At 43.6% G+C, this 72,089-nt stretch overlaps 1 protein-coding gene across 1 annotated transcript; it reads right to left on the bottom strand.

Moving 5' to 3' along the window:
• Window positions 1-34,693: 34,693 nt before the first annotated feature.
• Window positions 34,694-37,506, bottom strand: LOC133915846 (disease resistance protein Pik-2-like). The gene has a single exon (XM_062359201.1). It carries the CDS (start codon window positions 37,357-37,359, stop codon window positions 34,891-34,893), a length of 2,469 nt encoding a protein of 822 aa, XP_062215185.1. The 5' UTR covers window positions 37,360-37,506; the 3' UTR covers window positions 34,694-34,890.
• Window positions 37,507-72,089: the final 34,583 nt, after the last annotated feature.

The raw sequence follows: 72,089 nt of genomic DNA, 5'->3' as shown, positions 1-72,089 counted from the left end.
GATGTTGGCTTGCCCGGAGCATCCCGGATGCTGTCGAAGGAGATACTTTGGGACTAAGCCTAGGCGAGAACATCCCTGGGTTCGACTACCTAGAACCATTGGAAAGCGTCTGCTTGGCTGCAGCCTCGGCCGCGACCTCTCCTGGTGCGGCGAGGTCTTCCCCATGTAGAGGCTGGAAGGTCTCTGTGTCACCTGGAGTTTTCGTACTAACCCAAGGTTCTGGGTTAGTCAATGCTGGAAGAACGCCATCCCACACGATAGCGGGACTGAAGGATGCACACCGTGTGCATGGCTGAGACAACAACACATATGGTTGCATGGTTGCAACAGTGGATATGGTGGTTTAGAGCTAGTTCTTTGGTGGTTTCTTTGGTAGATTCCTACCTCTCTTTTGCACTTCTGTGTTTGAGTCCCCACGGACGACGAGCCGTTGGGGCAAGAGATCGTCTTGCCCCAGCAAGTACGATGAGAGTTTCTTCTAAGGAGGAGACTCAAGCTTGGAGATGAAGTATGAGAGGAAGAAACACCACAAATGTATTGATAGTAAAAAAAATGGATCGATCTGGGTTGTATCACAGCATGGCTTTGTGTTTGTGCACCTCTGTGTCCTATGTGTTGTGTTGAGCATTCTCCTTATGAGCCCCCTTTGTGACCTCTCCTTGTGACCTCCCCTTGTTACCTCTCTTTGCCCGGATGATCACTCCCCCTATTTATAGGGTGGTACGTAGCTTAGTGTACAAGTTATCATTATGTACAAATATCTAGGACCTGACCGAATTACTAGGCTTTATTCTGGATACCTACTTTTTACCCTACATAGAAGATAAATATCTATCGTGGTAACTATTGTGGTGCCTGCCCCCTGAGGGGTGAGCCGGTCACCAATTGCGGCCTAGCGCCGCTCTGTCGGGGGTGTCAGGATAACTTTCATCGCACTAGCGTGTTAGGATAAGCACCACTTGCACCGGTATTAATCGTCTGTCACCTCGCGTCAGGTCGGTTGCAGGGGGTGTCCTTTCTTCCTTGATATTGTCTCCGTAGACTTGCTGCATCTTTAGGCTTTGGAAGGTCGCATAGGCACCGGAGGGGTGGTCCGATGGGGTTCGCAACCTCTAGGGGCTAGGCCTCCTGCTGAGAGTCCGGAGTTCAAAGGTTCCGGAGGGGCTTGTTGTAGCTCCAAGTTTTTGGAAGGTCACGTACGTACCGGAGAGGTGGTCCGAAGGGACCTACAGCCTCTGGAAATCGGGCCTCCTACTGAGGGTTTAAAGACCGAAGGCTCCAGAGGGACTTCGATAGCAATCTTCAACCATTGTCCTCGAGCTAGTCTATCTTGCCCCAACACATTCGTAGTTAGTCGGTGGCTTACTTGAAGCCGCCCCCGTCTTTAACATTGGTTATATTCATAAAAAGATTACATGGATAAATTATTTAATTCATTAAAAATAAAAAATAAATATGCTCATACCTATAGCTAATGTAAATTAATAATGAAGACACCTTCATTAATATATAGTAATTCATATCATTCATTAATATACAAATAAAACTACTTAATTTGGGTTAACAATTCATCATTCATTATGATCACGGTGTACATAGGGAAGTGCGTCAGTGTCTTTCATAAGACTTAGGTTGACATCCTCTCTGAAAGGAGGTAGCACATCGAATTGATTGTAGTCTTCTTTATAGATGATATTCTCCACTCTGATAATCCTTCTTTTTTCTTGAAAAACCACGTTATACTCCTTGTTATCCAGGTCCAGGTCCTTTACATAGAAGACTTACATAATATTTTCACAAGTATAAATGGTTTTTCTCTATATTTAACGAGTTTTTGTCAATTACAATCATTACAATCATATCATACTTATATTTCTTCACACCTCTCGAAGTCTGAACTATTGACAGTGGAGATGAGGGGGGCGGTGCATGCGAATTGAGGAGGTAGTTGTCCTCCGAATGCAATGGACTATGTTCCCGGTGCTATACCGCGCACAAGGAAAACAAAGCAGTGGGCCAACGCATCGAATATTTTACTTTTCTTTTCCTATGGAACAGCGAATTGGATCGTTCAATCTTTAGTTTGTCCCCACATACAGACAGCTCACGATTGAAACTTTATTCTTTTCCATTGGTTTCCTTCCCAATACAAGAGAATATATCCTTTCTTCCATACAACGCTTCGAATTAATGGCGCTATCTGCAAGCTGGATTGATAGCTGTTGTTGAAGGGAGAGCTTTGGATAAGGGAGTCACTTGTAAATCATAAGCTCTTACCACATCATATAAGTAGATAATCCTTAACATATATAGCTCTACAAGCTTAGCTCCACTATGTTCCCGCATCGGTACGCAACTACATGCATGTAAGAGCCAGCATCTAGTGCTATACCGCGCACAAGATAAACAAAACAGTGGGCAACGAATCGAATTTTTTTCCTTTTCTTTTCTTAAGGAACAGCGAATTACTTGTTCAATCTTTAGCTTGTCCCCACATACAGACAGATGAAACGTTCTTCTTTTCCATTGTTGTTCACATGTCTTTATTCGGTTGTTTTCATGTGCTGTTTCACCAAGATGTTATTAGCACATGAGACAACTTTGCAATTTAAAGGAGAGGTCCTCCCTTTCAACAATTCATTGAAGGGAGGAGTCAAATTTGGGTTGGCTAGCTAGGGTTCAATTTATCGATAGTAACCGATCGAAATTCACGGTTACCGAGCTTACCACTCTGGTCCGGTTTCAGAAACCGAATGTAATCGAATTTAAATAAAAAATTCAAAAAATAAAAAAATTCATGCAAATTCAAAAAAATCCTAACCAAACTAGAGACAATTCTAAGACCTTATGTGAAATTTATTTTAAAAAATAATGTCATTTTCATCATATTCTATAGGGAGGAAATTTGAAAAATAGAAAAAGTTGTAGCGTGCGGCTCAGTTATTAACTCATGTTAAGGAAAAACTTAACATGCAAACACATATTTTTGTTGTGTAGGACGTATCTTAAGAGGATCCCTAAAATTGATTTCACTTCATTTAGAGTTTTATTAATTTCTCTATGATTTTAACAAAGTTCACAAGCATAAAGTGAGCATGTTAAGGAACATCACTGTAAGTAACTTTTTCATGTCTACCATTATTTTTTCTACATAAAGTATAGTATAAATAAACTAATGAAAGTGGTTTCACTAATTTTGAAGGTGTGATGGGTCAGTTATGAATTAATCTAGTCGCAACATATTTACACAATCCTGCATGTTACAATAAATAATTCATGAGTTCGTGTATTTTTAAAAGATATAGGATTATGTAAGAAGACTAACAAAATTAGTTTCATGATTTTTTGATTAGAAAAGAATAAACTATGCATTTAACTTGGTTTAAAAAATACATTTTCTCACAGAAACTTTTCAACCTTTTTATGAGTATAAATACTTTTATCATGTACATCATGTTACAAGGAAACCAACAAAATTTGTTTCACTTGATTTGAAGCTCAGATGAATTAGTTATTGATTTTACAAGATTGAGCAAACTCATCATAGGAACCTCCACAAAAAAGTGTCCAAGAATTAGCTCTACAATCTTAATTATATTTTATAGAGTACAACATTAGACGTTCAAATTTACCATGTTACAAATGCAAAGTACATAGAGTGCTACAACTTAGGTTAGCTTGGAAACCTCAAAAGTTAATAAAAACAAAGTCAAGGATACCTCCCTGAATGTCGAAATTTAGGGAAGGATCGAAGCAACTGCAGAAACGTTGATGAAAGACCCAAACATCATATGTAATTAGCTGGTGTTAATGATTAGTAAAGTCAATATGCCAATACTTGTATAAAGTTGGGATACCTGCTGCTGATCCTAACATATGTATCAAAGATAGAGGCATGAGTTTTTATCCAAAGTATAGTGAAATATAGAATTAAAAAAGCAAAACAGTTCAATTAAAATGTAGAATAATTCAAATACTTCAAACAGACCATAGTGAATTTAATAAAGTTATTTCTAGCCTACGGCAATGTTTATAATTTCTTAAATTAATTTTAATTTCTTATTTACCTATAAACTATTATGTTTGCTAATTACATTAGGCGCATCACAGTATATATACAACGCATACATGTAAGATTTCATTATAACAATAAAAAATAGTTTAAGGTTTCTTGCTAATCGAAGGTTTTGAACTCTACTTTTTCTTGTTGGATGAAGGTAACGAGATAGAGGAGCCAAATTCTTGGAACTCGCCGGTTCGACTGATGATTTGGTCATTGATGAACCTGACAAGTTATTCTTGAAGTGCGTTGATTTCAATGATCATGAGTCGATCTCTGGACATCACGAAGAGCTATAATTTCAAGAATTGAAGAAATCAATCCTTATGAACACATGTCGGACCTAAAAATTAGTTATTAAGATGTATGTCGCATACCTCAGCATCGACCACCTGGTATGACGCGTCTCTGTTGAATCCGTGCATGAATTCCATTACATAAAAACCACATAAATTATTGCACGGGACCTGCTTCCTACATGGAAAGTCATGACAGACAATCCATTCTTTCGCGAATGGCCAGTGTCTAACACTCTTCTTGATGTATCGTAGGTACACTCTGCATGTGTGTGATTATTACCGTAAGTAGACTTTGATTCAATCAAATCAAATATTACTAGAGCAATAACGAAATGGTCAGATTTTACCTTTATATCAAGTCAATGACGGGTTGGTAGGTTTCTTTTGGATTATTTTGTGAGTCAAAGATAACGATCTTGCTAATGTATGGATGGATGATAAGGAGGATCCAGTGATAACTGCACATAGGTCACCAAAGGTTAGTTGGTCCTAATTTCTAATGATATATTACTCATAAAGAGTAGAACATTCATGGAGGGAAACACATACCCAAAGTGTTAGGGCAAAAGTATGTATTTCTTCAATTGTAGCTCCAAAATACACTTAAATTCATAGTCCTCGGTTCCTTTTGAATCGGATTGCATTATTGTCGAGTTTCATGATGTGGGTTGATGAATCCCATATGGTCGATGCCCTCCGTCCTGTATCTTTATAACTCCATTATACATAAGGAATAAGTTAAGACATTCAATCCAATGCTACATGAATGTATACTGTGAATTATATGTATACGACACTTACATAGTCCAACAACTCAAGATAGACACATCGAGGGCATCTTGCTAGTACAGTTGATACATTTCCTCCAATAATATATAAATAGAGTTGTTCCTGTGGAGGAAATCTCAATCCTTCTATCTAGCCTTGAACATTTCTCTACCATCCCGTGGCTCCTTCATGTACCACACATGAATTTTCTGAAGTTGATATGTCAGTTTGTCCCACACGTTTGGCGGGACCAAGAGTTTGCCCAGCTTAAATTGCCATCTCTCGGCTGCTTTTGGTGCCATGGACTTGTCTAGAAATTGCTCTTTTGTCATTTTAGCATTTTCAAGAAATCTTTCTAAATTTTGTTCTTGTCGTATCTGTTCGATAGAAGACTCCTTCAAGTAATTTTTTTTTGTTTTTGATGCGCGCATAGTCTGATTTACTCTTACGCTCAACAAGTTTGGCAACCTTTAAGAAAAACTTCTGTGTTTATGCACGGATTGGTATTTTCTTCTCAGGCTTTGGCTTTTGAAAGAATTTCTTGACACTGTCGTCCACTATCACTCTGGTTTCCTCTGGTGTTTGTTCACAAGGCAACTTCTCAAGTGTTACCACCCTTTTAGGTGCCCTTTTCTTCTGGGATGAAACTGACTTCTGAGACGAACTCAAATTCTTAGACTATGCAGCTATTGTTAACTTTGGAGGGGGAGTTGGCTCTCTTGGTGGTGGTGGTGCTGACTTTGGAGGGGGAGGAGTTGGCTCTCTTGGTGGCACTGGTGTTGACTTCTGAGGAGGAGTTAGCTCCCTTGGTGGCGACTAGCGTGAGGAAGGAGTTGGCTCTCTTCTGGGTGATGGTGGTGGTGGCAGCGATCGTGGACGATTGGCTCTCTTCTTTGTGACAGTGGCGGTGGCGGCGACCGTGGAGGAGTCGGAGAAATTCTGTGTTGTGGGTCTGACTCCACATCAGACGACTCGTCTATCTCATCTTCAAATACTATGTAGCACTTGGGCCATAGAACGAAGCCACCCACATTTGATCCAAGCCTCTTGGAACCCGTCTCTCTGGGGTAATCCATGTCAATCTTACGGTATAGCCTTCACACGGAATCCACGTGGACCTTGGTGTATCCCTGCGGTATCGGAAGATCGCTGAAGAGAGCTCCTTCCATGCATTGGTCGACCTGTCCCACAGCCACTGTGGTGGTAATGTTCAAGGTGGGCACGATAAGCTTGCACGCTTTGCTTTCTATGATGTCGTCCATGGGGTAACAAGCCAATTCTTCTTCTGCAACCCTATAGATGCGCAGCTGCTGCGATGACCACCAGAGCTCACAACATTTTCTTTGTCTTGCTGCTACCTGTTTCCTTGCTGAAGTGCTTCTTTGATTTTGGCGTCTACCATCTGACGCTCTTGTACAAGTTCTTATCGTACTAAAGCCAAAAACTCTTCTAGTTTTTCTCTCCTTCTCTTCCGACTCCTGTAACTTTTGGCAGTTTTTGGGAATCCCTCTTTCCAAGGCACCACACCCTTGCCTCTGGTGCGACCTGGGTGCTCCTTGGTTCCCAGTGCCAAGGTTAGTTGGTCTTTCTCCCTTTCTGGCCTGAAAGAGCTTTGGGAAGACTAGGTGTGGGCATCTACAATTCTTTACGTCACTTCCTGTTCTCTTTCGCTTTTGAAGATTAGGCTGCCATCTGCCGACAAAGTCACCCCTCTCGCGCACAGATAATGCTTCGCTCGTTCAATCCAATCGGCAGTCTGAGATGTGGCACCATTGTGGGTTACTTGTTCTTTTATCTCCTCCCACTCTTCGTATTTCCTCACGTACCCATGCGAGCCAGTTCTGTGAGGGTACACGTTCTTGTGGGAATTGGTCTTGTTTATCTTACTTAGTTGTTGTGCTTCCTCTGACAGCCTGTACTCTATGAAATCATTCCAAAATGGTTCCATCGTCCGATAATCATCCCATTTTAGTGCCTGGCTCACCAAGTAATCATTTCTCCACAGCTTACCTTGAAATTCTTGAATGTGATGACCATTGTTGATAGGGCCTTTTAGCTATTTTATGAATGATGCATTCTATTTATGAACAACTATCTTATTAGTGAGTTAGGATTTCCTTTTATCATCTTAGGGATCTTATTTTCTTGTTCATTAGAGGATACAATTTTTTGGTTTTCGGTTGCAATCAAAACTTTTAGGCTTAGTTAGTACAAAAAAGATTTAAAAAAATACTTCATGAATTCATTAAATTTGTAGGCTCCATGAAACTTGGCTAGCTATCATAACACAAGTCTATCAATTCATAACACAAGTCTATAATTCATAACACAAGTCTATCATTTCATAACACAATTCGATAATATTTACATGTATCATTTACTTCACATTATCCTGGTCATAAGTCTATACTTCATAACACAAGTCTATCAATTCATTGCAGAAGTACACCTGCTATTGCATTTGCATCCCTTGTCAAACAAAATAGCATAACTAAATCCATCCGTATAGTCTGACTTGCAAGAGAGCCAGAATTGGAAAGCATTTGACAAATTCAAAATTAAAAAAAAAACTACCATTATACTGACATAAGATTTGTCGTGCAAGACATATTCATGCACACTACTACAAAAGCTATTTTCTGAGACACCTAGGTTTCATTTCTACATGCGGTTCGTAGGACCAATCGCCTGAGAAAGTGGTTGCAGCCTCGTGCGGCTGTGGACCGCCTGTGGAAATTATTTTTCACAAACGGCTTCTTATGTGAACCACCTGTGAAAATATCTCTATAAATAGTATCGTCCCCATCGTGGAGCTCATTGAGACAGAAAGCTCTAATGTTTGAACAGAAGAGCTCTAATATATAGTTTAGAACCGGCACTGATACATGGGACCAACCGACATTGATACATGTATCAGTGGCAGTTTTAATTACCAACCAGCATTGATATTTGGAGCATCAGTGCCGGTTGATACTTATAACCAACACTGATAAATATTTTACCTGGACATATTCTTCTATTTATAAATTTGGCTGAAAACTTGAAAAATTCATTGAAAAATGATTGGAGTTGAGAAAAATGTGAAACCAAATTTGTTGAGTTTGTATTATTGTCGCATACATGATGAAAGTACTTGGATACATGAAATGTGCATTGAATTATCTTTATTTCATTAATAAGTCTGTAATTTGTTAATTCTGTAATGAAATTATGAGATATCCGTATCAAAAAAAAAACATGTAAAACCAATTTGAATTCTAACCAATCCATAAAAACTTTGTGATTTTTACCTCTTCATTTGATTTTCTCCTTTTAATCCCATTTGAATTCTAACCAATTCACATAAGTTTGATCGCATGGTGCAGCACTCAGATGAGAACTTTCAAAAACTTACTATTCACCATACATGTCCTCGATACAAATTAAAACTTATCCTAATTTGTACAAATTTCACCAAATATATGGAAGCTACTTTCATTAAACGATTAATGCTTCGTTATGGTTGCAGCGTATGTATGTAGCTTCCTTAGTGTCATCAATGAGAGGAAGTTTGACATTCTCTCCAAAGGAGGCAGGTCATCGAATTTGTCGCAGTCTTTTTCGTCAACAACATTTTCAACACCGACAATATTTCTTTTTCCTTGAAGAACCACGTGACGTTCCTCCTTGATAGCTGGGTCCGGGTCCTTTATATAAAAGACTTGTGCATCATCCTTGGCAAGCACGAATGGTTATTCTCTGTATCCGACGAGTTTGAGGTTCACGATAGTCATACCATACTTGTCGACCTTGACCCCCCTTGGGAGCATGACCCATTGGCACAGAAACAGAGGGACCATCAACTCACCATATTCAAGCTCCCAAATCTCCTCTATGAATTTATAGTAGGTCTCCCTGTTACCAGCGTGGTTGTAGGCATCAATTTGGACACCGCTATTTTGATTAGTGCTCTTGTTATCTTGTGCTCTCATATAAAATGTATAGCCATTGATCTTGTATGCTTGGAATGTGCGAATCGTAGTTGGCGGGCCATTAACCAGCAGTTCCAACAGAGTATCGTCGGTATCCTTACCCATATGTGTTGATGTAACCAATTACCAAAATTATCTCTATCCTCTCTTGCGATCCAATCATCTGACTTCGTTGGATTTGTGGAGCATAGCATGCTCACATGCATATTGACATACGGGCTCACTATAAGTGATTGTTGCATAACTGCAAAGTGTGCTTGAGTGAATGAATCACGATTTTTGATATGGATTGAAGTATGACCTATCGTCCCTTTCCCCTTTAGCCTCCCCTCATAGCAAGATATAGGCATTCCAATCACATCCAATTTCATGTAGCCAATGCAAAACTCAATGACCTCCTCCGTACTCCACCCTTGGGCAATGCAACCTTCCGGGCGACCTCGGTTATGAACATATTTCTTTAGAACCCCCATGAACCTTTCAAAACGATACATCTGATGTAGAAACACGGGGCCAAGGCTCTTTCTCACCCACAATGTGAACAATTAGATGGGGCATTATATAAAAAAATGTCGGAGCGACAATAGTCTCAAACCTAAATATAGTATGGACCACGTCTTCCTGCAGCTTTGCCAGTTTGTTCATATCAATGACCTTCTGTGAAATTGCGTTGAAGAACGAAAACAGCTTTATGATTAGGTCTCAGACCTTATTCGGCAGAATACCTCTAATTGCAACTGGAAGCATATGCGTCATCATCACGTAACAATCATAAGATTTCATGCCAACTAACTTCTTATCTTTCATATTTACTAAGCTCCTGATGTTGGAGGAGTAACCAGTCAGAACTTTGACATCACGCAAGCAACCACACAGGCGGATCTTCTATTCCTTGCTCATAGTTTAGCAAGCTGTGGAAAGTTTCTTTTTGCCATTATCTAATTGTATGTAATGTAGGTTCTTCCTGAGGTTCATTTCTTCCAGGTCCAGCCGTGCATTTAGTGTATCTTCTGTTTTCCCGGATATGTCTAATAAGGTAGCAATCAAGCTATCAAACAGATTTTTCTCCATGTACATGACGTCGATTGCGTGTCGGACCAAAAGATACTTTTAATAAGGTAGCAACCAAAATATTGATATCTTTTTCCGCATAGGAGCATGTTGCCCAGCTAGGATTTTTGTACAGCCTGGTCCCTTTTGAAGTACAACTCTAAGTGTCTTTACCATCTTAAATACCTGTTCTCCAGTGCCAATCTTCAGAGCTTGACGATGCTCCACTGTCCCGTCAAAAGCTCTCTTATTATTGCGGTACGAGTGATCTAGACGAAGGAATATACGGTGACCCATGGAGATCATTTTTTGACTGTTCATCAGACACCACCCCCTTCCCCCCCATTTCCTCCAAGCATTGAACACATCCATTGTACCCATTTATAGTCTGCCCCGATAGGTTACCAAGAGCGGGCCAATCTGAGATAGTTACGAACAGCATTGCGCGCAGGGTGAAATTCTCATGTCTGTACTCATCCCATACCCGTACGTCATCTTTCCACAATACAAGAAGATCTTCAACCAATGATTGGAGGTACACATCGATATCATTGCTTGGTTGATTCAACCCACTAATTAGCAAAGGCATCATAAGATACTTCCGCTTCATGCACATCCAAGGTGGAAGGTTGTAGATACAGAGAGTCATGGCCCAAGTGTATGAGTACTTCTAGTGTTGCCGAAAGGATTCATCCCATCTGTACTCAACCTGAACCTTATATTCCTCACATCATCTCTAAATTCCTTGTATTTTAAATCGAATCTCCTCCATTGCATGCCATCAGTAGGGTGTCTAAGCATTCCATCTTTCTTGTGTTGTTTGGCGTGCCATCACATCAACTCGGCATTCGCTCTATTAGCAAATATTCGCTTCAAACGGGGGATTATAGGGAAATACCAAACCACCTTAACGGGGGGTCTTTTCTTCTTTCTCTTCACCCCGACGCCATCACTCTCGATATCATCAATGTTGCGCTTGTACCGTGGTGCATTGCAAACGCGACATGCTTCCAAGTCTGCATCCTCATCGCGGAACAACATACAATCGTTTGTACATGTATGTATTTTCTCTACTTTCAATCCCAATGGGCAGACAACCTCCTTGGCATGGTACATATTTTCGGGCAACACGTTCCCTTTTGGAAGTAATTCCCTAAAAAATTCTAACAATTCATTAAAGCCCTTATTGGTCCAATCATTGCTAGCCTTCATTTGCATTAGTGTCAGCAACACATGCACTTGACTCCTCCAAATCTTGAATCCTTCAACCGTAGAGATGGCAAAAATGGCAATCGGCGCTGTTCTGGTGGGCTTGCGGTGGCTCTAGTCACGCTTGGGGGAGAAGGTGGGTTTTATACTGTAGCACCTCATCAGTGCCGGTTGGTATATCGAACCGGCACTGATAGACACTATCAGTGTCTGTTCTTAACTCCTCAGTGGTTGTTCGCACGCGGGAGTTCAAGAATCGCACTGATACATCAACAATATCGATTACTGTTGAACCGGCACTGATAGGGCACTACATATGTGGTGTTCTGTAGTAGTGCAAATAGTTGAGCAAACTCCATCTCCGGATCTTCCTCATGCTCCTACGTGGCTTTGGCTTCTATATGGTTGCTCCATTGCACCATGTACAATGTATGAACTTGTGTAATACCACGAATCTTCATGAAAAATAAGACGTTGATCACGGGACTTGCGAGATTGCAAAAATTTGACTTTTAGATCCATTACTTGGATGGACAATTGAAGACCACGGATGCATAAATATTGTTGATACGATACCTTTTGAACTATCTAAACGTCTCGTTTTGATACCCGATGAATCCGTAGAGAGCCCAATAAATCTAGTCCATTGATTGAAAAAGAAAATATAAAACAATATGTAATGGGATGGGATCAGCCACCACCCAGACCCCATCCATAATTGCCCCTGAAGATGCCTCTTACCCCTGCCCTAACCCTACCCACTGCACCACCAGTCTTTGCTAGCCCTCTCCCAGCCACCTGTTGCCTGGTCGTGTCATCGCCTGCCCTGCCCCCCTTGGTTGTTCGTTGCCTAGCTGGACCATCACTTGCCCCCCCCCCCGTCGCTCGATCGCCCGTTAGTACTTTGAGTTGAGGAGGCAGTGAACCATTGTTATGCTTATGAAGTAATTTATTCCGCTGTGCTACGCATCTAGTGGTAATGATCCATAATCTCCTATTGCATGGTTTCCTAGTTGCACACAGTAGAAAATTTTAAATTATGCTATCGTGGCCTACACATTCCCCAATAGTAGAGCCATCCTGCGTAGTTTTTGATCTGGATCAATCGCATATAGTCGATACATAGTAGTGGTATATTAGATCTATTACTGTCTTTGAGATTGGTTCATGAGATCAATCAGTTTTAGGGGTCGGATGAGGTATGAATAGATAGCATGATATCACCAAAAAGGTTAGCTCGTACTCCACTAGGACGTGGTGCCACTTGCCCCTACCGGCTGGAATCACCATCAAGGGCTAATAGCGCGCACTGACATAAGTTGAAAGCCATGAGATCGAGGTTGTGTGTTTCTATTTATTTCATGGGGACCTCACGTGTTGATCTTGATGATTGATCTAGTGAAAATACAGGCATTTTGAAATGCTTGAAATCGGCTTGATATGATCAATTCGATGGAATTTAATGATCTAGATTTATCCAAGCAATGCATGTATGCAAAGTAGCCTTTGACAGTCTGGCTCAATAGGTTACCAAGGGCTGGTCAATCTTGGATTTTTATGAACAGCATTGTGCATATGGTGAAGTTCTCTCGTTCCTATTCATCCCATACCCATACACCATCATTCAACAGTGTTACAAGATCTTCCATTAAAAGTTTTAAGTAAACATCGATATCGTTGCTAGGTTGCATTGGCCCTTGTATTGCACCGGCATCATAAGGTACTTCCGCTTCATACACAACCAAGAAGGAAGGTTGTAGATACATAGAATAGCAAGCCAATTGCTATGACTACTGCTCATGTTACTGAATAGATTCATCCCATCCGTACTCAACCCAAATCTTATATTCCTCACTTCTTCTTCAAAGGGCTTCTTTTCTTTCCTATCGATGTTTCTCCACTGCATAGAATCAATGGGGTGAATCAGCATTCCATCATCCTTGCACTCCTTGGTGTGCCATCACATCAATTCGACATGCCTTTTGTTCGCGAATAAACGCTTCAAATAGGGGACTATAGGAAAATACCACACCACCATGACGGGAGTCTTTTTCTTCTTTCCTTCACCATCAATATCATCACCGTCACGTTTGTACCATGCTGCACCATAGACGAGACACGCTTCCAAGTTTGCATGCTCTTCACAATACAATATGCAATCGTTTGGACATGCATGTATTTTCTGTACTTCCAACCCCAATGGGCACACAACCTACTTGGCCTGGTATGTGTTTCTTGGCACACATTCCCCTTTGAAAGCAATTTCTACAAGAACAGTAACAACTCTGTGAAGTTCATATCAGATCACCCTTTACTTACCTTCAATTGTAGTAGTGAAAGCACGGTATGCAACTTTGTGTGCTCCTTCTTGCAGCCAGGGAACATCAGTGTTTTAGAGTTCTCAACCATACGCTGGAACTTTTAAAACTCTCTTTCATTGGTGAAGTCCCCCTCCCCATCACGCAGCATCTGCTCCAGATCATCCTCGTCGTTGGTGGCCAACATCTGCTCTAGATCATCATCGGCCAACGTATCTCCAACAGGTGGTATATCGGTGTGTTCGTCCGCCGGCATATCAGTGCACAAGACGAGCAATGTGTTTCCCTTCCTATACGATCTCAGCTTCACCATGCTCAGTCTAACAGGTATAGCCAGACATAAAGCCCCTTGGCATCAAGTGGGAATGTATCTGCTGGGTGGTGGAAAACCGCTTCTTGTTCTTGCAATCAACACCTAGACAACACATGTATTGAGACTATGTATTTGACTTGTGCACCGCGACTGCTACCAGGAAATACTCCATGCCGTTTTTGTACTCTGTACTCACACAGTTCGCATCGTACATCCATCTTCTGTCCATCTATAACTATATCATTATTGTAAATCCATGTTCAAAATATCTAGAAGATTTTGCAATCACCATCAGATAAATTACCTCGGCATCTCATACCAGCAATTGGCTCAGGTTAGAGGAGCCGCCTTTTGTGTGCTTTCGCATTCGCTTCCAATGAGTGTTTGTTCGTGCCATCCCTAAAAAAATTAATTATTATTCAACCATTATGTAGGACAAATTAAGTAAAAATGGAAAATAAATACGCTCATACATAAAGTTTCTATATTGGAGTTTGCTAATTAAATAAAATATAAAAAATATAATTGGATCTTGCTACACACCTAAATATCATGGCTAAATTTTCTAATTCATTAAAAATCAAAAGTAAATACGATTATAACTAAAATTTCTATATTGTAGCATGCTAATTAATTAAAATATAAAAAAATATAATTGGATCTTGGTACATACCTAAATATCATGGCTAATTTTTCTAATTCATTAAAAATAAAAAATAAAAATGCTCATACATATATCTAATGTAAATCAATAACAAAGATATTTTCCACCATAAGCTACCAATTGAATCTTCTATATCATCAATGAGGTATAATTGCATCTACATTGTGTTGAAACATCATGGCCATAGGTTCATCTCTATTATTTCAACATTATGGCAATTTAGCAAATAAAATTCAACTAGAAATGGATTAGAGATTAAGTTACATACCTTGGAACACCTAAGGCATGAGGATTCCTCAATTTTGTAGACCCCAAGAATTAGGTGTCCAAAAATGGCCACCACCGAGCAAGAATAGAGCTTCTCTCTGTTGTGCTCGGGTTTGGGGAAAGGGAGGGCCACTGTTATATAGCCGAGACATCAATGCCGGCTCATACAACCAGCTAGCAGTGATGTCCTACTATCACTATCAGACCAACAGTGATGATAGAGCTGGGCATCACTGCCGACTCAAGCCATCGGTCGGCAATGATTCCTCTTATCACTGCCAGTTTGTAAGCTATGGTGATAGGTTCTTCCTACGCAACTTACGAACCGACAGTGATGGGTTGGCATATAATGCCGATTCTATAGAATTGAATCCAATCTCTTCATCTTTTCTTTAGAACTGAATCTGATGTCTTCCCTTTGACCTAACCTAATTAGTTACCATCGTAATCTACCAATTTGAAGCTAAAGAAAGTAAATACTAACCTCCTGGGATCCCAACAGAGGAAACTCCAAAAAATCGCCCTGTAGACGAAGCTCGAGCCCAAAGTCTGAAGACTCACGCCTCTATCTGAAAAACTCACGTGAAAGGGCCGAACTGTCTATATATTCTCCTTCCTAAAGATGGTATTTAATTACATGTGGTTTATCATTGTCATCCATCTGTCTTTATCAAAGAGACATAGATGGATGTTAGTATAAACCATCAATGACAATTTTACATATGGGTTTCACTAAAAGCCGTTTGTGAGTTATGGCACACTCAGATAGCAGTCCTGTTATAGACACGTATGTCTTAGCAACAGTATGTGGGTATTTTATTAGTGATGGGTCATAGGAAATGATATGTGACACTTCGTCTCCTCCCACTGTTTCTATGGTAGTGCCAATTAGACAAAAAAACTAATGTGACAAGAACATGCTTATTTCTTTCAAAAGAAACTAGTGCTCTGAGCAATCCAAGATGGAAGACATCATCCTGTGAGATAGTTAATTACCTTGGAAGACCTTAAGAAACTAGGATCACATATATATGCATTGAAAGCTTGTTTCTTAACTATAATTTCTTACTCACTCTTTTAGACATCACCTAAGAAATAAGGAACTGAGAGTGGCCTAATAGAACATATAGAATAGATCTAAGTTAGGAAGGCTATCATATGAGGTGTACAACAAATCAAAGAGATAATATCTCTAACACTTGTCCACCCTAGTGCATGAAGAATAATATGTTAATTGTTTAGTAAACAAGAAATTAAACTGGTTCAACTCAATCTTGAACTTGTGCTTGATGCTATCACACTGATCGGTGAACTTAGTATAGCGTTGGATAATCGTTAAATCGGTAAATCGCCCTAAGAGATCATTAATTAAGTTCACACCTGTTGATATATTTCTTGTGTTATCCCACCATATGTTTTTGATTGTCTTGAATATGAGTAGCTCCCTTCATGCTTTACATTGTATTAAAATAATGCAAATGTTCATGTATGTGATATTCTATTATGGTTGTCAAGCTTTGTTTAATATGTTTAAATTTAGAATCAAATTAATTGGAAAGTTGCTAAAACGTACTTTAAAACAGCGGCTTGTTTCGAAAACATATGGTGATTATATATAATGCTAATGTTTCAGAAAGCTTTGTTTATATAGATAACGGTGATTATCCTCTATGAGACAAAGGCTTGTTTCGATAGGCTGAACCAAGTGAGAAGTAAGGGATAAAAGGGAATAGTACATGGAAGAAGATAGTGTTGATTTATGAAAAGACCCATTGGAAGCTGTACTCTCTAAGCTTTTGATGCTTGAGTCACCATTCACCAGACCCCATAAGTAGAAGCTTTTTGAAACATCTGGAGCACGGGAGACGTTGACCTTTTACAGAAAAAAAATCAATGTACCATGCCGTTGTATGTATAACTTACCGGCGATTGCGCACCATTTAGATGCTGTTTCGTATCGATTCATCTATTAACTAGTGTAGATACAAATGTGCAATTGCAATGCAAGTGTTCTTGACTGGACATCTAAATTGAAAGCTGAACATCAGTGTAGAAGTATTTTTCTTCCGAAGGCTCATTAGCAGATATTTGAGTTCCTTTTGGATGATATCCCTTACCTAATTCTATATATAGTTTAACAGGGATGCACACCTGCACACTAAAGAAATCCACTCTGTTTTGACTTTTTGGGTGCCAAATAATAGCAGAAAAGGTCACTTGTTATAATTTTATCTACACTACTTTTCACTTTTAGCTCGGGCCCCATGCTAGTTGGAAGACAAGAAACAACATGAACTATATGCACCCCAATTTGTCCAACATATATATATATATCACTACCACATAACAGGCCATAAGTGCCGGTTCAAAATCATCATCAGTGGCGGTCCAGAACTGGCACTGAAAGTGCTATCAGTGCCGTTTCGGAACCAGCACTGCTAGTCGGTTCCAAAAATCGATGTTCTGAAGAAAAAAATGAGTTTTTTTTTTGCAACCAGCCAGTGACCGAGGCCAGAGCTACTCCACACTCACATGTCGTCGTCGCATTTTTTCACGCATGTGCGTTCCGTTGGATTCAAAGCCGTGACCTCCTCCCTCGCACGTACATTCCTTACCATATCACTATCAATGCCGGTTCCAACCACGAACTGGCACTGATAGTGACTTTTCAGTGCCGATTCTTAGCGCCTCAGCCATTGTTCGCGTGTGGGAGTTTAACAACTGGCACTGTCTTCGGTGTCAGTTTTTGCACAACCGATACTGATAGGGTGCTACCTATGACATGTTCTGGAGTAGTGTATGTTAACCCTGGTACTAGCCGCCAAGTCGCACAGGGCAACCTGTACAACTGGTTAATCAACACCATATGTTCTGCTTCACTCAATCAGATCATATCCTTATACATATAGCACACAGTCGTACTACATACATATACATATTGCACATAGTCGTAATACATACATATACATATCACGCACAGTACTGTACACACATGCATATAAAATTATGTAGGATTGAGAATGATGACTAGAGGGGGTGAATACACACCTTTGCAAATTTCTTTGATGGCCTATTCCTTTTTCACCCAACGCTCTTCAAAACGCACAAGCGGAAGCAAATAGAGAGACAAGAGGCTCAAATGGCTGGTTCAAACTCTCCCATAGTTCTATCCCTCTATTTATAGGTCTAGAAAGCTTGACCCCTAAGTTTCCTAGTTTGTTACCAAAACACCAATCTCTTGTAGTACACTCCTATCTACCATTGAGGGTATTTTAGTCTATTTTTATTTCCATTCATCGGACAGCCGCGACACCTTCACGACTTAGCTACGCGATGGTGCCACGTACTTCTTCAGTCCTCCCACAGTTTTGAGGCCCAACTGTGAAACCATCTGCACGATTCTCAAAGTGTGACTCGCCACCACTTGCTTTGCCTCAAGCAAGCGCTCCGATGTCGACGCATGCCCTCCATCTTGCGATCTTGACCACCGGCAAGTCTCTCCCGCTCCCGATCTCTCGAGCCGCCTTGTCACTTGCACCGACACCCTTTTCAGTTAACTTTGTCAAAATGCCGTCTTCATCAACCTTCGTTCCATGCCTTGCTTGACCTTCATGTGTACTGCTAGAAGCATCCTTGACTCTGCCCGGCCTCATTGATCGTCTGGCACCAAGCTCCCCGCTTAGCCCAAATCATCCCGCCGTCGAACGTTAAGTTGCATCCATCACTTGCACACCATGAGATAAGCAAACATATTTCTCCAAACTCCAAAACATCTCCAGGTTAGCACAAAATAAAAAATCTCAACTCAGAGCACATAATGCAGAAAACATGAACACCGGATGTTCCGGTGTGTTCTGCTCCTGAACACTGGACCATCCGGTGAGTTCAACTCCATTTTGTGCTCAAAGAATTTGTTCTATGCAAGAAAAGGTCTGGTGCATTGCTCCGGTGTTCACTGTCTAGTCACCGGAACATCTGGTGCCTTCATCTTCACCAGAACATGCTATTGCAATCCCTCAAAAAGAAATGTTCCAGTGATTAGTTCAGTGTTCAACTCTGCACACACCGGACCTTCCGGTTAGTGCCACTGAACCAGACCCCACAATTAAACCCTCTCTGCTGGAAATAGTCTGGTGCACACAAGTAGCTAACACCGGACCATCTGGTGCACATTTCACATTTTGCCGCCAAACTGAAAACCTCCGGCGTCAGCATCAGCACCACACCGGATCATCCAGTGAAGCCAATTTCCTAGGCATCGGATATTTCAGTGAGAATAAATCACTTGGACTCAGAGAAAATCATTCCAATTCCATTATCCTCCAACTCGAGTTAGTCCATAATCAAAATGCTCAAACCAAGCTCAAGCAATCCAAAACTCGACAAACCAAATCGACAACCTTGTCAATCACTCATCACTTATAAACCAAGGCACATTTCAACTTGGTTTCTCAATCTCTCCCTTGATGAGTGCATTGACAACAGCTCAAAGCACAAAGAATTTAGTTTGAAGAAGATAGGCTTATCCAAGTGACCAAAAACTCAAGAAAGAGCAAAAACATGTCACTTAGTATAAGAAAGATTGCATAAGGCCTAAGAGAGGCAAAGACAATCCAAAAACCTAAAAAGAGCAACAAAAACTCAAAAACACAAAATCAAATGATCCCCCTTAATGAATGCATATTTTTCATGTAAGGAAGATTCTTCTTTGTGATTTGATGCATATTTTTCACTTCTCCCTTTTTCATATATTTCTTCCCCTTTGGCAGTGCAAACATCAAGAACAAAATATTATGCAATGCATGAACATGCAAGCCTAATGAGTTTTCACAAGTATATCATAAAGCATTTGAAAAAAGCTAGAAATGTCAATGGGCTACGGAAAAGTAGAGGATGGAGCTCACAATTGCATAAAGGCTCAAAAAGAGGCAGTGACACAAGAGCATACAGATTTACAAGATAAAACCAAAGAATTGGTTGGCACATTTAATTTACATAGCTGAATCATGTTCAAAGCGACCACCACATAAGCATTCACTCGTGCCGAGGTAATACATGTATTAAGAACTAGCCAACTTCAATCTCAAACTACGCAAATAAGCATTCATGATAGTAGGCTTTGCAAACACTCACATATGAAACCAAGACTTAGTTAGATCAAGTGATTTAAAACAAAATCGATCATTTAAGCACATTTCTTTCATTTTTATCCTCAAGCTGCCTCTTATCCAAGTGAAGTGTCCCATGACTAGGTATGGCAAACACTTCAAGGCTTGAAGACAACAATATTGGATCACATTTTTGCACAAGAAACTTGATTTTCATGGAATTATTCAGATTTCACAAGCTATCAAGTTTTCACAAGGTCAAGTCAAGTAGTTTCTTTACGACACAAGGAACATATGTTCCCCCAAGGTTCTATTATGAGCTAAACATTTGACATGGACAAAAAATAAAGTGCAATATTCCCGAATCCACTGTCTTGAACCAAAGCAATTACGAACAAGGTGATCAAGAATGTAGCATTTTATATTCTACATGATTCATAAAATTGCCAAATTTCATCTTAAGGAAAGCTAGATTGCTTGAAATGTTTGATGTCAAAGCATCAAGAAGAGCCTAGGGTTAACATATTGCTCCACACAACTACTCAACTTAGTCCAAATTCAAGACTAGCACAAGAAAATGCTAAAGACATACAAGTCAAAGCTCAACTACTTATGATTATCTTACAAGATGCATTGCAATGCAAATGCAACAAAAGAAAGATAGAATAAGTACAAGAACAGCCCCCCTCACACAATGCCATATGGATGGCACACACCAAGCTTTCCCCTCAAATAGGCAAATCTTGTTGCATCTAGAGGCTTGATAAAAATATCTGTTGGAACAAGAGTTTGTCTTGCCCCAGCAAGTACGGCGAGAGTTTCTTCTAAGGAGGAGACTCAAGCTTGTAGACGAAGTTTGAGAGGAAGGAACACCACAAATGTATTGATAGTAAAACTATGGACTGGACTAGGGGTATCACAGGAAGACTTGTGATTGTGCTCCTCCATGCTGTGTTGAGCATGCTCCTTCTCTGACCTCCTTCTTCTAGGTGACCACGACCCCTTATTTATAAGGTAGTACGTAGCTTAGTATACAAGTTATCATGATGTACAAATATCTAGGACCTAGCCGAATTACTCGGCCTTATCCTGGATAACTACCTTTTACTCTACATAGAAGATAAATATCTACCGTGGTAATTATTTTGGTGCCTGGCCCCTAAGGGGTGAGCCGGTTGCCAATTACGGCCTAGTGCCGCTCTGTCAGGAGTGTCAGGACGACTTGAATCATGTTGGGGTGTTAGAAAAAGCACCACTTGCACCAGCATTAATCGCCTGTCATCTCGTGTCAGGTCGGTTGTAAGGGGTGTCCTTTCTTCCCTCATATTATCTCCGGAGGCCGGCTGCGTCTTTAGGCTTCAGAAGGCCACATGGGCACCGGACAGGTGTCCTGAAGGGGTCTGTAGCCTCTGGGGATAACGCCTCCTGCTGAGTTCAGAGTCCGAAGGCTCTGGGGGACTCACTGTAGCTTCGAGTCTTTGGAGGGCCAAGTACGTGCAAGAGAGGCGGCCCAAAGGGGTCTACAGCCTTTGGGGGTAAGGCCTCCTGCTGAGTCCAGAGGCCGATGGCTCTGGAGGGACCTTTGATAGCAATCGTCAACCATTATCCTCAGGTTGGTCTATTTTCCCCCAACAGTACCCCCTCTTTCCTGGCCTCGACGTTTGGAGGGGTGAGAGGATGTAGAGGAAAAACCAACTTTAGCCCTAGGTTTGTAACCGGAATGCCCGAAGGCCATTCCCTGTCCCTAAGGAGTATTTCAGCGGGAACTGCGGGTGTTGATAGTGAGGCTCAATGCTGACAGTGCATTGTTGCTGGCGGTAGACCTTGGGGTTATGCTGAGGTCAGAGGTGCAGCTAGCGTTGAAGTCAGAGTTGAAGACTGAAGACATATCAGCAGAGGAGGTAAGTTCCGGAGCATGTTGTAGTTGGACTATGCAGTATCGGGACTCGAGGCTGGAGGGGCGTCGGTGGAGGTGATGCTCTTCGAGATCTGTGTCGAGGCTGATTTAGATCCTTTGGACTTTTTTGGTGATGGGTTTTCTTACCATTTGGGTTTGTCAAAGTAGGGGATTACATGTGGGATCGAGAAATCCTCATGTTTGCCAGTTTGAGGATGGTACGATGGGATGTGTCACTCGTGTGTTTTTGACACAATAATGCATGGTTCGTCTTGGGTCTTGTTCCCACACCCCTGACAGGTGCCGAAAGGAGTCTAGGTCATTAATGTGACAGGACATTCGTGTGAGAAATCAAGGGGTTGTCGTGGGATGTTTCCATGTGTCGGTGGAACAACTGGGATATGGCCACGAGCCCCCAGAGATTAATGAGGGACACTTTGGAGTGATGTCGTGTTGGTTCTGGTTCTTTTCCTGGTGTACATGGCTGCTCGGCCTGGGTATAAAGGGGGAGTCATCCGGTTGGATCTATTACCACCCCACGAGCGAGCACTTAACTTGACTTTGAATATGGCATCGTCTTCTAACAGCTCGGGGGCCAGCTACTAGATCAGCTTCGGTGGTGGCAGACCGCGGATGAGGTGCATACGCCGCTCCATGCGCGGCCCCTGCCGGGATCCGTAGGAGGCGAAGGTGGCCTTTGGGGGTGCTTCGTGGACATCCCTGTTTTGTCGTTCGACTATGGCCCTACCGCGGGCCATAGTTGTCTTTTGCCACCTTGTACTCTTTCTCCCCTGGTTTGCTCTCTCAGGGTTTGTCTCCTCTGCAATGGCCTTTGTACTGTTTGCTTCTTTGTATGCGTCCTCCAGATGCATGATTTGTTTAATAATATAATATGGACCTTTGGGGCCGATTGTATCTCTTTTTGGGTCGAAGTGTAAGGGGATCCTTCGAGCAGGGGACCGCATGTCTGTGTGCCTTCGTGCCTTCGAGCTGTGCTTCTTTGTCCCCTTTGTAGGCGATGGCTAGTTTTTTGGATGACCGAGGTACCGAGCCTACGCATAGATAATCATTGGTTTCATTCCTTCTTGGGGAGAGGTGGCCTCGGGAATCTAGTGGTGGCAAATATGTAGGGTAACTAAGTAGGGTCAGGTGAAGCAGTGGTGACCTCGTTGTTCCCGGTTATCACGTACTCCTTGAGCTTGACGCTGGTAGGGCCTTCTTCCAAATTAGTTCCAGATTTCTGACCCAGCAAAGTCCATCTGGAACCTTTGGAGACAAGCTCCAAAGGTGGTCCTCGACCCTTTGGGTCCTTAGCCACTGCCCAACTTTGGAGGTGATCTATTTAAAGCCTCGCGACAACGTGTTGGAGGCGAAGCCGAAGCCTAGGCGGGAGAGGTGGTCCTCGACCCCCTTGGCCCTTTGCTGCTGCCCACCTCAATAGGTAATCCATCCAGAGCCTGGCAACGGCGTGTTGGAGGCGAAGCCAAAGGCCAGATTGGAGAGGTCGTCCTCAACCCCCTCGACCCTTAGCTTCTACTCGGCTCTGGAGGCAATCCGCCCATAGCCTGGCGATGGTGTGTCATAGGAGACGCCGAAGGCTAGATGGGAGAGGTGGTCCTCAACCCCCTCGGCCCTTCCCTTAGCCACTCGGCTCCGGAGGTAATGCGCCTAGAGCCTAGCGATAGTGTGTCGGAGGCAAAGCCGAGGGCTAGATGGGAGAGGTGGTCCTTGACCCCCTCGGCCTTTAGCTATTGCCCGGCTCCGGAGGTAATGCGTCCGGAGCCTGGTGATGCTGTGTCGGAGGTGGAGTCGAATCCTAGACGGGAGAGGTGGTCCTCAACCCCCTCGGCCTTTAGTTGCTGCCCGACTCTGGAGGTAATCCGCTCGGAGCCTAGCGACAACATGTCAGAGGTGAAGCCGAAGGCTAGACGGCAGAGGTGGTCCTCGACCGCTCGGTCCTTAGCCGCTGCCCGGCTCCGGAGGTAATCCGCTCGGAGCCTAGCGACAGCGTGTCAGAGGCAAAGCCGAAGGCTAGGCAAGGGAGGTGGTCCATGAACCCCTCAGCCCTTAGCCACTGCCCGGCTCCTGCAATAACCAATTGGGGATATTAAACTATTTCTCGTGCCACGCAGAGTGGGCTTTTTTCTTAACGTTAGCGTGATCTTCATAAACGATGCATGAATCGTGTCTTTAGATGAGACTGCAGGGTAATGACTTTACCTGTTACCATACATGTTTGAATCATGCGGGCCATACCTCTTCTTGTGGGGAGGGGGATTTATACCCCTTTGGTCTGTTGGTTGTGCCTGTCGGGGGCTAGTGGGCTTCGCACCCCTCTGGTACGGAGGCGCTTGCCTTCAAGATGTCGGGGAATTTTGTCCGATAGGTTTTTTGAAACCTTTCTGTCTGGCGGAGGTTTTTGGAAGACATTCCCACTTGTGGGGGGTTTTGGAACTCTCTTCATCTTGCGGAGGTTTGGTAAGACTCTCCGTCTTGCGGAGATTATGGGAGTCTCTCTGCTTTGGCGAAGGTTTTTGTAAGACGTTCTGCCTCACTGAGGTTTCAGAAGTCTCTCCATTTTTGCCGAAGCTTTTGTAAGACTCTCCGTCTTGCAAAGGTTTGGGGAGTCTCTTTGTTTTGGCAGAGGTTTTGCAAGACTATCTGTTGTTGGCGGTGGTTTTTGTAAGACGCTCTGCATCGTGGAGGTTTTCAGAAGTCTCTCTATTTTTGCCGGAGCTTTTGTAAGGCTCTCTATTTTTGTCAGAGGTTGGGTAGGACTCTCCATTTTTGTTGGAGGTTTCGCAGGGCTCTCCATTTTTATCGGTGGTTTGGTAGGACTCTCCGTTTTTGCTGAAGGTTTTGTAGGACTCTCCGTTTTTGTCGAAGGTTTTGTAGAGGACTCTCTATTTTTGCTGGAGATTTTATAGGACTCTCCGTTTTTGCCAGAGGTTTTGTATCCTTTTGTAAGACTCTCCATTTTTGCTGGAGGTTTTGTAGGACTCTTCGTTTTTGCTAGAGGTTTTGTATCCTTTTGTAAGACTCTCCATTTTTGCCAGAGGTTTTGTATCCCCTTCGACATGTATTAACGCCGAAGGCTCTACACACTATCAGGGCTACGCAATACCTTCCAGGAAACCAAGGAAGTCTTGCCTTCCAGGTGACCTAAGCATGCTACGACCACAGTGTGTTGGCTTGTCTTGCTCCCCGAACGCCCCGAGTGCACCGCAACACTGTCCACCAAGGGTGTGACTTGGCGCATGGCATTTATATGACCGAAGCTATGCAATACCTTCTAGGAAACCTAGGCTTGATGCCCTCGCGGTGACCTAGGCATGCTGCGCTCGCGGTATATAAGCATGTCATGCAAAGAGGATTCCTTACGATAGCATTCCTCAGAGCATCACATCCTCACATCAAGGTCATCCCTTGATATGCGGCGTTCACACTACTGAGACTATGCAATGCCTTCCAGGAATCCCTGGCATAATCTGCCCTCTGGGTGACCTAGGCATGCTATGCTACTGCAGGTGTGTGGGCTCCACTGCCTACCACGGCAAGGCCTACCCTCCGAGAAACCTTTTCAGGTGACTTTAGGTTTAGGCAAGAAATTCCTATGGGTGCATGGACATGTCACGCCTCCCGAAGAAATTCGTCAAGGGCTAGTCGGGAAAGGTGGTACTTGACCCCCTCGGCCCTTAGCCATTGCCCAGCTCCGGAGGTAATCCGCTCGGAGCCTAGCGATGGCGTTTTCTGGAGGTGGAGCCGAAGGCTATTGGAGGGAGGTAGTCCTCGACCCCCTTGGCCCTTAGCTGTCCTTGTGACAACATTCTTGACTTATTCCTCATCGCTAGGATATTGCACCATCGATAGCAAAGTTGGCGGTGACGAAGCGGGGTCGGAGGGCCAGGGATCTGCCCGTGAGTTTGCCCCAGGCTTCCGACCCCGTGTCATCCTTCGCCAGTTCCCTCTGTGGCCAGGTATCCTACTGGTCTTTCAAGGTACTCCTCCCGGAAGGTCGTGAGGGTTCAACAGTTGTTGGTGTTATGGTCGTGCCCTAGTCTATGCATGATACACCCGTATGCCTCCAGGGATACCGGAGTTTGTGGTCGACGTTGGGGTTGCTACCGGGGGTTGCATGCCCCGGAGCCTGTGGTTTCCTCAGGGCCTCCTTACCTTTGGGGAGACCATCGGGATCATCTGGTGAACCGGTTTTTGGAGCCGGGGTGGCTCCGACTGCGCCTCCCTGGATGAGGTGGACTTGGGGTTCCCCGCATGCGGTTGGCGTCACGAGGGCTACGTCGGAGGTGCTGGCGGGGTCTGCACACTCCGGAGCATTGTGCCTCTTCGGAACCTTTTTTCGCTGGTGGGGGTGTGAGGAGGATGCTTGGTGGGCATATTCTCCAAAGGTGTTGGCTCGTCTGGGGCGTCCTTGGTGCTGTCGAAGGAGATACCTTGGGACCATGTATAGGAGGGAACATTTCGGGGTTCGACCGCCCAGTACCACTAGAAGGCGATCTGCTTGGCTGCGACCTCGGTCGTGACCTCTTCTGGTGCAGCGAGGTCTTCGCCATGTAGAGGCTGGAACGATTCTGTGGCGTCTGGAGTTTCCGTACCAACCCAAGGTTCTGGGTCGGTCAAGGCCAGAGGAACGCCAACCAATATGGTAGCGGGGCTAGAGGGTATACTTGATGTGCACAGCTGAGACAGCCACGCATATGGTTGCATGGTTGTAATGGTGGCTAGCGCGTTGGTGGTTTTTCTGGTGGATTCCTACTCTCTTTGGCACTTCTGTGTTCATCCCCACGGACGGCGCCACTGTTGGAACAATAGTTCATCTTGCCCCAACAAGTACAGCGAGAGTTTCTTCTAAGGTGGAGACGCAAGCTTGGAGACAAAGTTTGAGAGGAAGGAACACCACAAATGTATTGATAGTAAAAATATGGACTGGACTAGGGGTAATATCACAGGAAGACTTGTGATTGTGCTCCTCCGTGCTGTGCTGAGCGTGCTCCTTCCCTGACCTCCTTCCAGGTGACCACGACCCCCTATTTATAAGGTAGTACATAGCTTAGTATACAAGTCATCATGATGTACAAATATCTAGGACTTGGTCAAATTACCGGACCTTATCCTGGATAACTACCTTTTACCCTACATAGAAGATAAATATCTACCGTGGTAACTATTTTGGTGCCTACCTCCTAAGGTGTGAGCCGGTTGCCAATTATGGCTTGGCGCTGCTCTGCTGGGGATGTCAGGATAACTTGCATCGTGTTGGGGTGTCAGGATAAGCACCATTTGCACCAGCATTAACCGCCTGTCACCTCGCATCAGGTCGGTTGCAGGGGGTGTCCTTTCTTCCTTGATATTATCTCCGGAGACTAGCTGCGTTTTTAGGCTTCGGAAGGCCGCATGGGCACCGGAGGGGCGGCCCGAAGGGGTCCGCTGCCTCCGGGGATAGGGCCTCCTACTAAGTTAAGAGTCTGAAGGCTCTGGGGGGAGTCATTGTAGCTTCGAGTCTTTGGAGGGCCACGTACATACTGGAGAGGTGGTCTGAAGGGGTCCGCAGCCTCTGGGGGTAAGGCCTCCTGCTGAGTCAGGAGGCCGAAGGATCTGAACGGACCTTTGATAGCAATCGTCAACCATTATCCTCAGGCTCATCAACCATTACCCAGCAAAATCCGCATTGAAAAATCTCGAAGAGGAAGCGAAGACGAAGCAGAAAACCAGAGTCCATACTCGAGAATGTGCTTGAGGTACCACAGAATGTGTTCCATTGCTTGGCAGTGAGACATCATCGGTGAAGCTTGGAAGCATGCACAGAGGCAGACGGCGAAGTGGATGTCCATTCTTGTCGCTGTTAGGTACAGGAGGGAGCAAATTGTGCTCATGAACTCCCATTGGTCTACCGCTTCGCCATCTTCATCTGGATCAAGCATAGTTGAGGTAGCCATCGGTGTCGCCATGGGCTTCGCGTCGCTCATGTCGAACTTCTTCAATAGCTCCTTGGTGTACTTCGTCTAGTGAATGAATGTACCTTGCTTGCATTGCTCTATTTGAAGTCCAAGGAAGAAGTTGAGCTCACCCATCATCGACATCACGAACTCCCGGCTCATAGTTTCTGTAAACTTGGCCACAAGTGCATAAGAAGTGCCACAAAAAATGATATCATCCACGTAAATCTAAACAAGTAGGAAATCTTTGCCATGCTTGAGAGTGAATAAAGTTTTGGACCGACCCCATCACATACCCATGCTCTAGCAAGAAAGGTCTAAGTCTATCATACCAAGCCCTAGGTGCCTGTTTGAGCCCATACAAAGCTTTGCCTAAGTCTATCATACCAAGCCCTAGGTGCCTGCTTGAGCCCATATAAAGCTTTCTGAAGCTTGTAAACTCTATGAGGGTATTTGGGGTGTTAAAAGCCCAGGAGTTGCTTGAAATAGACATCTTCCTCTATGAAACCATTTACGAACGTACTCTTGACATCCATTTGATACAGCTTGAAACCCTGAGATGGAACAAATGCTAGGAGAATCCTAATGGCTCCTAGCCTAGCTACCGGTACAAAGGTTTCTCCAAAGTCTATCCCCTTAATTTGAGTGAAACCTTGGGTTACAAGTCTAGATTTGTTCCTCACTACAAACCCATCCTCCCCCTGTCTGTTTTTGAGAACCCATTTTGTGCCTATAGTGTGAACATTGGGAGGTGGATCTACAAGGATCCAAACTTGGTTTCTCTCAAAGTTTTCTAACTCTTCATGCATGGCATTGACCCAATTTGAATGAGATAAAGCATATCCAACATCATGGGGCTCAAAAGAAGCAACAAATATAAAATCAGTAAAATGAGCATGAGAAGCGGACTTGGACCTAGTTACCCTCTCATCGAGATCTTCGATTATCATGTGTGGTGGATGTCAGCCGCTGAATGTGTTGAGGGCCTCATGTCATGAGGAAACATTCCCCTCAAACACAGCTGGTGCAGGCTCGAGAGCAATTGAAGTGGATGCAGAGGCTGTAGGACCCTCTGCTGGAGTAGAAGCAGCAACCAGCTCTAGAGCAGGTGTGGTTGAGGGAAGTAGTGGATCATCCTCGTCATCACCAAGAGCTGGATGGTCACCATCTACAAAGATGATGTCGCTCACCTCCTGATCTCTTGCACACTCAAAGGCAGAACTAAAATAGGGGGTTCCTCATCAAAAGTCACATCACAGGATTCCATGATGGTGTTAGTATCAAGATTATAAACTCTGCAAGCATGACTATGAAGAGAATACCCCAAGAAAATGCCATCGAAAGAACGTGACTCGAACTCGTCGAGATTGCTACACTTTAGGATGAGACACCGATAACCAAAAACTCTCAAATGTGAAACATTTTGTTTCCTCCAAAAGCGCAACTCATAAGAAGTTAAATTCAAGATAGAGTGCAAGAAAATTTGATTTGAAATGTAGCACGTTGTGCTAATGGCCTCAGCCCAAAGCTTCCTAGGAATCCTATGCTCATCGAGCATCGTCCTAGCCATCTCTACCAAAGTCCTATTCTTTCTTTCAACCACACCATTCTGCTGAGGAATGTGTGGGGCAGAAAATTGATGCTCAATGCCATGTTCAAGGCAAAAAGCGTCAAATATGTAGTTCTTGAACTCGATGCCATTATCACTGTGAATTTCTTTCAATGCACTTGACAATTCTTTGAACAATCTCAAAGTTAAGCTCCAAAAGTGTGAGAACACTTCATCCTTGCTTGCAAGAAAGAAGACCCAAGAGTAGCGAGAGTAATCGTCAACAATAACAAGTACATACCACTCCCCACTCGCTGAACGAACCTGGGAAGGATCAACATTATTCATATGGAGAAGTTTTCTCGGTCATTCAGTCATCAACAGATTGACTGGTGGGTGAGGAGCAGCAACCATCTTGCCATGTCGACAAGGAGCACAAACAAGGTTCTTCTCAAACTTGAGCTTGGGCAATCCTCGGATCAATCCTAGGGCACTCAAATGAGTAAGCAAATCAAAACTCATGTGCCCTAGTCCTATGCCACATCTAAAGCTCAGAAGAAGGTTGAGCAAGTAAACACTGAGAAGAACCAGAAAACTCAGAAAAATCGGCTCCAAAAACTCTCCCAACTTGAGAAATCTTGCAAATCAAAGCGTTAGAAGAATAAAAAACTTGAGAAGTATCACACTTGAAGTGCACTTCCAAGTCCTCATCTAGCAACTGAGATACAGAAAACATGTTGTATCCCAGATTCTCAACCAAAGCCACATCTTTGAGAGTGAAACTCTCATTTACCTTTACAGTCCCTTTGGTCTTCATTCTACTTTTCCGATCATCCCCAAATGTGATGTACCCATGATGCTTCATTGGGGTGAGGCTGGAGAACCATGATGAATCTCCGGTCACATGGCGTGAATAACTGGAGTCGATGAGCCACTTGTTCTCCAGGCCTCTGCCTGCCACCTATATATGAGAAGAATAGAAGGTGGATGGCTCAGTACTGGGGTTACTCAAAAACCTCCTGGGAATCTAGTACTGGGTCATCCGCCCTAAAACAAAAACAGTAGGTGTATGCAACTCAACACCAACACGCTAGGGCGAGTACCACGATGAGGAAAATGTGGTCCACCAAAGTGCTAGGACTCAAAGCCACTTACATGTTGACTAAAATCATATGAGTCATTGTAAAATCCACGCCGGGCAACACCTCTAGGAGAGAACTGAAAAGCGCCAAAAACGCGTGGGCGAGAGTAAGAAAAAGGCTCATATACACTAACAGAGGGACAATACATGTCCCGGTACTCCACTCCTAGTCACGCCACTCACCTCTCCTATGGTGAAAGCAAAATCCAATCAAGTGACCCTATCTCTGGCAATAGGTGTAGTGGTAGTGTCTTTCAGGAACTCGATTGTCGATCACTCTAGGCTCTCTCATAGGTGCTCTCATCTTAGGTAGTACAGCTCTCTTGGGCTGTGGTGTGGGTTTCTTCTTTGTGGGTTGTGGAGTGGGTTTCTTGATGAATTGTAGTGTGGCATTTATTGTGGATTTCTCGGCTTCTAGGGTAGTAGGTGAAGTGAAAATAGTCTTACCATCCCCACTGTAAGTCACCCTCTTAAAACCCAACCCAAGAGCTAAACCTGCCTTATCAGCACACATCTTGATCTTGGTCAAGATCAAATTCATTTTCCCTTTGCCCTTTGAGCACTTCTCCACTAGAGACAGGAGGTACTCATTCTCAATCAAGAGCTTCTGAACTTGCCCTCTAACCCAACTAAGCTTGTCCTGAAAGACTATACAGGTGGAATAGTTCGACTGCACATCCTTCGAACACCCAGCACTCTCCAATCTAGATTCGAGCTCCTTAAGGTGCTTGTCTTTCAGTTCAACATTCTTTGCAAGCAAAGGGCAATTCTTGCAAACACCTAAGAGAGCAGGCCTAGACTCCTCCTCAAGGAGTTTCTTCTCGGCACTCTCAAGCCAACTGGCGACTTGATCATGTACATTCTGAAGCTCAATAAGTTCAGCCATAACAATCAAACAACTCAGGCCTAGACCTAAGCAATGCAAGTTCAGTAGACACAGACTCATACTTAGGCCGAAGCTCCTTCAACTCATGCACATCCTTCCTAAGTAACCTATCCTGGCTAACAAGAGCATCATTCAAGGTATCGACTTGGATAGAATGTTTGTTGTAGGAAGGCAATACCTCAGAGGGATTAAGCTCGGGGTCGCTATCGGCGTTGTTGTCGTCCGCCATGAATCAGAGGCTGGTGAAGTACTTGGCCTTGTTGTTGTTCTTCACTTGTGGTTCCTCCTCCTCTGAGCTCTCCTCCTCGCTTAAAGAGGTGTTGATGTCACTGAGTGCCACCACAAATGCCCTAGAAGCCGTCTTGGCTGCCTTCTTGGTCATTGTGTCACAGTTCTTGAAGAAGAGCTTCTTGTTCTTCTTGTGCTTGCTATAGATGTGGTCGCTGTCCTCCCTCATCTTGAGCTTGGGGCAATCTGCCTTAAAGTGAGTGGTTTCACCACACTCAAAACAAGCGTGAGAACCCCCTCTCCTCGGGGATCTTCTATTGTTATAGAAGCGGGTGAACTTCTTCACAATCAATGCAAGGTTCTCGTCATCAAGTGTGTCCACCTGCTCCTTTGTGACAGAAACCAAGGAAGACAAAGCAAATGCACCAGATAGAGTGTTAGCATAAGGAATACCAACTCCATACTGATTGCCACCATTAGGTCCGGAAACCAACACCATGTTCTGAGATAGGGGATTTCCAAGACCAATACGAGCAGTCTTGGCTATCTCGGTGGACTTGAGCTTGCTGAAGAGTTCATCATAAGTTAGTGTGCCATAACTAGATGACTCTTCAATGCTCGGGATCTTCACTTCCCATGTGTTAAGGTCAAAAGCATAGAGAAGCTTGATCACTCTCTCGTGGTCTAAGATTGCTAACAATCCCATCAAAACGAGCAAACATGGCATCCAAAGACTCTCCGGGGTCTTACACAAATATTTGATATTCTTGATTGTATGTGCTTTAATATCTAGCCTGAATCTAATTAGTTCCTTCATAAAAGACACTCAGAGTAGACCAGATCTCCCAGGTGGTACGGAGGTGCTGGACCCTATCAAACTCATTCCGACTCAGGCTTGTGAACAAAATATTTCTGGCCTTGTTGCTAGCCTCATACTGCTCGATTTGAACCTGAGTCATACGAGTAGCAAGGATCTCATAACTGGAATCAACTATTTCCCATATTGCACTTCCTTGGCTTAGAAGATAAGCTTCCGTGTGCACCTTCCTGTACAAAAAATCTTGACCATCAAACAACAGAATCTTCCCACTTCTCTCCATGTCTCCTATAGATCAAAAAGCCGGTTAGTGTCAACAAGTGATCAAACTGGCTCTGAAACCAATTGTAGGATCGAGAATGGTGACTAGAGGGGGGATGAATAGGCACCTTTACAAATTTCTTTGATGGCCTATTCCTTTTTCACCCAACTCTCCTCAAAACGCACAAGCAGAAGCAAATGGAGAGAAACAAGGGACTGAAATAAAACTCGAAGAAGCAATGGCTCTCGAGGATGAAATATGAACCTTAGGTTCCATAGAGCGCTAATCCACAAGCCATGCCACAAAGGCAAGCAACTTGCAAAGAAAAACTTGAAACCAAAGAAGATGGTCACCAGGCGAAGAAACTCTCTAAGTTGATGATTTAGAGGCAAGGGAATGTGAGATCCAAATTTGTACTATTATACACATATTTTATGCCCATAGAAACAAGAAGAATCACTTCACAAAGGTGCAAAAACTGTAGCTTAGAAAGGTAAACGAAAATCATAACCAAAAAAGAAAAACTTGCAAACTTGCAAGGGAACTAAAAGAGGGAAACTAGCAAGAGATGAATTCAAACACAAGGGTAAAAAACTTCATTTCATGCAGGGGATAGCTCTATTTTAGGCGGATTACAATGATTTTGCATACAAAAGCTCACACCTAATACATAGGCTAAGCACTCCTCTCCCTCTCCTCGACAACCCTAGCACAAGGCTCTCATACGGATATCATAAGGAGCTCAAATAGTTGGTTCAAACTCTCCCACAGTACTAACCCTCTATTTATAGGTATAGGAAACTTAACCACTAAGTTTCCTAGCTTGTTACCAAAATACCCATCTCTTGTAGTACACTCCTACCTACCACCGAGGATATTTTGGTCCATTTTCTTCTACATTCATTGGATGGCCGCAGCGCCTTCACGACTTAGTTTCACCTCGACACAAGCTTTGCGATAGTGACACGTACTTCTTCAGTCCTCCCACGATTTTGAGGCCGTACCGTGAAACCCTCGGGCCGCCTTATCACTTGCACGACATCCCTTTCCCTTCACTTTTTCAACACGCCGTCTTCATCAACCTCCATTCCATGCTTTACTTGACCTCCACGTGTACCGCTAGAATCATCCTTGACTCTGCCCGGCCTCCTTGATTATTCGGCACCAAGCACCCCGCTTAGCCCCAACCATCCCGCCGTCGACCGCTAAGTTGCATTCATCACTTGCATACAATGAGATAAGCAAACATGTTTCTCCAAACTCCAAAATATCTCCAGATTAGTACAAAATAGAAAACTTCAACTCAGAGCACATACTGTAGAAAACGTGAACACTGGATGATCCAGTGTGTTCTGCTCCTGAACACCAGACCATCCGATGAGTTCAACTCCATTTTGCACTTAGAGAATTTGCTCTCTGCAAGAAAAGGTCCGGTGCATTGCTCCGGTGTTCACTGTCTAGTCTCCGAAACATCTGGTGCTTTCATCTTCACCAGAACACGCTATTACAATCCCTCAAAAAGAAATGGTCTGGTGATTAGTCCGGTGTTCAACCCTGCACACACCGGACATTCTGATGAGTGCCACTGCACCAGACTCCACAATTGCACCCTTTCTACTGGAAATAGTCCGGTGCACACAAGTAGCTAACACCGGACCATCCGGTGCCCATTTCACATTTTGCCGCCAAACTGAAAACTTCTCTCTTTAGCATTAGCACCACATCGGATCATCAAGTGAAGCCAATTTCCCAGGTATCGGATATTTCGGTGAGAACAAATCACCTGGACTCAGAGAAAATCAATTCAATTCTACTCTCCTTCAACTCGAGTTAGTCCATAATCAAAATGCTCAAACCATGCTCGAGCAATCCAAAACTCGATAAATCAAATCAATAACCTTGTAAATCACTCATCATATATAACACAAGGTAGATTTCAAATTGGTTTCTCAAATTATAAACAAACAACAAACCATGACATATCTCACACGAGGGTAGTCATTAGCTGGACATACGCATTAGCCAGCATCGCTGCATGCACCCGCGCGCAGGGGCATGCATGCATGTTTTATTACAAGCACACACACACAAGGACACGAACAGAAGCACCACGACGTTTCTTTAACTAATCACTCTGCGGCGACAATAACATCACGTGCACGCAAGTACTTGATATCACGAAAGTTTGGATGTGCTGCAATAGCTCGGTCTAACTCCAAGAGCTGCTGCTGGTCGAAGCCGTCACCTGTGATCTCGACCACTCTCAGGTTCTCAAGGTACTCGATTCCAGAAATGGGGGCCTGACCAAGGGGCTCGAGTCCAGAACTGGGGACCTGCTTCTCCGTCCTGCCGAAGGTCCAAACAATCTTCTCGAGGTTAGGAGCTGCACCGGCTGCGAAGACGATTCTAGTGATGGTGTCGCCCTCGATCGCGAGGATCTTGAGAGCTTTGAACTGGCCCTCCATGAAGTTGACCACGCGCTCACTGTATGAGTTGCGGCGGATCCTGAGGCAACGCAAGCCCTGGAGGTTGCCAAGCCTTAGTTGATCTTCGTCCTTCAACTGGGTGTCACTTAGAGTGATGTTAGCAAGTTTCCTGAGCTCTTGGAGCCATGAAGGGAGGCTGGTCTTTCCCTTGATATCTAGGTTCTCAAGGATCAAACTAGAAGCCGAGAAGGAGGTGACCCGTTGCATGGAAATGTCGAGAGCACCTCCATCGGTGACCCAAATTGACAAGGAACGTAGGCATTCAGCCAACCCATTTATAACTCGGCCCAGATATTTGGTAGTATTATCATTGCCATGGACGACCAAACCGAGCTTCCTTAACCGCTGAAGTTTGACAACTCCTTCCAGCTCGGTTCCGTTGTTGGAAACTTGGACATGGCATAGTGTCTCCATGTTCGTCATCCCCCCAATTCTTCGAGGCATCTCCACAGTGGAGAGCGACACCTCGGCCGACGTCATGACCGTGCTGGTGTCACCAGTACCACCGCTTGTCTTGAGGCGGCGGCCTGCGAGCAGATGTTTCAGTTTGGGCAGAAAGATGTGCTTCATGTCGCTGGGTTCTACATTTGTTTCCCGAATGTCTAGTGTCTCCAACAGCCTGAGCGCCTGGATATAACGGGCCGGAAGTCGGGAAACATCAGTGTCCCGAAGGCTCAAATACTTGAGCGAAATCACCTTGGAAATGCTTTTCAGGTGGCGCTTCTTCAGGCCTCTGCAACCTCCTAGATCCAGCACATTCAGCCGATATATTTCAGGAAGCGATTTCAGGAACTCTAGCAGCATGTCCATGGGATCCTTGACATCTGATGCTGATGTGCTGTCGCTGGCTCCAGGGCCATCCTGTGCCAGTCTTGAAGTGCCACCGCCGCAGAGGTTGCGGATGTTCCTCCAATGATCCACTTGTTGTTTCCCCGGTCGTGGCAGTTGAACTATCTTTCGGATCTGAAGCTGGCGGTCGAGGTGAGCCGGCAGGCTGTCGGCCACAAAATTCTCGCTTTTCGCGATTTTCAAAATGAAGTCCTTGACTGACTCATCCATTACACAGCTCTTGACTGTGCCCGTATCACCAGTGCCAACAGGACGAACGAAGCCTCGAAACAGAAGCTCACTGAAACAGCGCTCGCCTGCTTCTTCTGGGGTCCTCTCATGTTCTTTACCCAAGAGGCCTTCGGCGACCCATCGTCTGACCATGCTTGTCCTGCTGATAACTTTTTCATTGTGGAAAGCAGTCAGATACTGCAGGCAGCTCTTCTGCTGCGTGGACAACTTTCTGTAGCAAAAGATCATCACTAGTTCCCTGGGTTCATCTGCTCGTTCCTCCAATTTTTTCTTCAGATTTTCCAGCTCTTGCTTGGTCGAAGGAGGATAAGCAAACAAAGCACGAAGGAACATGGTCCTGCACTTGAATTCGACATCACCGGGCGAACATTTCTCCAGAATAGGACGTATCGTGGCATCAGCTTCAGATGGAAGATCAGGAGGAAGCAAGTCAATCGCTTTGCTGAAAGATTGACAAATGGAGGCCTCACTCATACTTGTAAGGGACATTTTCATGGCCGTGACTTCTTCTTCTAGGGCACGTAGAAAATCGTCCCTCATCTTCTCTTCGTTCCTGTTGTCTTGGCCAGGCGGCTTAGTCGTCCGCTTGACATCCGTTGTGCCAGGGACGGTGACGCCGTAGCGCAGCCGCCTCTCGCCGACGTCGCGCACGCGGACCTTGAGCTCGCGGATCTTTGCGGCGAGGCGGTGGCACGCGGGCGCCGTCCAGAGGAGGACGGGGAGGTGGCGCAAGGAGGCCCAGAGGCCGCCGCTGTCACCGTCAGGCGGGGCCATGTCCCGCAGGTAGATCTCGATGCAGTCCTCGGCGATGTAAGCGATGTCCCGCACCTGCTTCATCCATGCACGGAGCTGGTCGTCGTGCTCGCTATCAGTCTTGGTCAGGTGCAGCAGGAAGCCGTTCATGCTGTCCATCTCGTCCTTGATGAACTGCACATCGCCGTGCACGGCACCGAGAAGCTTCGCCTCGTTTGTGATCGCCCTGGACAGGATGCCCAGCAGCGAGTCCACGGCGCTGTGCGTCTGGGCGGCCATCTCTGATGTGAACGATACAAATGGATGGAATGGTGGAGAGGATAATCAAAATGAATGGAGATGGGCGCAATTCAGCAAGCAGTGGAGATGGAGGGGGCGGTGCATGCGAATTGAGCAGGTACTTGTTCTCCGAATGCAATGGACTATGTTCCCTGATCGGTATATAAGAGCTAGCATCTAGTGCTATATCGCGCACAATGAAAAAAGTGCGCCAACGAATCGAATATTTTACTTTTCTTTTCCTATGGAACAGCGAATTGGATCTTCAATCTTTAGATTATCCGCAAAGATCTACAAATAGGCAATACACGTCACGTACTTGCTAAAATAGATAACATATCGATATATTTACAAATCTAGCATCGACATTTGACACCTTAAATACCAAAAAATTGATTCCGGTACCTGAGGTATGGAAAACTCCTGTATTCGGTACCTGAGGTGCGGAATACGGTGAATAGTACTGTATTCGGCACTTGAGATGTCGAATATACGCCGACCCTGCTTACGTCGCGTGGTGTCGCTACTTTCGGTATACTCGGTTACATCGTGTTGCATCATTTCGCTTTTATCAGTTTTTTAATCCATGCGTTGCTCCACGTTAATTAGCTAGCCCCGCGCTTCTGTGTTTTGCTATATAATGAGAACGGGTTAGTAAGGAGCCGCAGCACGATTAAAGAGGAGACAAGTAGCGCGAGTAAGAGAGGAGAGGAGAGGAGAGGAGAAGCAGCAGTGCAGCATGTGGAGAGGAGTAGCGCGAGGTGAGGAGTAGCAGTAGCACGAGGAGAGGAGAATGAGCCTGAAACGAGGAGAATCAATAACGCGAGTTATGTATATAATTAATACTTGAATAATAATAGGAATTAGAGTAAGTAGATTATTTAATCAGTTAAATTATATTTGTATAATTATTTCCTTAGTTTGATTATATCAATTTGATTATTTGTTTAGTTAGTGTAATAGTAATTAGGGTAAATTTGTATAATAGTAATTATTTGTTTAGTCAAAATAAGTAGATTGTATAATAGTAATTAGTGTGAATTTGATTAATCAGTATAATTAGATTATTTAATTAGTTTCATAATATTATGGCCTAGTGGTGGCGTAGCGTGGTGGTCAAGTGCATACATGCCCTCTATAAGTGTAAGTAGGGTGCCGGTGTAATTAGGGGAAAGAGAGAAAAAAAAGGAAAAAGCAAACGATATAAGATAAAAAATAAATTTTAGAAAGACTAAAAAAAACTTGGATTGGACAGAAAAATTTGATAAAAATCACAATGCACCAAAAAATTATGAAATTGAATTTTTTAATTAATAGTGGTATTCACCTTTTTAATTAGTATTTTAATTCAATTTATTAAAATAGTGGTGCACACAAGAACTTTTGTGCTTAGTTAAAGAAAAGAAGCAACTATGAAGTCAAATAGAGCAATGTTTTTAATGCCTTTTACTTACAGTAGACTAGTCCTTTTCTCTCTTCAGCTCACTCAACATAAAGAAATCTATAAATAGGTTAATAATGCATTGTCAAATGTGACTACTGAAATTTTGCTAGGAACTATATGCATAATACTATTCACTATAAAAAGGAGATAATCACCCAGGTTGAGAGTAACATGCTGATGCTTCTCTCTTCTGAAAGAGTAAGTATAGTATAAAGAAATCTAGCAAAATTAGCTTTCAAAATAGTTTTGAAGTCAATTTATAATGAGATTGAATATTTGGTCAATATAACATTCATGTTAGTTTCATTCATATTTTAATTCAATATTCAATATTAATTATTTCATTTGAATTCAATATTGATGATTTAATTAGCATTGTTAAGTATAGTACTATTTAATTTGTATTGTTAATTTATTTATTATATATCGAGGGGTGTAATTAGTTGTGTATCGTACATATATCTAAGTAGTCATTTTATTAGATGTATCTTTGTTTAGCAGATATGGTATGATTTTTCATATTTATTACGGAGAACGTCCTAAAGTTTTGCACAGGAAACTCGTAACAATTTAGAACTACCAACATATAAAGAGTTCGGTTGAGGTACCTAATGACTTGGATGGTCTGAAATCACATGTTATGAGCCTTTTGTGTTTGAACCAGTAATCTCATATTATTGTCCTGGAGGGTGTGAGGCCACGGCTTGTTCCAAACAGCTCGGTCGTTGTCTATATGTTGTCCGAGATGAGAAGGAACAACGCATGGATTTTGTACTCACACAAGGCATTAGAGGAGAACTTTGATATGGGGGTGTACGTAAACATAATACCACGATTAGTGCAAGGTGATGCAGTGATCAAGTGCATACATGCCCTCTATAGGTGTAAGTAGGGTGCCGGTGTAATTAGGGGAAAGAGAGAAAAAGAAAGGAAAAAGGAAAGGATATAGGATAAAAAATAAATTTTAGAAAGACTAAAAAGACTTGGATTGGACAGAAAAATTTGATAAAAATCACAATGCACCAAAAAATTATGAAATTGAATTTTTTAATTAATAGTGGTATTCACCTTTTTAATTAGTATTTTAATTCAATCTATTAAAATAGTGGTGCACACAAGAACTTTTGTGCTTAGTTAAAGAAAAGAAGCAACTATGAAGTCAAATAGAGCAATGTTTTTAATGCCTTTTACTTACAGTAGACTAGTCCTTTTCTCTCTTCAGCTCACTCAACATAAAGAAATCTATAAATAGGTTAATAATGCATTGTCAAATGTGACTACTGAAATTTTGCTAGGAACTATATGCATAATACTATTCACTATAAAAAGGAGATAATCACCCAGGTTGAGAGTAACATGCTGATGCTCCTCTCTTCTGAAAGAGTAAGTATAGTATAAAGAAATCTAGCAAAATTAGCTTTCAAAATAGTTTTGAAGTCAATTTACAATGAGATTGAATATTTGGTCAATATAACATTCATGTTAGTTTCATTCATATTTTAATTCAATATTCAATATTAATTATTTCATTTGAATTCAATATTGATGATTTAATTAGCATTGTTAAGTATAGTACTATTTAATTTGTATTGTTAATTTATTTATTATATATCGAGGGGTGTAATTAGTTGTGTATCGTACATATATCTAAGTAGTCATTTTATTAGATGTATCTTTGTTTAGCAGATATGGTATGATTTTTCATATTTATTACGGAGAACGTCCTAAAGTTTTGCACAGGAAACTCGTAACAATTTAGAACTACCAACATATAAAGAGTTCGGTTGAGGTACCTAATGACTTGGATGGTCTGAAATCACATGTTATGAGCCTTTTGTGTTTGAACCAGTAATCTCATATTATTGTCCTGGAGGGTGTGAGGCCACGGCTTGTTCCAAACAGCTCGGTCGTTGTCTATATGTTGTCCGAGATGAGAAGGAACAACGCATGGATTTTGTACTCACACAAAGCATTAGAGGAGAACTTTGATATGGGGGTGTACGTAAACATAATACCACGATTAGTGCAAGGTGATGCAGTGATCAAGTGCATACATGCCCTCTATAGGTGTAAGTAGGGTGCCGGTGTAATTAGGGGAAAGAGAGAAAAAGAAAGGAAAAAGGAAAGGATATAGGATAAAAAATAAATTTTAGAAAGACTAAAAAGACTTGGATTGGACAGAAAAATTTGATAAAAATCACAATGCACCAAAAAATTATGAAATTGAATTTTTTAATTAATAGTGGTATTCACCTTTTTAATTAGTATTTTAATTCAATCTATTAAAATAGTGGTGCACACAAGAACTTTTGTGCTTAGTTAAAGAAAAGAAGCAACTATGAAGTCAAATAGAGCAATGTTTTTAATGCCTTTTACTTACAGTAGACTAGTCCTTTTCTCTCTTCAGCTCACTCAACATAAAGAAATCTATAAATAGGTTAATAATGCATTGTCAAATGTGACTACTGAAATTTTGCTAGGAACTATATGCATAATACTATTCACTATAAAAAGGAGATAATCACCCAGGTTGAGAGTAACATGCTGATGCTCCTCTCTTCTGAAAGAGTAAGTATAGTATAAAGAAATCTAGCAAAATTAGCTTTCAAAATAGTTTTGAAGTCAATTTACAATGAGATTGAATATTTGGTCAATATAACATTCATGTTAGTTTCATTCATATTTTAATTCAATATTCAATATTAATTATTTCATTTGAATTCAATATTGATGATTTAATTAGCATTGTTAAGTATAGTACTATTTAATTTGTATTGTTAATTTATTTATTATATATCGAGGGGTGTAATTAGTTGTGTATCGTACATATATCTAAGTAGTCATTTTATTAGATGTATCTTTGTTTAGCAGATATGGTATGATTTTTCATATTTATTACGGAGAACGTTCTACAGTTTTGCACAGGAAACTCGTAACAATTTAGAACTACCAACATATAAAGAGTTCGGTTGAGGTACCTAATGACTTGGATGGTCTGAAATCACATGTTATGAGCCTTTTGTGTTTGAACCAGTAATCTCATATTATTGTCCTGGAGGGTGTGAGGCCACGGCTTGTTCCAAACAGCTCGGTCGTTGTCTATATATTGTCCGAGATGAGAAGGAACAACGCATGGATTTTGTACTCACACAAGGCATTAGAGGAGAACTTTGATATGGGGGTGTACGTAAACATAATATCATGATTAGTGCAAGGTGATGCAGTGATCAAGTGCATACATGCCCTCTATAGGTGTAAGTAGGGTGCCGGTGTAATTAGGGGAAAGAGAGAAAAAGAAAGGAAAAAGGAAAGGATATAGGATAAAAAATAAATTTTAGAAAGACTAAAAAAACTTGGATTGGACAGAAAAATTTGATAAAAATCACAATGCACCAAAAAATTATGAAATTGAATTTTTTAATTAATAGTGGTATTCACCTTTTTAATTAATATTTTAATTCAATCTATTAAAATAGTGGTGCACACAAGAACTTTTGTGCTTAGTTAAAGAAAAGAAGCAACTATGAAGTCAAATAGAGCAATGTTTTTAATGCCTTTTACTTACAGTAGACTAGTCCCTTTCTCTCTTCAGCTCACTCAACATAAAGAAATCTATAAATAGGTTAATAATACATTGTCAAATGTGACTACTGAAATTTTGCTAGGAACTATATGCATAATACTATTCACTATAAAAAGGAGATAATCACCCAGGTTGAGAGTAACATGCTGATGCTTCTCTCTTCTGAAAGAGTAAGTATAGTATAAAGAAATCTAGCAAAATTAGCTTTCAAAATAGTTTTGAAGTCAATTTATAATGAGATTGAATATTTGGTCAATATAACATTCATGTTAGTTTCATTCATATTTTAATTCAATATTCAATATTAATTATTTCATTTGAATTCAATATTGATGATTTAATTAGCATTGTTAAGTATAGTACTATTTAATTTGTATTGTTAATTTATTTATTATATATCGAGGGGTGTAATTAGTTGTGTATCGTACATATATCTAAGTAGTCATTTTATTAGATGTATCTTTGTTTAGCAGATATGGTATGATTTTTCATATTTATTACGGAGAACGTCCTACAGTTTTGCACAGGAAACTCGTAACAATTTAGAACTACCAACATATAAAGAGTTCGGTTGAGGTACCTAATGACTTGGATGATCTGAAATCACATGTTATGAGCCTTTTGTGTTTGAACCAGTAATCTCATATTATTGTCCTGGAGGGTGTGAGGCCACGGCTTGTTCCAAACAGCTCGGTCGTTGTCTATATGTTGTCCGAGATGAGAAGGAACAACGCATGGGTTTTGTACTCACACAAGGCATTAGAGGAGAACTTTGATATGGGGGTGTACGTAAACATAGTACCACGATTAGTGCAAGGTGATGCAGTGACTACCGTGGAAGGATCAGGCCAGCACGTGATGCATTAAGAGGATGGAGGGCATGTCGCAGAGGACAGTTCCGGTAGAGAGGAAGCTAGAGTGGACCCTTCTGAGGTAGATGTAGGATGCATGGATGATGAAGCCGGTGGTAGCGGGGATGAAGAAGCTACTGACAACGATGACTCGGCGCCTATGATCCAATACTTTCATGGTGCTGGACTGCTACATTGTGCCGTTGTTGAGTATAATATCTTATCTAATTGGGATACCAGAATAGCGACATCCAGGTCAAACAACAGTTTCGTAACAGGGGGGAGGTCATTAAATTTATTAGAAACTATGCTATAATGACAAGAAGGGACCACAATTGCTTCCGGTCTAACCCTACAGAGTATGAGGTCAGATGTATCAAGCACCCAACTTATCCTTAATTTGTATGAGCACATATGCCGAAATATGAGAATTATTTTGTGATCGGTAGACACACCACACATACATGCAACGTAGAGGCTATTAGGAATGTGAGCCACACCATTGATGCGAGGTTCATAGCCCAACTCCTCATCACTCTTGTTGGCTCATCACTATTGTTAGCATGGACATTTGTTTGTTGCCAAAATCCATTATGGAGGAGGTGCAGACTAAGATGGGTAAGCTGGTCAATTACCACACCATGTGGCAAGCGAAGTAGAAGGCGTTGAAGATGCTGTTTGAAAGCTTCGATGAGTCTTACAACTATGCTCTGAGGCTAATGCAGAAGATTGCCATGACGAATCCAGGGACTCGGTGGGCCAAGGCAGATGAGTCGATCAAGCTAAAGAATGGATCATACAACACCACTGGCTGATACCTCATTAGGCTATTCTGGTCCTTTTGATAATGCATCAAAGCTTTCAAACATTACAAGCCGGTTGTATGTGTGGATGCCACATTTCTAAGAAGCAAGTACCATGCTACCCTTATGACACCGATAGTGGCGGATGCAAATAATCAGATCATTCATGTTGCCTTTGTAATGGTTGAGAGTGAGAATAATGATAACCGGTTGTGGTTCCTCACTTTGGTGAGGACACATGTCGTGGAAAATAGATAACGAGTTTGCATCATCTCAGACCGCAACAAGTCTCTTGTAAAGAGATTCAAAGGGAGATGATATTTTCAGAAGTTCCAATGACTACCAAATTTGTACATATTTTCGATTAATACAATTTAGAATCAAGAAACGTCCAATTTGGAGTCCGAACGATGGAGATATCATCCTCGGAATACAGAGCTGCGAAAAAGGAAATCGTAACCAACTCGAACTCGAATCCGATTCGTCTTCAATTTGGACTCCACCTCAACCAGCCACCCCTATCCCTATATATATTAGTTGCACGCCCTCTGCTACCTCTATTCCACGCCTCCAAGCCCTAGAAGTTGCTGCTGCCCTGCCCGTGCGTCGTCGGAGCGCTGCCGTTCGCCAGAGCCGCCGCCGCCGCCGCCCGTGATGCGCTACGTCATCTTCTCTGCGAATCCTCCTTCCTCGACCATCAAAGCAAGGTGAGGACCCCTTCTTCTCCTCCCTTACTACTGTTTTAGCATCATACTAAGTCCCTAGCCAAGCCCTAGCCCCGGCCAAAGCCTGATCTATGCCGCCACAGTCGTCGCCGTCACGGACAGCCGCGAGACAGCCGCGCTGTAGCCGATTGGCATCGATGTTCCCGACCGACCAGAGGTCAAATCACCAAGACCTTTCACCGGTGCAGGTCCCATGATGTTCCCCGCGTCCTCACCAACCAGGTCGGCCAGTAGAGCAGCTAAACTATCGAAATCAAGGTCGATATACCCACTGTCCGGTTTCTGGACGCATTCTGCGTGTGCACTAGATTTGCATTCGTGTTCCCCGTCAATCCGAAAGCCATATGGATGCACCAACCGCGTCACGGCGTGTCCCATGAAGTCTTCTATGTTACCCTAGGAGCCCATCCACGTTTGTGCAGCAACACGACCAGGACGCCTTTGCCAACCATAGCACGTCGTAGCCATCACCCGTCTCATCTCTGTTGATCATTCTTCCTCTCAGTGGATGATCTACCCCAAACCCATGCCATAGCATTATGTTCCCGGGATATATGAACATCTCTATTCAAACGGTTTCTCAAATTTCATAGCCAATCTCCTGGAACACGAGTGTCTTTGTTCCTTAATCTGTTCGCGGTCACCACCAAACCTAGAAGCAGTCATCGCTGTTTTGCCGCAACCTCGGATGACCCCTTCCAAAACCAACCATACCGCTGAGTTAGTCTTTCTGCGTTCTACTCCATGCTTCTCTTGTTTCACTGAAACACCACTAAAGCCAACATCAATGTCTGTGGCCACATGCCCGATCGTCATCTCCGACAAAACCCAAACCACCACCGCTACATAGAGTAACCAGTAGTATCCTTAACCTAGAAGTGCAACATTCGGCCTTTTTGATCCATCATAGGTGGTCAATACTAGACCTCAGCGTATCCCTTCCTTAATCCAAGACGGTACTTGCATAGCATACCAAGTCAGCACCACATCATTCCCCTTAGCCTACTCAGCGAAGTCTAGTCTGCCTTACACTTCTTGAATCTTGCATAAGAATGTTGTCAAGCCTGACACAGTGATTGTGCAATAAGCTCTTTTCCCATAGGAAGATAACTCCAGTAAACTAGTTTTTCCTTTTCAGTCTAATCCATCTCTCAAAAGCTGTTCTCTTTTCATCTTAACTCCGATTTAGACGATCTTGCATCTAAACGTTTCTAAAATCATTCCTATCCATCCATAGTATTTTTTTTAAAAGTGTTTTGATGATGTTGGTATGTTGTTCTTAGTGTTTCCTTTGTGTTGTTTGTTGGTAGTTCTCGCGATTAGTCAATAACGTTCCGGAGCAGTTCAAGGGACTTCAAGACCAAGATTTTGACAACACTGAGCAGCATTGGGAAAAAGGCAAGTGTCCTTGATCATATTGAACCTTTGTTTTTAAATGTTTTGTTTTACAAAATTGTATGCAGTGTCAATATGATGGGTAATCACCTATGTTAAGGTTTTCCCTAGATTTTCCCTTATCATCCCTTGGAACCTAGATGGTTTATGGTTAGGTGTCTTTTATGGGTAGATTGCTTAGCCATGCTTTTGGGATGTTGAGAAGTGTCATAATCTTGACTAATGAACATAAGCAACAATGGTCGTTAATGTGTTAATGGTCTAGCAACATGGAACCTTAGGCCTTGAGCAAAGTGGTTTTGATGGTTACCATGGTTATGATGTTGGTTTAGTATTTGCTCAAGTAACCTAAGTAAGGACTGGTTCGTGGAGCGACAACCCAAGAAGTAACGTACCAACCACGAGGCTGATATGGGTAAGGCGTGACATACTGATTAGAGTCTATCCAGTGTGTGTTGGGTCAGCACAAAAGGGGGCTTCTGGGTAGGAGCTTAGCTTGCGTAAAGCCTGGCGGTGAAACCTAGTGGGCAGACACATACTGGATTAGTCTCTGGTTGGTGGCAAATGTCATGCAGTGATTCTTGGCGGCACACCACTGGCGTGTGTTAATTGTTTTGCGAACACGGCAACATGGAATTCACTGACTCGTGGGGAAAGCTGGACAACCTCTGCAGAGTGTAAAACTGTTATAATAGCCGTGCTCACGAATATGAGAGACTTGGATCCTCACATGATTAGTGGGTTGTGGTTATGAGTTTGGTTGTGGTTATAGTTCTGGTACAGGGAATACTAGATGGTTGTGGTTTTGGTTATAGTATAGGGAGTACTAGATGGTTATGGTGTGCAAGGTGGGGAGCCTTGTATGCTGCGTATTGGACTGTATGGGTTACATTCATTTAATAACTGCTTAATGTTTTTAGTCCAAATGTGTTTTCAATACTCACATTTAAGCAAATTTATCATGTGTTAGTCTATTCTTGATATAAATCTGTATATCATTATTTTTCCCACACTTACTGAACGCATCATGTGCTCACGCTTGCTATTTTCCCTATACCATGCGACATGTATGCTGCTGCTCAGTGAGTGAAGATATTGAAGACTATCAAGACGAGGTTGTGACGTTCTAGGCGCGTGTCTCCCGGTCGGTTGCCTACGGTGTTGTTGGGCACCAGTGCTTCTGTTCCGCTGCCGATATCTTCATAGAAGACAATATATGTCAATTGCTGTAAAACTTTAACGTTATTCTATAAAAGTATTGCTTTTGTTACTTCACCTGTGACGTCCTTATGTGTATTGAACATCCTAGGCACACATAAGCCACATCTGTTTTTGTCCGTTAAAACTGGGTGTGACATTAACCACTCGATCAAAGCGTGTATGGAGCATAACAATACTATCATTAAGTTGTTGCAATGTAGTGTTTGTCTCTGCAAGCTTCTTATCAAAATCATCAGTAATAGCTTGTCGATGATCATTCAACACCATTGTGATTTCTTTTCTCAAAACACACTCCTATGCATCCGATGCTACTCTTGCCATAGTTAGTCGAAAATAAAAAAACAATGAAAGATAAATTATCCCTATCGACTACTAGGTGGTGGAGGTGGAGTCATACACTCTCAAGTGTCTTACCACGCTCTTGTAAGTGTTCTTATTGATCACCACAGATGGCATAACCAGTGGCTAGTCCGTGATACCTTATCGGGTGCGAGTGAGGAAGTTGCAAGAGGAGAGACCATTCTGATCGAGGCAAGGTGCAGCTTGGAGAGGCAATATTTAGTAGCAAGGAATAGTAATAATTGAAATTAGATTAGAAAAGCTGAATAAATGTCCACAGTACCCGTCACAGTTACTTGCCCGAATACGTTCCTAAAAATAGCTCAAGCAAGCAAAAAACTATAACAGACATAAGCACAATGGAACAAAATTCGCAAAGCAAACTGATTCTCTTTTTTTTTAATTCTCTCTCTCTATTTTATGCACTATTTGCTTCTTCGTTTTTTTTCACTCTTTGCTTCTTGCTTGCTTTTCTTTCTTTTTTTGCAAATGTGACACAAACTCAAAAACTCTTCTACTACCTTTTTTAAGACCAGTGAGGTACGTGAGTCAAAAACTTTTTCCGAAGAGCAGGGGGTATAAAGGTAATAAAAAGATACTCACTCTTTCCTTCTCTCTCTCTGAACTTTGGCTGCCTCTATTTTGGCTATGGACTGCTACTCGAACTTTGTCGGACAATGCTCGATAGGAAAGGTGTATGGGGGTGTCCAAGAGCAGCCAGAAACATATATACTCTGACTTGGTTGTGGAGGCAAAAACGAGTTGATAGTTGAATCGGACTAGGTGGTCTAACCTGAAAGGATGGTCGGATTCGAGAAAGTGGGAGATTTCGACTAGGTGGTCAAACCCAAAAGGATGGTTAGATCCGAGAAGGTGGATGATTTCGACTAGGTGGTCGGATTGACTGGTCGGGACCCCAAGTGGGCGGTCGGAGTGGCTGGTCGAGACCCTGAGTGGGTGGTCGGAGTGCCTGGTTGGACCCTGAGTGGGTGGTCGGAATGACTAGTAGGGACCCCGATTGGGTGGTCAGAACGACTAGTGGTTGAACATGAGTTGATGGTCGACTCGACTAGTGGTCGAACTCAAGTAGATGGTTACAGTGACTAGTGGTCAAACACAACTTAATGTTCGACTCGACTAGTGATCAAACTCGAGTAGATACACAATCTCGGGTATAGAAAACAAGGTCAGACCGAGATACACGATGACTAAACAGCAAAACTCGACACTAGAAACTAGATCACGATGACTCGACCAACAACAAAGACACCGATGATGGACTCAAACTCAACAACATGAATACTGAAAACAAAAATTGTGAAGGCACAAAGTGGTTTGGACAGCCAAAAAAACTAAGATCTAAATATTTTTGTAGGGCTATTTTCTGGACTCTAGGTAATAGAAAACGATGAACAAAGGGGATAACTGAGGCTCTAATACCAATTGATGTGTGTTTTCCCGATCTTCCGAAGGTAATATGAGAAGTCAATTGGTGGAGTTTCAACATTGATGATCCAAAGACTCTGAAAAGAATAGATTGAGAACCCTCACAACCACTACACTACTACTCTGTGATTATCAACCGTGCTAAGACGCGGTTAACCACGTCAAGAAGGATTTTCTTGCAAGCGATTCGAGAACACAAGCAAGAACAGGTAGATGCAATCCGAATATTGCTAATTACCAATGAAGTGCTCGAGTTGGGGTTCCACAAACCGAACAAGTGGTGAAACTATATTGAACAGAATAATCTAAGCAGAATCCAAGCCTAAACTATGATAGATACTATGTATATATAGTGGGATGTGAAGAGGTCAATATAGGGTTGTGCAGCCACCGAAAGAGGCATACACAACCTAGACTCTAACCCCGACACGATTACAAGACCTAACTAGGTCTAAAACAGTGGTGCAACATCTTATTTCTTTCACTTTGAATAAACTATAAGGAATATTTGGTCAAGCTCATGTCCATTAGACAGGGCTCATCATAAGCTTTTCAAAATATCCAAGATTGCATAAAACGGACTTTGTATGATAGAGTTATGTAGGTTTTACTGACATGGTGTCTTGTGACTCGACCACGACCATGACTTCGACCTTGACTATGACTAGAGCTCAGCCTCGAGTCCGAGTAGACTTAGCCTTCGAGGGGTGATGTCCAGGTAAGGTTGTGGTGGTTCTCCCATGTTCCTAAGCAATTAAACATCACAAGAATTTAGTAGTAATCCATCCAAGGAAGTAAGAACAACAAAGAACGAGTTCACCTGGTGGTTTAATTGTCACGCATGTGCTCTTGTAATTGGACCTTGAATGATTTCAGGAATATTAGTAGTATTGATAGTATCTGAAGGAGCCATGGGCTCATCAGGCAGGGGCTGGGATTATACTGATATCTCCAATAGGAGAAAGCCTACAATACACTTCGCAGATTGATTTTTAAACCACGAACAACATAGCTGAATATGAGGGTCTGTTCGCTAGACTCCGAGTAGCTTCTGCTCTTGGCATCCACCACCTGCTTGTGAAAGGGGGTTCATAGTTGGTGGTGAAGCAAGTTAGCAAGGAGTATCAATCCTCGGATAAAACCATGAAAAACTATCTCGTGAAGGTGTGGAAGCTGAAAAAGAAATTTATTAGACTCAAGGTCAAGTATATCCCAAGTAAGGACAACTGCCTCACTGATAGTCTTACCTACACGGCATCCTCACGGTCTCTATGATAACCTTGGATTTTTATAGAGAAACTCTCCAAGCCGTCTGTGAAATCATCAGAGGACGTAACCAAAGGAGTTGTGATCTACGAGACCTATAACCAACTCAGGGGCTTGTTAGGGATTGATGCCCCAAAAGGAGTCATGAGGGAACTCGAGGCTCAACTCGAAAGCGAAGTTTCATGGATCTCCACAATACGAAAGTACCTTCAAGATTGGGATGTGCCCGAGGATGATGCACTAACTAAGTAAATTTTCTATTGATCCAAGATGTCTACCTTGGTAGATAGCATTCTTTATCGAAAAGGCATTCATGGAGTACTCATAAAATGCATCTCTCAGAAGCAAAGTAGAGAAATACTTAAAGAAATCAATGGAGGGTTGTGTAGAGCTCACGCTTCCTTCTGAACCCTAGCCTCAAAGGCATTTATACAAGGTTTCTATTGGCCTACAACTCTTAATGATATGAGCGACTTAGTAAAAAATTCATGAGTTGCAAATTTCACAGAAGAAGAGTATATCAACCCACTCAAGCCATACAGACGATACCCTTATCATGGCCATTCGCAACATGGTGTTAGATATTCTGGGACCTTCCCGGAAGCACCTAGGGCCTTCAAGTTCCTATTTGTTGCAATTCATACCTGCACCAAATGGATTGAAGCTTAATCAATTGAAAAATCACGTCGGCGGCTGCCAAGAAATTCATCATGAAAAGCGTCATGACAAGATTCAGCATCACTAGTAGGATCATCACTGACAACATAATTTAGTTCTCCAATGCGATGTTCATCGATTACTACGTGGAACTTGGCACTACAATCTTCTTTGTGTCCATGGCACATCCACAAAGAAATGGATAGGTTGAGCGGGCAAATAGCCTTGTACTTCAGGAAATCAAAACCCACGTCTTCAACCGCTTATCCGCCTACGCTAAAGCCTTGGCTTTGGAGTTTCCTAACGTACTTTGGGCACTTTGAACAACGTCCATCAAGATGATGGGTGAAACCATTTCTTTCTAGTTTATGGGGCTGAAGCAATGCTACCTTATGAACTCAAGATTAAATCTCCCCGAGTTGAACTATACGCAGACAAGGATGAAATCCCAAGAGAACAGGATAACCTCAATGTTCTCGAGGAAAAAAGGATGCAAGTGTTGATAGGATCAACGCGGTACCAGCAAGCTCTCCGACACTACCACGACTAGAACATCCGCAAAAAATCTTTCAAACCGAGAGATCTGGTTCTATGACTCATACAAAGCCAAAAAAAACAGCAATAAGCTATCTCTGAAGTGGGAAGGTCACTATAGGGTGGTCGAATCCAATCGACCAGGTTCGTGTAGGTTAGCTATGGAGGGTGATAAAGTCCTTAAAAATTCTTCAAATATCGACCAACTTTGCAAGTTTTATGTAAAAGTATTTAGCATATATTTTGGAAATATTACTTGCCATATTATCAATATTTTTTTCCTATTTTGAGAAAATGCCTTTATAAAATAAATATATGGTTCTATTCGGGCATTTATGCCCATACACACACTTGGATTTATAAGATTGTCAATCCAAGAATCCTTCCCGGATAACCAGTTGGGGGCTTCACATACACTAGGATTACAAAACTTGCCATGAGCGCCATATTTTTGACAAGAAGGGGAAAATGTCTTTAGGAACCACAAAAAACCTTATCATGTCCCTGAAGTGCTAGAGATCTAAGACGTTCTCTACTCAGGGTTTGACCTAAGGTGATCATGACGAACATTCTGAAATCTCCCTAACCTACTTGGAAGAAATAAAGGCTAAAACTTGATTAATTTTTTTCCTCGCATTCATGAGAAGATTCACAATCATACACATGCATTGTAGTAGAAATAGGAACCTTTTATTTAGCAATATTTTGAGCTCTTTTATAGATAAGCTAAGGGAAAGAGGATTGCAAGTCCAAAAAGATCTACTCGACGAAGAGGAAGGAGAGTCTTCGACCAATGAAGCTTCACCAACTCAGTAAGAGGAAGGAGAGACTTCGTTGTTTCTCTCCAACCACTGGTGCTAATGGAATGGATGATGAGGATGGGGTGCCCAATCTTCCAAAAGGTAATATGACAAGTCAATTTGGTGGAGCTTTGACGTTGATGATCCAAAGACTCTGACCAGAACAGATCGAGAACCATCGCAACCAGTACACCACTACTCTATGGTTATCAACCGTGCCAAGAAGTAGTTGGCCTCGCCAAGAAGGCTTTTCCTGCAAGCAAATTGAGAACACAAGAAAGAACTAGTAGATGCAATCTGAATATTGCTAATAACCAATGAAGTACTTGAGTTAGGGCTTTACAAATTGATATACTACAAAACTATCTAAAATAGAATAATCTAAGCAAAACCTGAGCCTAAACTATGACGGCTACTATGTGTATATATAGGGGACATAAGGAGGTCAAGCTAGAGTTGTGCAGCCATGGAGGCGTATACAACTAGGACTCTGATCTCGATACGATTACAAGACCTAATAAAACCCAAAACAGTGATGTAGCACCTTATTTCATTACCCCTAACAAAACTATAAGTAATTTTTTGTCAACACTAGATCCATTCGAATGGTATTGTCATAAGCTTTCCAGCAAGTCTAAGATTGCCTCAATCGGACTTTGTATGCGAGAGTTATGCCCGTTTTACTAACGGTTGTCCTGGGACTCCTAGTACACTTTAGAGTTCAACTAGGACTCGACTTTGACTCCGAGTAGACTTGGCCTTCGAGTCATGATGTCTATGTGAGGTTGTGGTGCTTCTTCAAGGTTCCTAATCAACAAACAACACAAAACCTTACTAGTATTCTATTATTTATGAAGAAAATATGAATAATGAGGAACAAATTTACCTTGTGTATATCCGAGGGAGCCATGCCCTTATCAAAGGATAGGATCATGGACACACAGACCACATGCCGAACTTGCTGGTGTCAATCGACATCTCCGATGATATAGGGTTTGGTAGAAGCATTAGCTCTCCACCCTCATCGTCAGTGTTGTTGCTCCGGTTACTCCCTCCGACCATCCTCGCTGGAATAACACTAGGACAGAGAGGATGAAGCAGCCGTTATCTTGTTGTCTTTAATGGAGATGCTACCAGATGCCTCCCTCTTCTCTACCTTAGCCACCACTTCTTCCTCCTCTATTTCCACCTCTAGAAGGTCCTAGTCCACCTCATCTTGGACTGGAGACGTCAGGGGCTTGCCATATTTAAGAAGGACACCACAAGTCCCCGCCTTCTCATCAGCCTCCTCATCAGAGAAGACATCGATAACCTCCACCACCAAACTAGATTCAGTTGGAGATGATGGTGGGGTAAGGGGTGAGTGCTTGGTGGAGGATGGAGAATACTAAGGAGATGAAGGAGTATATTCAGGTGAAGGAGGAGGTTGCATGATCAAGTTCAAGTTTGATGTAGCCAAGTTCTAGCAACCGAGGTGTTTATATAGAACAATAGGTTAAGAGATGTATCGCTTAATCTCCCAAACATTAATTCTTGGCGTGACCACATTATGAGCCACAGACACCAAAGCGACATGCGGTCATCAAGGCTATGTCTTTTTAGCTAGCTCGCATAGACAAAGAGGCAGTTACGGGTGCACCCATTTATTTGCTGGATTTTGCGGTGCATAGGGTACTGTCGAAAAGATGGTACATCAACTCTTCCATGCTCGTGATGGGGAATCTTTTCACCACTACACAAAGTCTTCACTGCAACAACTCAACTTGTGAGCCTGGCCAACGATGAGTCTTATCTCCCTCGTACCTTTTCAAGGATGGGATGATTTTTATAGACTAACTAGATAATCTACCCGAATGGAACACTTTCCTAAGGACTCATTTAAGCACTTAAAAGTGTTTCGAATCCTGAGTAGGTGAACTGCCCTAATCGGGGACCCGAGTCCAACTCGATGACATGGTCGAATAAAAAGCTTATCTTTGCTGGCTATATACTTGATCCGTCAAAGCCTCATTTCACGTACTGATGGGGTTTGATGATGAATAATGGATAATTACCATAGCCAGTAACCCAGTGTTTCCTTTAGTTCTCGGGGCATATCTTTATCTCTAGGAAGGGGATCACTGGATGAAAGAAAACTACCTGTAGGTATCAAAGGTGTCCTGTAACTAGGAATGTTTATCTCCAAGAATAGGAAGGAGGAGTTCAGAGCATATACAACATCCCTATATGTATGGAGCCAAGGGGCCCTGCGGAGGAGAGAGCAGACAAGTCGAATACAAGTCAACAGAAGTCGAGCAAGGAAGTCACCGACTATGTTTAGATCCATCTAGGCTAGATATATACTCCCTTGTAATAGGATCAATCAATACAAGACAAACATGACGTATGAATATTATCCTCTTATAGGCCCAACCCTATATTGAACCCCCTTGTGTTTTCATGTGATTCGTCTACTCTAAGCATCCCCTAGTTCTTTAATAAGTTTGTTAGATTGGTGGTTCACAAATCATGGACAAATACATCAGAAAGGGAATCAGGACCTATGACATGAGAGAATTCGTTGATATCCTTAAGATTAGATGTAGACACATCCCCTATTGTAATTGTTTTTTCCTGATATTAATAAGGCAAGACATAACATAGGGCTATTATCCTAAAGAAGGCCTGGACCAGTATAAAAATCTCGTGTCTCTTCTTTGATACACAAATTGATTACCAAGTATCTCTACTTTTAAATAAGTATTTGCATATCGAATTTACTAATCATTGACAACTGGCGTTGTCCCTTGGGATATAAGAACATTGATCTTCAGCAACTTAGCATATCAAGTTTCCAACAATGGGATACATCGATGAAAGGTTCTACATCTAGTTCGGACCCAACATCTTTGTGAAGCCTGACGAGTTGTCTGAGGTTCCTTGATCTCAATGGCAACTGTTGATCGACACGCATTTTGTGTGCTGGTCAAGATGATTATGCACATAATCATATGGCTTGTGAGTTGGAAAACCTGACCATGTGTGTGACCTCTTCTTCCTATAGCTCTCACTACTAAGTAATTTCCAATACGGAGAGGGACATTCTAGCGGTGGATCCTCTCTTATTATAATTTGATGCTTCCACTGACAAAGAAGACATGGAGCATTATAAGTTCAATGTACTTTTTGCTAGTCCCTCAGGGGACCAGGTAAACAAAATCCTTAGGCATGAGAATTCTACCACAAAAAGGTGATGATGATTCCCTACAAAGGGTTTTTTAATACATCATAACCCCCTCTGTAGTCCACAATCACAATGGAAATCACTGCCACCTCATCGATTGATATTCGATTCGATGGGTCGACAATGCAACGAAGAACAATTAACTTCTGGTATGGTATGAAACCTACAAGGTGCAAAATCCATTCTCTTGAACCCTCCTAGCCAAGGATTACATACTCAAGAAAGGGCTTGATGATTGGAGAACCTCGCGGTGATTGTTACTGAAGCACATGAACAAGTAGAAGCCTTAGCTTTGGCAAAATCGACTACTCAGAGGAGTAGCAAGCATCGAGATAGTCTCTATTCAGTTTCCCCTAGTTACAGCTGAGAGGCTAGACCAATGTACGAGAGGACACACGCTCATAGCTAGTGGACATGTCAGATAACACCTCCCAAAGGCTACCTAGAAGTAGATTTACATCATGAGAGCATTGAACACCACAATATGATTGGAAATCAAGATAGATCTACTAGAAGAACTAGACCAAGTTCTAGGAATTATGTGAATTCAATTCCCATGGGTCAGTTTTATAAGCCCAGCTATTGGAGGAGCCCTACAGTAGTTACCATGTGTCAAGCTTTCACACCTGACCTCCAAGCAGTACACTGGCTGAGTAGATTCTGAACGAGAGCATCAGAAAAATGCGATGGAAGTTCTAATCCATTAGAATTCCTTTAGATTTACATAACAACCATCCAAGTGGTCAGTGGAGATGAGAAGGTTATGACTAATTACATCCCCATGGCACTTGAAGGGTCTGCCCATTCATGGATGAATAATTTGCCTGTAGAATCAGTCGAGTAATGGGAACACATGTGTGACCTATCCTTGGCTAACTTTTAGGGGACTACGAATGTCCTGAGAAGGGACACAATTTGCACTGACTTTGCAAGAGAACAATGAAACTTTGTGGCAACTCATCAAAAGATTCAGTAACATTAGGAGTGCAGTTCTTGAAATCACTGCCTCTTTGGTAATGCAACCTATCCAACAAGGAGTGCAGAATAGGAGACAAACCGAAGACAAGGTCATGCGACCTCCTCAAAGCATGAAGGAGCTATTTGAGATAGTTGACCACTGTGTTGCAGCCACAAAAGTAGTTGAGTGGAATCATTCCCTTGATAAAGGGGAGATGGTGCCCTCCACGCCGACTGAGAAACGCAATCTCAAGAAAAAGGATGACAAGGCTAGAAAGAAAAAGAATGTTGAGACACCAAATGTCATGGTCATGACTCATGACAAGGACATTAAGTCCTGTCAGTTTCCTGACAAGGGTTAAAAAACCCTTATCATGAGATGATGCGAACAAGAGGTGGTGTCCCATCCACAAATCGGATACCCCTGACTTGGGTTCCTACCATGCCATGTTTAAACAAGTGGAGTAGAATAAGAAGGTGAAGGCCTTGGATAGATCTTCCGATTCCAAACCTCGACAAAATGACAAGGATGATGAAGACATGTTGTTCTAGAATAGTGAACAAACCGTCAACCATATGTTCAGATGATTTGCTACCTACGATTCAAAATGATGTTACAAGTGCAACAAGCAAGAAGTTTGTGCCATGACATGTTCCATACCAAGGGTCCTCAAGTAGTTGGATGTTCTAATCCACTAACTCCCCAAGATTTGTCAGTCATCCTAGTCATTATCCAATAATGGTCGAGCCCATCAACAACTGCAAGGTAAATTTAGTTCTTGTTGATGGTGTAAGTTCTTTGAATATTTTGTTCTAGGTACATTGGATGCAACGCAAGTGCCTAGAATAAATATTGAGCTGGTGAAGCATGCATTTCATGGGATAACACCGGGCTCTTCAGTCAAACCTATCAGCCAAGTCTCACTACTCGTTATGTTTGGGACATTCAAAAACTTCTAAAAAAAGAAAAACTGACTTTGAGACGCATACAATGCCATTCTTGGTCGACCAACCCTAGTTAAGTTCATAGCTAGCGTTTATTATGCATACCAATGCATCAAGTTGCCAGGGCCAAATGGGTTATCATAGGACACAAAAACAAGCATATGGCTCTGAAGTACGTAAAGAAAAGCCTTGAGCTAGTTGAACAATTTCCACTGTATGATGTTATTTCCATACAAAAGCAATCTAAGCACTCTAGGATCAAGATAACTCTGAAATCTAATGATGACATCAAGATAGTTCTGTTAAATCTAGCGGAGCCATCCAAGTGCATTCAGATAGGCTCCACGCTATATCCTAAATAGGAACTTGCACTCTTCACCTTTCTCCAAGAGAGTACGGATGTGTTTGCATATCAACCATTCGATATACAGAGTCCCCAGAGAGGTGATTGAGCACAAGCTAGCTATTTGGCCTAGTTCAAAACCCATTCAGCAAAAACTCTATCGTTTCACTAACGATCATTGAGAAGCCATTTAGGAAGACATAAGCAAGCTTCTAAAGGCAGGTATCATATGAGAAGTTACATACCTCAAGTTGTTGGATAATCCCATCGTAGTGAAGAAAGCTAATTTCAAGTGGAGGATGTGCATGGTCTTCACCAACTTGAACAAGGCCTACCCAAAGGATACTTTTCCACTTTCGAGGATCGATTAGTTGGTTGACTCAACTTCTAGATGTGAGTTTCTTAGTTTCCTAGATGCGTTCTCATGTTATCATCAGATAAGCATGTAAGGAAGATGAGGAGAAAACCTCTTTCATGACACCTTTCAGAGTCTACTACTATGTAAAGATGCCCTTTGGCTTAAAACAAAATGTTGTTGGTACTTTCCAATGGTGTGTTTAGATTACTTTTGATGATCAAGTCAGAAGAAATTTTGAAGCATATGTTTATGACGTGGTTATTAAAAGTAAAATCAAAGAAGATATGCTCTTTGCTCTTTGGAAACATCATACAATGTTAAATCATGAGAAGTGTGTCTTTGAAGTTTCTTTAGAAAAACTACTTGAGTTCTTGGTGTCCAATTGAGGCGAATCATGAGAAGATAAAGGCCAGTGAGGATATGCGATCTCCTAGCAAAAAAACAAGTCCAAAGGCTAATTAGATGCATGGTGGCACTCAATCATTCTATTTCTCATTTAGGCGAAAAAGGACTACCTTTTTTCAAACTTTTAAGAAGTCATAAACACTACCTCAGAATGGTTTAATACAGATGGATTTTAAACCATGTCACACACGGTTATAGGTTCTACCTTTGCAAAAGTGTCTGTGATATCGATCTTGTTGTAGCTGGTTTCAAAACTGTCTACAATAGACTTACACATAGACAGATTTTCTGGAAAATCATTTATGCGTAGTAAGGATCATAGACAGATATTGTTGAAAATGCCAGTGAATAGTAAGAGTCACATATGGTATTTGTTTAAACCCATCTGTGAATAGTAAGAGACATAGAGGGTATTTGTTTAAATCCATCTGTGTTAATTGTCACGGATGGAGTTGTTAAAAAAACTGTCTAGGTCACCCTTTTCCCCCATAAGCAAATTTTGTTCTTGGCTACATAACCAGGAAGAAAATTTGCTTATAAAGGGAAAAGGGACACACAGATATACACTTTATGATTCAAAAATTAAACACAATGACATTGTTGGAGCACATCTTGCCCCAGCAAGTACGGTAAGAGTTTCTTCTAAGTAGGAGACTCAAGCTTGGAGATGAAGTTTAAGAGGATGGAACACCACGAATGTATTGATGGTAAAAAAATGGGTTGATCTAGGGGGAGTATCACAGCGTGACTTGGTGTTTTTTCACCTCTGTGTCTTTTTGTCCTCCCACTCGTCCCTCTCGCCCAAGCGACTAGGGCTCCTATTTATAGGGCCGTGCGTAGCTTGGCGTACAAGTTTATCATAATATACAAATATCTGGGATCTGACCGAATTACTGGGTCTTATCCCGGATAACTACTTTCTACCCTACCTGGAGATAAATATCCACCGTAGTAACTATCGTGGTGCCTGCCCCCTGAAGGGGGCGAGCCAGTCGCCAATTGCGGCTCGGCGTCGCACTGTCAGGGGTGTTAGGATAGCCTCCATTACACCGGGGTGTCAGAGCAGAGTCCACCATCCTAGGCATTTAATGCCGGTCACTTCCTTGTAGGCAAAGCATGACCGATGCTCCCCTTCCGGCAGATCTTTCCTGAGGCCTGATAACTCACCCTGTAGCCTCCGGGAAGTCAGCCCGAGCAGCTGGAGATGGGGGCCTCGGGAGGCATGGCTCCGAGAGGTGAAGGCTTCGGGAGGCAGGACTCCGGAAGGCCAGGGCTTCAAGAGGCCGAGGCTTCGGGTGATCTAGGCTTCGGGAAATCGAGGTTTCGGGGGGCCGGGCTTCAGGAGGCCGGGTTTTGCGAGGCTGGGCCTTAGGGAGGCCGGGCTGGTTAAGCCAAGGGAAGGCTTCATAGGTACAAAGTGGTGGCACGAAGGAGCCCGATGGCTTCGGAGGTCGAGCCTTTAGCTGAGGGTCAGGAGATCAAGGCTCTGGATGTACCTGGATAGTTGTCTTCAATCATTATCCTCAGGATGGATTATTTTCCCCAACAGTACCCCCTCATTCTCGGGCCTCGATGTTTCAGAGGGGGGAGAGGATGTAGAGGAAAATCAACCCTAGCTTGGTATAGTATCAAGGATGCCCGATGGCAATTCCCTGTCCTTAAGAAGCTTTTTCATCGGGAACCATGGGCGTCAATGGCGACGCCCAAGGCTGATGGTGTACTGGTGGTGGCCATCTGCTCCGAAGCTTGTTGGAGCTGGTATGCGTGGTGTCGGGACCCTAGGCTAGAGGGGCGTCAATGGAGGTGGTGTACTCTGGGGTTCGTGCTGAGGCCGATACAGGCTATCCGGATTCCTTTGGTAATAGTTCTTCTTGCCTTTTGAGGTCACCAGAGTAGAGATTACGTGTAGGATCAAGGGACCTCACGTGTTAGCCTGGCAGGATGAGACGTGCCACTGCCGCGCTTTGACTGGACAATGCCGGGGTTCGTTTAGGGTCTTGTGCCCACGACCCTATCACGCACTGAAAGGAGTCTGGGTTATCAATGTGACGGGACATCCGTACGAAAAAAGAGATGTTCATCGTGGAACGCTACCATGTGTTCGCGAAACGATCGGGGTATGGTCACGATCCCCTCAGGCATTCAATGGGGGACACCGCTGCATTAGTTCCACTTCATCATCCAAGCTTATGTGGCTGCTTGGCCCGGGTGTAAAACTGGGGTCACCCGGCTAGATTCTCCATAGCCCTACGAGCGAGCAGTTAACCTTGTCTTGAGTATGGCATCATCTTCCTCCTTATCCTCTTCGGAGATGTTGATGATCTCAATGGCTTCTTCGCGAGCCAGACCGTTTTGATCATTAGTGGAGGCGCCAGTGGCCACGCCGCTTCGATCTCCACAGGGGAGGTGGCTGCCTACCGCTCTGGCCCGACCCTTGGCTTGGGAGGCTGCCCGTCAAGATTATCGATATCTCCGATGATGATGAGGAGGTCGACTGGGATCTCCTGCGAGGGGAGAGCAATGAGGAGAAGCAAGCATCTGTGGAGATGAAGGAAACTTTGATAGTGAAGGAGGAGGCTGGGAAGTCGAGAGAGAAGGCCCCGCTAGTGACCTCCTCAAACTCTTCTTCATCCTCCGACAGCTTGGGAGCCGGCTACTGTATCGACTTCCGTAGCAGCAGGCCACAGATGAGGTGCATACGTCGCCCCATGCGTGGCCCCTGCCAGGACCCATAGGAGGTGAAGGCGGTCTTTTGGAGGGAGTTCTTGGTGAAGTCGTGAGGCATTCATGTCTCACGGTCGACCATGGCCTTGTTGTGGGTCAATGGTTTGACTTAGTCACCTTGTACTCTTTCTCACCCTGTTTTGCTCTATCAGGATCTATCTTCTTTGTAGAAATCTCTGTACTGTCACTTTTGTATGTGTCCTCTAGATGTACTAGTTGTTTAATAATATAATTTGAATTTTCGGGGATGGTCGTGTCTCTTTCGGTATCGGAGTGCAAGGGGATCTTTCAAACGGGTGACCATATGTGTGTGCGCCTTTGTGCCTTCAAGCCCCGCTTCTTTGTCCCCTTTGTAGGCAATGGCTAGTTCTTTAGATGACCAAGGTACCGAACCTTCGCATAGATCATCACCGGTTTCCTTCCTTCTGGGGGAGAGGTGGCCTCGAGAATCTGGTAGTGGTAGATACGTAGGGTAACTAAGGAGGGCCGGGTGAAGTAGTGGCGACCTCATGGTTCCTGGTTATTGCATACTCCTTGGGCTCAGCACTAGTATGGCCTTCTTCCAAATTTGTTCCAGATTTTTGACCCAGCGAAGTCCATTTGGAGCCTTTGGAGACAAGCTCTGGAGATGGTCCTCGACCCTTCGGGTCCTCAGCTACTGCTCGGCTTCGGAGGTGATTTGTTTAAAGCATGGCGACAGCGTTGTTGGAGGCGAAGCCGAAGGCTAGGAGGGAGAGGTGGTTCGCGACCCCTTCGGCCCTTAGCCACTGCCCGGCTCTTAAGGTACTTTGTCCGGAGCCCAGAAATGACGTGTTGAAGGCGAAGCCAAATGCTAGGCAGTAGAGGTAGGCCGCGACCCCCACGGCCCTTAGCCACAGCCTGGCTCCGAAGGTACTCCATCCGAGGCCTGGCGATGGCATGTCAAAGGCGAAGCCAAAGGCTAGGCGGTAGAGGTGGTCTGCGACTCCATATGTTGCTTGGCGATGGTGTATCGAAGCCGAAGCCGAAGGCTGGGCGGTAGAGGTTGTCCGTGAGCCCCTCGGCCCTTAGCCACAGCCTAGCTCCGGAGGTACTCTGTCCAGAGCCTGGTGACGGTATGTCGGAGGCGAAGCTAAAGGCTAGGCGATGGAGGTGGTCCATGACCCCCTTGGCCCTTAGCCGTTGCCCGGCTCCAGAGGTACTCCGTCCAAAGCCTGGTGACGGCATGTTTGAGGCGAAGCTGAAGGCTAGGCGAGAGAGGTGGTCTGCGAAAGAGGGTCTAAACAGTCGAATTTGGGGGTCAAATAGGGCAACAGGTCAAAGATGAGTTGCTTTGTTCACATTGGGCTCGAAATTAGCTTTCCAACGGCGTGTAGAACGTCCAAATCCGATTTCGTAGGCAAAAGTTACGCCCGATTTAGTGAACACTGCTCAAACTAGGATTTCTGCGCACTTATTTTCTTCTGTCGGTTTAGGGCAAAACTTCCCTATCAACCAAACACAGGACACGGCTAAGTAACTCTGCTTAGCGATGTAAACACACCTAGGGCAAAGCTTCCCTGGGCTATGGATGATAACAGCAGTGAAAAATTAGGGCAAAGCTTCCCTACTCAATCGATAAGCCCACGAAATTAGGGCAAGCAAGCAATCAGATCTTTAGATGAAAAAGGAGGGTTGCGGTGGCAGGGCGAGTGATACAAGATGGCTTGCAACCTATCTAGGACTAGCGTGGCAAGAATTAACACAAGGCGGTTTGCGAGGGCAAATCGAGTGATGTAGTGGCTTGACTTGTTGGTGGGTGTGGGGGTGGTGGGAGAGCGGCGCGACAAATAGCATGGGTGTTGAACTAAGACCAAGAACACTACTCTAGACCAGCAACAAGACTCGACCACGATGGACACAAACTCAACAACGTGACACCAAAAATGAAACTTTAAGCCCAAAGGGTTGTAGGACAGCGGACAAGGGAAATATTTTAGCTTTTTGTAGACTCTAGGTGATGAAAACAGAACTAATCTAAGGGAAAAATGAAATTACCTAGCGGGCAACCTGAAAATCTGATACCAGTTGATGAGAGGATTAGGCCCAATCTTCCATTAGGTAAAGGTAAGTCGATTGGTGGAGACTATTGACGATCCAAGGCTTCCGATCAGGACAGAACGCAACCCTTGCAATCGCTACAACACTGCTCTGTTGGTTATCAACTGCGCATGTCATGATTGACCTCGCCAAGAAGGCTAATTCCTGCAAGCGAATCGAGAACACAAGCAAGAACACGAAAGAACACAATTTGAAATTGCAAATATGATTAAGCTCACGAGTTGGGGTTTAACAAACCGAACAATGGCGAAACTGTTCAATGACAGATTAATCTAAGAAAAACCCCAAAAAGTCTATGACGACAGCTACTGGATATATGAAGAGGGGTGTTCTAAAGTTTTTGGCGACCAGGGAGGCGTCCACAACTTGGGCTTAGACCCGAACACATTTACAAGGCCTGATATGGCCCAAAATTGTGACACAACACATTGTTTTGATGACACAAAATAATCCACCATGAATCTGGAGCTGGGACCAGTACCAAAACAAATCTATTGTCCTTAGCTTTCCAACGCATCAAAGAACACCTTATTTGGACTCCATATGAAGAAGTTATGGCCGTTTTAGTGCGGCGCTGTCTGCTGAATCCGAACCGAGTTCCGACTCCGACTTGAAGTTGGCTTGAGCCCCGTCCGACTTGGCTGTTCCATAGGTGCTTCTCCCATATTCCTAAGCATAAAAAATTCACAAAAATTGAGTAGCATCCCATCCTTATAATTAGATGTATGGACAGCGAGTAACAAATTCACCTCATGAGTTAAACGACATGCATGAGCCCGTGTAATCGGTCCTTGTAATGGATCATTCACCGGAGGATCACTTGTAGTGTGTGTATCTAAATGAGTGATGTCCTCATCATTTTTATACCCCTTTGATCTATTTGATGTGCCCTTTGGAGGCCAGCGGGTTTCATACCCCTTCGGCCTGAAGGCATTTGCCTTCAAGATGCCGGGGTACTCTTCCTGTCAGGTCATTTTAGAACCTTTCCGCCTGATGGAGTTTTCGGAAAACATCCCCATTTGCAAGGTTTTTTGGAAGTCTCTCTGTTTTGACGGAGGTTTGGTAACGCTCTCCGTTTTTTACTGAAGGTTTTGTAAAACTCTCCATTGTGTGGAGGTTTGGTAAAGCTCTCCGTTTTTACCGGAGGTTTTGTAGAGCTCTCCGTTGTGAGGAGCTTTGGTAAAGCTCTCTGTTTTTGCCAGAGGTTTTGTAGAGCTCTCTGTTGTGTGGAGGTTTGGTAAAGCTCTCCGTTTTTGCTAGAGGTTTCGTAAAACACTCCGTTGTGCAGAGGTTTGGTAAAGCTCTCCATTTTTGCCGGAGGTTTGGTAAAACACTTCGTTGTGCGAAGATTTGGTAAGGTTCTCCATTTTTGTCAGAGGTTTTGTAAGATTCTCCGTAAAACACTTCCAGGAAACCTAGGCTGGATGCCTTAGCGGTGACCTAGGCATGCTGCGCCCGCGGTATGTAAGCATGTCGTGCAGAGAGGATTCCTTGCGACAGCATTCCTCAGAGCACCACATCCTCACATCAGGGCCGTCCCCTGATATGCGGTGTCCACACACTATCGAGGCTACACAATACATTCCAGGAAACCTAGGCAGTCTTGCCTTCCAGGTGACCTAGGCATGCTACGCCCGTAGTGTGTGGGCTCCACTGCCTACTAGAGCAAAGCCTACCCTCTGGAAAACCTTTTCAGGTGACCTTGGATTTAGGCAAGCAATGCTTACTGGTGCTTGGCCCTGTCACACCTCCGAAGAAATCCCTCGGGGGCGCTACAACTACATTACCAAGGAAGTCCCTTGATAACCGGCATCTGCACACTATCGAGGCTACACAATACCTTCTAGGAAACCTAGGCAGTCTCGCCTTCCAGGTGACCTAGGCATGCTATGCCCACGGTGTGTAGGCATGTTGTGCAATGAGGATTCCTTGCGATAGTATTCCCTAGAGCACCGCATCCCCCGGGCGTGGCTTCGACACCTGAGGCTATGCAAATGCCTTCCAGGGCACCCTAGGCATAATCTGCCTTCCAAGTAACTTAGGCATAAGTGGCGCTTGCGGTGTGTGGGCCTCACTATCTACCGAGACTATGCAATGCCATCCAGAAAATCTAGACAGTCTTGCCTTCCAGGTGATCTGGGCATGTTATGTCCGCAGTACGTGGGCTTGTCACACCACCCGAAGATATCCCACGGGTGGCGCCGCAACATGGTCTATCAAGGAAATCCATTGATACATGGAAACTACACTTTCAAGGCCGCACAATGCCTTCTAGGAAATCTGGGTAGACCCGCCCCCCAGGTGACCTAGGCATGATGCATCTGCGGAAGTGTAGGGATTTTGCATGGTTATACTAGCTAAGTTTTGTAGTCTACTGTTGGCAATAAGAATCTGATTGCAGTATTTAAACATAGCTAGGTTATATAACTATTCATGCTAAATGAGGATGTAACTTAAGTTCTACTACTTCTACCTAGTGGCAATCTATTGCAAAAGACTTCTAGCAGTAAGGTTAGAGTCCTCCAACATACTCTAACCTTGCAGTAAGAAAGATAGATCACTAGGTAAACTACTGATAGTTAACAGTGGGCGTACCTTTGTAGGAATAAGGCCTCGATTGTGAGGCTTGGAGGCCTCAAAGAATGTGGCTAGGCCGAGAGAGGTGGTGCTTGACCCCCTCAGCCCTTAGCTGTTGCCTGGCTACAAAGGTAATCCGTCCGAAGCCTCACGATGGCATGTTGGAGGCGTGGTCGAAGGCTAGTCAGGAGAGGTGGTCCTCGACCACCTCGGCCCTTAGACGTTGCCCGACTTCAGAGGTAATCCATCCAGAGCCTGGCGATGGCATGTCCCCAACTGAGTTCTCATTGCTGGATATAGTACCATTGGTAGTAGGGTTGGTAGTGATGGTGCAGGGTTGAGGGGCCAAGGATTTGCCCAGGAGTTTGCCCCAGGCCTCCAAACCTGCGTCGTCCTTCGCCGGCTTCTTCTGCAGCCAGGTATCCTGCTTGCCTTCTGAGGTATTCCTCCCGAAAAGTCATGAGGGTGCGGTAGTCGTTGGTGTTGTGGCCACACCCTGGTCCGTGCAGGATGCACCTTTGTGCCTCCAGGGGCATCGGAGCTTGGAGTTGTCATTGGGGTCGCTGCCGAAAGCAGTGTGTCCCAGAGCCTATGGTTTCCCAGAGTCTCCTTCCCCTTCGGGAGACCATTGAGGCTGTCTGCTGAACCGGCTTTAGGAGCCGAAGTGGTTCTGACTATGCCTCCCCGGACGAGGTGGGCTTGGGGTTCCCTGCGTGCAGTTGGTGTTGCGAGGGCGGTGTTGGAGGCGCTAGAGGGTTCCGCACACCCCGGAGCCATGCGTCTCCTTGGAAACCTCTTTCGCCTGAGGGGCCCAAGGAGGACACTGGGAGGACAGACTTTTTGAAGATGTTGGCTCGATCGGGGTATCCCAAGTGTTGTTGAAGGGGATACTTTGGCACCAATCCCAAGCGGGAACACTCCTGGGTTGGACGGCCCAAAACCACTGGAAGGTGGCCTCCTTGGCGTGGCTTCGGCCATGTCCTCTCCTGAGGCGGTGAGGTCTTCATTGTGCAGAGGCTAGAAGGCCTCCGCGCTATCTGGAGCTCCTGTATCGACTCAGGGTTCTAGGTTGGCCAAGTTAGGAGGAACGCCGTCCCACACAGCAGCGGGGTTGGAGCATGCATACGGTGTGCATGACTGAGACAGCCATGCATATGGTTGCATGCTTGCAACGGTGGGTATGACGGTTTTAGCTAGCACTTTGATGGTTTTCCTAGTGGATTCCTACCTCTCTTAGCACTTCTGTGTTCAAGTCCCCACAAACGGTGCGCTGTTGAAGTAAGAGTTCGTCTTGCCCCAGCAAGTACGGTGAGAGTTTCTTCTAAGGAGGAGACTCAAGCTTGGAGACGAAGTTTAAGAGGAAGGAACACCACAAATGTATTGATGGTAGAAAAAATGGGTCGATCTGGGGAGAGTATCACAGCGTGACTTGGTTTTTTTTCACCTCTGTGTCTTTCTGTCCACCCGCTCATCCCTCTCGCCCAAGCGGCCAGGGCTCCTATTTATAGGGCCGTGCGTAGCTTGACGTACAAGTTTATCATAATGTACAAATATCTGGGATCTGATCGAATTACTGGGCCTTATCCTAGATAACTACTTTCTATCCTACATGGAGATAAATATCCATCGTAGTAACTATCATGGTGCCTGCCCCCTGAAGGGGATGAGCCGGTCGCCGATTGCGGCTCAGCGTCGCACTGTCAGCGGTGTTAGGATAGCCTCCATTACGCCGTGGTGTCAGAGCAGCGTCCACCATCTTAGGCATTTAATGCTGGTCACTTCCTTGCAGGCAAAGCATGACCGGTGCTCCCCTTCCAGCAGATATTTCCTGAGGCCTGATGACTCACCCTGTAGCCTCCGGGATGTCAGCCCGATTAGTTGGAGACGGGGGCCTTGGGAGTCATGGCTCTGGGAGGTGAATGCTTCGGGAGGCAGGACTCCGAAAGGCCAGGGCTTCGGGAGGCCGAGGCTTCAGGGGACCGAGGTTTCGGGAGACCGAGGTTTTGGGGGGTCGGGCTTCGGGAGGCCGGGCTTTGGGAGGCTGAGCCTTCAGGAAGCCGGTGTAACACCCTGATTTTTAGATTTCTCAAATTTCTAAAATTTTCCAAGATTATTGAATAGCTTCACCAGTAGAATAGGTTTAAAACCTATTTTCTTAATCAATCAATCAATATATGTTATTATTTTGTATGCATTGCATGCTGAGTTTTGTTAGGAGCCAGATAAATGCATTAGAGTTCTTTTTCTTCTCTTTCTCTTTGGTGTTTTGAGTGAAAAAGATTTTGAAAAGGTTTTTACAAAACTCAGTAGTGAATAAGTTAAGGATCTTAATGGTTGGGAATCAAAATCTTTGAATTCATCATCTATTCAATCCTTGATTATATCTGATCTTTCTCCAGGTCAATTCAAATCTTATTCAAATTCTTGTTTAAAGCCAATCTCTACTCTTTCTCAAATTCTACCCAAATCTAAATTAAAATTCCTTATCTACTCCTATTCTTGTTCAATCTCATTTTTCGTTTCTCTTAAATTCACTCCAAACTCAATTCAAATTCAAATCCTATTCAAATTTCTCTGTAGAAGTTTCTTTTCTAGACCCTAGATATACCTAAAGTGTCTTTGGGCTCAATCTTGCTCAAGTCCAAACCCTTAGCCAAGTCTTCTAGATGGCCCAACATAGGATCCACTGAATCTATAAATTTTCGCGAAGTCCTGAACAGCCTCATCTTCTCATGACGTTTTGGAGTTCAAAACAGCCTCAAATGCAAATCTTGAGAATAGCAAAGTTGTAGGTCTCGTCGAGAGCTTCGATTTGAACCTATGGAGTACTCTTTTGGATAATGTAGCTAAGAGATATGGCCCCCGAAATCAGTGCTGTGCAGAGAAGTCCGAGTTCAAACAGTTTATCTTGTAGTGCATTTTTCGAAATCAAGATGGCGTTTTCAGAAGTTCCAATGACTACCAAAGTTGTAGATCTTTTTTATTACTATAATTTAGAATCAAGAAACATCCAATTTGGAGTCCGGACGATAGAGATATCATCTTCGGAATACAGAGCTGCGAAAAAGAAAACCGTAACCGACTCAGAACTCGAATCCGATTCGTATTCGGTTTGGACTCTATCTCGACCAGCAGCCCCTAGCCCTATATATATGAGTTGCACGTCCTCTTCTACCCCTATTACACACCCCCAAGCCCTACAAGTTGCTTCTGCCCTGCCCGTGCGTCGCCGGAGCACCGCCATTCGCCAGAGCCGCCGCAGCCGCCGCCCGTGATGCGCTACGTCGTCTTCTCTGCGAATCCTCCTTTCTCGACCATCAAAGCAAGATGAGGGCCCCTTCTTCTCCTCCCTTAATACTATTTTACCATCATACTAAGTCCCTAACCAAACCCTAGCCCCGGCCAAAGCCCGATCTACGCCGCCACGGTCATCGCCGTCGCGGACAGCCGTGAGACAGCCGTGCTGTAGCCGATTGGCATCGATGTTCCCAACCGACTAGAGGTCAAATCACCAAGCCCTTTCACCGGTGCATGTCCCATGATGTTCCCCTCACAAACCAGGTCGGGCAGTAAAGCAGCCAAACCACCGCAATCAATGTCGACATACCCATTGTTCGGTTTTCTGGACGCGTTCTGCGCACGCACTGGATTTGCATTTGCGCTCCCTGTCAATCCGAAAGCCGTATGGATGCACCAACTACGTCACGACGTGTCCCATGGTGTCTTCTACATTACCCTAGGAGCCCATCCCTGTTTGTGCAGCGACACGACTAGGACGCTATTGCCAACCGCAGCACGTCGCAGCCATCACCCATCTCATCTCCGTTGATCGTTCTTCCTCTCAGTGGATGATCTACCAAACCTATGCCATAACATCATGTTCCCGGGATATATGAACATCTCTATTCAAATGGCTTCTCAAATTTCATAGCCAATCTCTGGGAATGCGAGCGTCTTCGTTCTTGAATCTGTTCGCGGTCACCACCAAACCTAGAAGTAGTCATCGCTGTTTTGCCGCTACCTCGGATGACCCCTACCAAAACCAACCATACCGCTGAGTTAGTCTTTCCGCGTTCTATGCCATGATTCCCTCGTTTCACTGAAACACCACTGAAGCCGACATCTATGTTTGTGGCCACATGCCCGATCGCTATCTTCGATGAAACCCGAACCACCACTGCTACATAGAGTCACCAGTAATATCCTAAACCTAGAAGCGCAACCTTCCTCCTTTTTGATCCATCATAGGTGATCGATACTAGATCTCAGTGTATCCCTTCTTTAATCCAAGATGTTACTTGCATAGCATGCCAAGTCAGCACCACATCAGTCTCCTTAGCCTAGTCAGCGAAGTCTAGTCTGCCCTACACTTCTTGAATCCTGCATAAGGATGTTGTCAAGCCTGACACAGTGATCGCGCAATAATGCCTTTCCCATAGGAAGATAGTTCTGGAAAATCAGCACCTCCTTTTCAGTCTAATTCATCTCCAGAAAGCTATTCTCTTTTCATCTTAACTCCGATTTAGGTGATTCTTGCGTCTAAATGTTTCTAAAATCATCCCTATCCAACCATAGTGTTTTTAAAGTGTTCTGATGATGTCTGATATGTTGTTCTTAGTGTTTCGTTGTGTTGTTTGTCGATAGTTCCTGCGATTAGTCGATAACATTCTGAAGCAGTTCGCGGGACTTCAAGACCAAGATTTCGACAACACTGAGCAGTATTGGGAAAAAGGCAAGTGTCCTTGATCATATTGAACCTATGTTTTATATGTTTTGTTTTACAAAATTGCATGCAATGTCTGTCAATATGATGGGTAGTCACCTATGTTAAAGTTTTCCCTAGATTTTCCCTTATCATCCCTTGGAACCTAGATGGTTTATGGTTAGGTGTCTTTGTGGGTAGATTGCTTAGCCATGCTTTTGGGATGTTGAAAAGTATCATAATCTTCACTAATGAACATATACAACAATGGTCGTTAATGTGTTAATGGTCTAGGAACATGGAACCTTAGGCCTTGAGCAAAGTAGTTTTGATGGTTGTCATGGTTATGATGTTGGTTTAGTGTTTGCTCAAGTAACCTAAGTAAGGACCGGTTCATGGAGCGACAACCTAAGAAGTAATGTACCAACCACGAGGCTGATATGGGTAAGGCGTGACATACTGATTAGAGTCTATCCAGTGTGTGTTGGGTCAGCACAAAATGGGGCTTCTGGGTAGGATCTTAGCTTGCGTAAAGCCTGGCGGTGAAACCTAGTGGACAGACACATACTGGACTAGTCTCTGGTTTGTGGCAAATATCATGCAGTGATTCTTGGCGGCACACCACTGGCGTGTGTTAAGTTTTTTGCGAACACGGCAACATGGAATTCACTGACTCGTGGGGAAAGCTGGACAACCTCTGCAGAGTGTAAAACTGTTATAACAACCGTGCTCACGGATATGAGAGACTTGGATCCTCACATGATTAGTGGGTTGTGGTTATGGGTTTGGTTGTGGTTATGGTTCTGGTACAGGGAGTATTAGATGGTTGTGTTTATGGTTCTGGTACAGGGAGTACTAGATGGTTGTGGTTTTGGTTATAGTACAGGGAGTACTAGACGATTATGGTATGCAAAGTGGGGAGGCTTGTATGCTGCGTGTTGGACTATATGGGTGACATCCGCTTAATAATTGCTTAATGGTTTTGAGTCCAAATATGTTTTCATTACTCGCATTTACTCAAATATATAAGCCTGCATATCATTACTTTCCCCCACTTGCTGAGTACTCTATGTACTCACACTTGCTATTTTCCCTATACCATGCGATATGTGTGCTGCTGCTCAGTAAGTGAAGATGTTGAAGACTATCAAGACGAGGTTATGACGTTCTAGGCGCGTGTCTCCCGGTCAGTTGCCTGCGGTGTTGTTGGGCATCAGTGCTTCTGTTCCGCTGCAGATATCTTCATAGAAAACAATATATGTCAATTGCTGTAAGAGTTTAATGTTTATTTAATAAAAGTATTGCTTTTGTTACTTCACCTGTGACGTCCTTATGTGTGTTGAACATCCTGGG

Source organism: Phragmites australis, chromosome 4 (genome assembly GCF_958298935.1).
Source record: "Phragmites australis chromosome 4, lpPhrAust1.1, whole genome shotgun sequence".
NCBI classification, from domain to species: domain Eukaryota; kingdom Viridiplantae; phylum Streptophyta; class Magnoliopsida; order Poales; family Poaceae; genus Phragmites; species Phragmites australis.
Note: the sequence above shows the minus strand (reverse complement) of the source record. Positions and strands in the feature narration are given on the sequence as shown.

Bases quoted from the DNA above. Each gene is read 5' to 3' on its own strand.
- LOC133915846 (XM_062359201.1), bottom strand. From the start codon at position 37,359: ATGGCCGCCCAGACGCACAGCGCCGTGGACTCGCTGCTGGGCATCCTG.